The 72,089-nt window shown below is 42.7% G+C and overlaps 1 long non-coding RNA gene across 1 annotated transcript; it reads left to right on the top strand.

Moving 5' to 3' along the window:
- The first annotated feature begins 22,901 nt into the window (after positions 1–22,901).
- Positions 22,902–46,294, top strand: LOC116273777. Its single transcript, XR_004182178.1, has 2 exons — positions 22,902–23,108; positions 45,069–46,294. It is a non-coding gene; the product is annotated as an uncharacterized LOC116273777 (long non-coding RNA).
- The last annotated feature ends 25,795 nt before the right edge of the window (positions 46,295–72,089 follow it).

The raw sequence follows: 72,089 nt of genomic DNA, 5'->3' as shown, positions 1-72,089 counted from the left end.
ACAGATGTTTCTGCAACTGGAGGGGGCAGTATAGGTCAATTTTTATCCTCCCTCTCCTGTTTTTCATTTTCAATTAGAGCTGTGGGTGGGACAACAGATTCTTTCAGATTTTTAGATTCAGCCTGCTGTCCCACAGAATAATAAGGAGATAATGACAGAAGTACAGTACGAACTAACTCCAAATGGAGAAAATTGAAGAATCAACTTTAAAACCTTTATGATGAGTCTGTTTTAATCCTTCTCCTGCTCTGTCCCAATTTTCCACATCAAGAGTGCCTGCCTGTGGAAACCATGGGTTATGCATAATAACCTCCTGTAGCATCTTAGTTAATGTGAGAACTAACTTGAGCACCAGTTTGTTTCAACAAAACTTTAAGCAACTTCACATAATGTTTTTCTTCAACAGACAGATTCTGCCCCATGTTACCCTGATTCAGAAAACTTCCCATTCCCAGTACTTCTTTAAAGCACTGCTCCCAGTACTTTTTTAGGGCACTGATCAGTACCTCTGTAGGGCACTGACCATAATTATATCCTCTACCAGTGGACTCGTCCTGGGCTCCCCTTTTGCCCTGTTAATTTCAGTTCCTCTGCTCCAGCAGACCTTCTTTGTTCACATCCTCAAAGTCCCTGTTCTGGGGCGCCACTATGTAACCTGCATGGACCTAGGGGGACTGAACAAAGCGGGGTGAATGCAGGAATAAAAGACAAAGACAAAAGAGTATATTTGGGAGAAGGAGTTGGGGGTACCTTGCCTCTAGTGAACAAGGGCCCTGAGCTTTACACAGCCCTCCGTATTTATTAGGCAAAAGAGATAGCGAGAAGGGTGGCATGGAAGAAGGGGTCAGCTGCTCGGTCCAGAATAGGCTTGCAAGACTATTCTGGCTTGCAAGATATTCTCTAGATATCCCAGTAGATAACCTCAAGGAGCTCCACGCCAGGAAGCAATTGCCTTCAGCAAACCTTCTGGTAGCAGGAGCAGTCATGAATTTGCCCACATCCTGCATTCATGATAAACAGTTTGCTGTTTGATCATATAGCCTCCAGTGGAATGCTGAATTGGTCATGTCCCATGGGCCTTCAGCTCCCTGCAAAGTGGGAACTAAATAATGTGTACATAAGAGCGTAGAGTGTGGAATGATAGACAATGGAGACTCAAAAGGACGAGGGGGTGCGAGTGTGATGGATTATTGTTACCAAAACACCAGGGGTTTGGTGTAGGTACTGCTGCTGGCTGCACAGAAAACCAATGACCGAGATGGCAAGTATTGCCAAGGAAGAAAGCTTTAATCGGGTGCTGCAACTGAGGAGATGGGAGCTCAGTCTCAAATCCATCTCCCTGACCAACTAAAACTAGGGGTTTATATAGCAGGAAAGAAATGTAATAATGTGTGAAAAAACAGGAACTAGGGAAGGGCAAGGAAGCAATCATGATGAATGAGGGGGTCAGGCATCTCATTGGTTCATCCCAGGAAGCATTGTACCTGAATAAGAAGTGGTCCACAGACATGGGTGATCAATCAAATGCACCTGGGAGCCAATGGTCAGCCAAGATCAGGAAAAACTGACCTAAGGAAATCGATTACTGGTGGAATCCTTAGCAGAAAAGGCATATGTAACTCGGGGTGGGAGGAAGAATGTTTCTCTTAAGTTACATCCCTTGTTGCCCTCTGAAAAGTATTGAGTTCAGGCCAGGAAGGAGTAGACAGAGTGCTAAACTCGTCTTTGCAGTTAACAAGAATTTTGGACAGAAATACGTATAATGAAGCATTAATCAGGGTGCACTTCCACTCACTTCTTTGTAACCAAAAGTCATGTAACACTTGATACTGACCATTGGCATCCCTGTTGTTCCTATAGATAGGATTTCTGATGTTAGAATCATAAGGCATTTATTTAAGATAGAAAAGATCTGAGTCATGTACATAAACAAAAGAATCATAAACAAAATCATAAGGTTTTTAAGAATATCTAAGATGTTTTCCAGATCCCAAATTCCAGCCAAAAAGCTGTTGCCAACTAGTTTGAAGACCCCTCCAGATGAATGGATCATAATGAAAATACAGTTTCTTCATCCTCTTGTCTCATGACTTCACCCTGCACTCTTTGACCAGTTAACGATCTCCATACTTTGGCTCACTTCAAAACCCTTAAAAACCCTAGCCGCAAACTTCTCAGTGACACAGATTTGAGGTTTCTTCCCATCTCCTCATTCAGTAGCTCTATGATTAAACCTCTTTCTCTGCTGCAACCCAGTGTCTTGGTGTACTGACTTGCTCTGTGCATCAGGCAATGAACCTATTACAGTTACAGTACCTCAGAGGGTCCTCTGGAGACCTGGATTCCGTAACTTCAGGGTACGTTGAAGGATCCCTACTTGTCCAGCAGTAGGGCCCATGTGGAAACATGGAGTTAGGGAGCCACCGCCACTCGGCCAAGCATTAACTTAATCAGACCTCTTAACAACACTGTGAAGAAGAGACAATCAATATTTGAATTTTGCAGATAAGCCAGCAGAGGTGCTCAGAGGTTAAAGTCACTCACAGTTAAACAGCAAGAAAATGGTGGTTGAGTGGGATTCAGTTCAACTTGTCTGGCTCCAAAGTCTCAGGTTTCTAGGACTTGATTTAAGGGGAGCCACACTTGTTTCCAAGATTGGACTTGGGGTTGGGATTGGTTGTTAAGCAGTCTCTTGACTCCTTAGGCTGGCTGGGACTGTCTTCCTTCACTCTTCTTCCTACTGCTCTCAGAAATGTCTGGTGTAGGTGCAGTGCTTGACTAGCATTTCAAGAGTTCATTTTTTTTTTCTTTTTCTTTTTAGTAGAGATGGGGTTTCACCATGTTGGCCAGGTTGGCCTCAAACTCCTGACCTCAGGTGATCCACCTGCCTCAGCCTCCCAAAGTGCTGGGATTACAGGTGTGAGCCACTGCACCCAACCTGAAGATTTCATTTTAATACTTCTTTTAACACAAAATTTATGACCCACATACAAATCAAAGGACTTTTGGGTGACAAATTTAAAACTTGGGGGGATGGTACAATTATTCTAGAAAGCAGTTTGGCAGTTTTTCTTTATTTTTTTTGAGACAGAGTCTCACACTGTCACCCAGGCTAGAGTGCAGTGACGCAATCACAGCTCGCTGCAGCCTCAACCTCCTGGACTCAAGCGATTCTCCTGCCTCAGCCTCTCAAATAACTGGGACTATAGGCACACGCCACCACACCTGGCTAATTTTTGTATTTATTTATTTATTTTTTTGTAGAGATGGGGTTTTGCCATCTCACCCAGGCTGTCTCCAACTCCTGAGCTCAAGCAATCTGCCCACCTTGGCTTCCCAAAGTGGTGGGATTATAGGCTTGGAGCCCCTGCACCTGGCTGGCAGTTTCTTTAAAAGTTAAACAAACACCCATCATCAAATGGAAATGGTAAATATGAGACAGGCCCGAGCAGGCCTTGAAGGCACAAGAAAGTTAGCTGAGGAAGTGGTCCACATACCTATAGACCTGATTCTTCCTATACTGCCTTCTTTGTCTCAGCCTGTACCTATGACCTCATGAAGAATTCCCTGTGATTAGCTGAATGAGGAAGAGAAAAACTCATGTTTGCTTACAGATGGTTGTGCACAATATGCAGGCATCACCCAAGATGTTCAGATGTAGCAGTACAACTTCTCTCTGGGTCATTCCTAAAGGACAGTGATAAGAAGAAATACTCCCAGTAGGCAGAACTTTGAGCATCGCACTTGGTTGTTCATTTTGTTTGGAAGGAAGAATAGGTACCTAAACTATCAATCACATAATTTATAGACAGTCTCAGGGTTCAGTCCCACAAATTGCAGCCTGTGCACATTTGAATTTGCTAGTTGATTCAGAAAGAAAATCTTAGTTCTCAGTTTCTAGTTTCAGTGACAGTGATGTTGAAAAAAACTTTCACTGTTACTTGTATATAACATGCAGTGTACACATTCCATTTCCCACTTTTAGCAAAAAAGAGGAAAGGGTGCCTGGCTACTTTTCACTTCCACTTGGCTGAGGACTGAATACTCATGACCAATGTCCCTGAGAAGGTTTTTGCATTTGTGTATACAACTTTATTGAGGCATATGTAAGTACAGTTTCCACCAAAGAAACAGAACCAGAAGAATGGATATCTACAGCTATCATCTATATCTATATCTATATCTATCTTTACAATAAGAAAATCATACTTTCTACTAATATGATACAACTGAAAATGTGCTAACCTTTTCCCTGGAACAGGTTGCAATGTCCTTGAGTGATAGTCATTCTTTCCCTAGATACCTTGTAACTTAAATACTAGGATGTAAAGTCAATCACTGTTAATACATCTTATGTTAGATGATAAGAGTATAAAGAGGGAAAAACTCAAAAATATTTGCTTAATGCATATCTATTCGTACAAACATATAACAAAATAGAAAGAAATACTCATATATAGTTCTCATTTCTGCATCTGGTTACATGGTCATAGCTGGTATTTATAGCTACCTTCTTCCACTACCCGTGACTTATTCCTTTTGCCCTCAGCAAGCACCTAAGCTGGCCATGGTTCTTTGCTTGGTGGGTGACCCCAATCTTCATTTCTGAAACCTGGGCCATTAGCAGTTCTTCCTGAACTGTGTTGTAGTTCTCCATTGACTTTAATCACAGGACATGGTAGTACTAATAGGTGCCCTAAGGAATCTCTTGTATTCCAAATATACTTTGTCTCCTATTGTGTAGTAGCAGCCCAATTTCCCTTTGGTAATCAGGATCCATCATCCCAACCAGTACAGCACTACCTTATTTGCCTGTTAATTCAGAGGTAAGAGGAGCCCAAAGTGGCAAGGTGGCAGTTTTAACTTGTAATTCAATGGAATCATTGTTGAATCTCCTGGTGGAAGCATTCCTCCTTTTGTAACTAGGACTTCTAGATTAGCTGAGCATAAGGTCACAGGAACAGAAGCAAACATTTTGCTAGTGGATTACCTATGGTAATAGTGAGTGGTGCCACTCCCATTTCTATCCCCTGATTCCTGGACTGGTGACTCCTGGCTATGGGAGAAACAGTATGTATATTGGATGCTGATTTACAGGGCACACATCCTCCTGGAGGACGCTTCCCCAGTACTGCAAGATACTGCCACCTGGCTGCCACCATAATTGAGTCTTCACAAGGCCATTCCACTGTTCTATGAAGCCTGCTGCTTCAGGATGATGGGGAATATGGTTAATCCAGTAAATTGCATAGGCATAAGCCCACTGCCACACTTCATTTGGTGTGAAGTGAGTTCCTTACTCAGAAGTAATGTTATGTGGGAATACCATGATGGTGGAAAAAGTATTCTTCAAGTCCACAGATGGTATTATTATTATTTTATTTTTTATTTTTTGCAGAAGCATTGCATTCAGAAAAAGCAAATCCTTTTTGGTGGGGAGAATGCGGGGGAAGCAAATCTGTGTCCAGAGTAAGTGTCTATTCCAGTTAAGAACAAAACACTGCCTCTTCCATGATGGAAACAGTCCAGTGTAGTCAACTTACCACTAAATAAGGTGGCTGATCACTCTGGGGAAGTGTCCCTGTTAGAGACTCAGTGTTGATCTTTGCTGCTGGCCAGTTGGGTGCTCAGCAGAGGCTGCAGCCAGGTCAGCCTTGGTGAGTGTAAGTCCACGTTGCTGAGCCCATGCATAACTTCAATTCCTGCCACCATGGCCACTTTGTCCATGAATCTGTTGGGAGATGACAGGAGTGTCTGGAGAAGGAAGCTAACTGACTCACAGAGTAGATCGTCCAAACCACTTGATTATTAAAAGTCTCCTCTACTGCTTTCACCCTTTGGTGAACATTCACGTGGGACATTTCCCTGCATTCCCTTCTGTCTTATGGGATGTTGTTCAACTTCCTTGCTGAGAACCTTTGGGCTGAAGCACAGCTTCCAAGGACTCCTTAGGACAGTCCTCTTAAAATCAGAAGATACAACCATATCTCAGTGAAGCTGGAGCCTGGGGTCCTGCCAGGGGAAAGGAATATGGGGAGTTAGAGGTACAGAGGATGGGGGTTAGGTGGCTGATGCCAGAAGGAGTCATGGGGGTGCCAGGCCTGGGCTTCTCTCCCTGGTCTCCTGGGTGTCTGGGCATGGCGAATGAGAAGCCCCAGGTGAGTGTAAGGCATTGGAATGGGGGCTTGAATTCAGAGGCCCAGCTGGGTCCAGCACTCGGGGCAAAGCTGGATTTGGAGAGTCTGGCATAGAAGGTATCTTCTCTGGGATGGATTCCATCCCCGGAACCCCTAAGGGAAGGGTTTTGTGGGGCAAAGTATCATGAAGGGAGTGGCATAAGCTTTTGGAGGTCACAGCCAGAGGTCGATTTGGACAGCGCCCATTACATACAGAAGCTGTTGAGTCAGCAGGATTGGGCCCAGGGCACCTCTGGGACTTCTGAACTTTTTCAGTAGTGGTTATAGATGGAGAAAATAGATGGTTTCTGAACTCCTCGGGGAGATGCAGGCCTCCTGGAAGCAGGTCCACTGGATGTGAGTTCCTACAGCAGCTGTGGACACGCCTGTTCAGCTCTCCTTCAGGAGACCCTGCTGCAGGATGCATGGTGGAATGATGGCCTCAGCTACTTCCACCATGAACACTGAGGCCACATGCCACTCTCCCCAACACCCCCCACTACTTCTGGATAACAATTGAACTTGGAGCCCTCCCATTCTTGCCTGAAGCAGAACTCCTCTACAGGCAACTTTTGCCCTGGGTCTCCCCATTGGCCTTGCCAAGACTTCCTCAGAACTTTCTATGCTATGGCCTAAGGTTCAACTTCCTGGATCCTTTTTCCTTCCCCCTTCCTTTTATAGGTGTTGGATCTGCATCTCTATCTAAAGGCTCTCCCTGCCTACTTCTGCTCCTTCTCCTGTTACTCTTTTGGGAATTTTCTCCAATAGATCTCTTGTATCTCTCCCTCTTGGGGTTCACTTTTGAAATTCCAACAGAACAGGGGCTCAGGGCCATTCTGTCTTCTCAAGCCTAACATAGGCCATCCTTTTCCCAGGAGGCAACAGGGCCTTGTGGAAAGGAGCAGAAAGGAGGTTGGCAGCATCCAGAGGGCCTGTCGTCTTCGATGGAACTCCTAGCCTATCTCTGGGCTGGGGTGGCTCTAGTGGTGGAGGATAGGAGAGTTGGTTTTGGATCTGGGAAGAAGTAAGAAGGAGCTGGCTCATACCAACTTGTATTCTATTTTTAGGACTGTTGCAAGCTGTTGATGTCATATTGATAGCTTGAAATCAGCCAAGGTAGAAGTATTTGGACCTCAAGACAAATACTGCAAATCAGAGCTTTTCTCTTTAGAGACCTGGTTGTTAATATTTACCAGCACACCACTGAATGGAAAATTATCATTTTCTTAGAATTGCTCTTGGGATAAAGTTCCAAATTATTATTCTAGCTGCTATAGCTGTATCATTCAGGGTCCCAGTAGGAATCAAGTGGCTCTCTCAAAAAGGTTATTGATGACAATTCAATTACCTTGTAATTGAATTGAAAAGGAAGAGACCATTTACAAAGGTGTGGGCAGGATATAGGCAATGCAAGAAGGGATGGTAAAGTATCCCTGATCTAACAATAGTGGGAAGCTGCTACTAATCCTAGGCCTGAGTACATAGAAGAAAGAGCCATTGGAGAACCTAGTGAGACCTAAAGCCTTAGGAGACGGCTGCTTGGCAGGGCACACAGCCTTGGGCAGAGGAACATGGTTACTTTCACCCCAGTGCAGCAGAGAGGAAGCCAGAAAAATACATACTCCACTTTCTTTCTCCCCTGACCCCTGAGTTCCCCTGTCCAAACTCCTGCTGGTGCCTCCACTGTCACCAACCAGGAGAAAAGGGAACTGTGGGTGCAGCTCATACACATCAGTCATCAGAAGCACAAGGCAGGTGGAAAAGGTGGAAGGTGGATCTACATGAACACATAAGGGCAGAGCCTTCGGTGATCTGTCCTTGTGCCACCTGCCCAGCTTCACTCGATGCCCACTGCACTGTGGGGCACACACTGTTTCCTCTGCCTGAAAACTCTCTCACTTCCCCCTTCCCCTAGTTCATTACTTCTCATCCTTGGCTTAAATGTTAACCTCCTGAACGCGTAAGCCTCTTTGTTGATTGTACTGTTTTGCACCCTGTTGTTTATCTGCTTATGGCAAATCTTTTTTCCCAATGGTTATTATTAATATTTTTTGAGACAGGGCCTCACTCTGCCACCCAGGCTGGAGTGCAGTGGTGCAATTATGGGTCACTACAGCCTTGACCTCCTCCAATGCCTGAACAATCCTCCCCACCTCAGCCTCCCTAGTAGCTGGGACTAAAGGTGGATGCTACCATGCCAGGATAATTTTTTTATTTTTAGTAGAGACAAAGTCTCGCTATGTTGCCCATCCTGGTCTCAAACGCCTGGCCTCAAGTGATTCTGCTGCCTTGGCCTCCCAAAGTGCTGGGATTACAGGTGTGAGCCAATGTGTCTGGCCTCTAATGATTATTTAACAATAATAATACTAGTATTCAACATTGATTGTACACATATCGCGTGCCAGGCACTGCGTAATTATTTGTTAGACTCTCTTAGACAACAGTCTCCATAAGGGCAGGGATCATGTCTCTGTATTGTTCATTGGTCTGTCTCTCCAGTGCCTAGGGCAGTAGCTGGCACATACCAGGACCTCCACAAACATGTATGGAGTAAAAAATCCCACAATGAGCCTTGCAAGTTTTTCCTAGCTCTCTTGTATCATGGGAGGTTAAATATGGCTGCAAATTCTTTACTGCTCCTCCCACTGAGAGATGAAGTCCAATTCCACTCCCTTGAATCTGAGCTGGTCTCAGTGACTTGCTTGGCTGATAGAATGTGGCTGGAGTGACATTCTTAGACTCGTAGCTCATAAGAAGCCTTGCAGCTTCCACCTGGGTCTCTTGGAACATTCTCGCTTGGTGCTCTGAACCACCACTTTCGAAGTGCGACACATGAAGCCACCATGCTGGTGAGGCCACATGCAGGAATGGTAGATGGTTCCAGCTGAGCCTAGCTCTCCAGTCTTCTCTGCTCAGCCCCAGGTATCCACCAGTTCAACAGCACCAAGGGTGCATCCACTGATGCCACTTGGAAGAGTTACCCAGGATGGGCATGGTGGCTCATGCTTGTAATCCCAGTACTGTGGGAGGCTGAGGCGGGCAGATCACCTGAGGTCAGGAGTTCAAGACCAGTCTGACCAACATGGAGAAACCCTGTCTCTACTAAAAATACAAAATTAGCCGGGTGTGGTGGCGCATGCCTGTAATCCCAGCTACTCGGGAGGTTGAGGCAGGAGAATTGCTTGAACCAGCAAGGTGGAGGTGCGGTGAGCGGAGATCCCGCCATTGCACTCTAGCCTGGGCAACAAGGGAAAAACTCTATCTCAAAAAAATAAAGAAAAAAAAAAAGAGTTACTCAGCCAAGCTCTACTCAACTTTCTGGGTCACAAAATTATAACATCTAATAAAAATGGTTCTTCTTTTAAGCCTCTACATTTTGGGGCACTTCTTTATGTAGCAATAGTCAAAACAAGTAATATTGGTTAGGGGAAAATGTCCAACCTGCTTTTCCTCCCCACCTTCACCCATCCCACACTCTCAGGCTCCCCTTAGGGACTGTTACCTTCAGGAGTCTTGCTAACTTTCCAGCAACTTATCTTTGATGTGGCTTTAAGAGAGGAGCCTTCTATCAGCTCAGCTTCCATTTGCCACACTGCTGGGGAATCCCCCAAATGCTAACCTGCCTACTCTACAACAAGCTCCGACAGCTGAGCTGTTCTGGGCCACCTGCCAAATCTCATATGATACCCCCTTGATGTTGGGTGACAGTAAAATTCACCGACTCCTGGGTAAGAGGCCCTTTTCTTTGAAGCCTGCCCTGCTCACCCAACCACACACAGCCCACTTAGGTGGCATCACCAATTAGAGTTGGGGAAATGCAGGTGGTGGCCCCAGGCTATGCCAAGCTCCACTGCTGCCTTGCCCTCTGGGTCAGATCTGTCTCAAGCCGAACAAACTACTGCTGGAATCACCAGGGCTGTGAGGAGCTTCAGAGGGTGACCAAGGTTAGCAGTTAGAGGACTGAACCCTGGGTGGTGTGCTCTAAATGTGTGTAGGGTCCTAGATGAAGCCTTTTGGATATTTCTGGTAGCAACAAAGACTAAACAGGCATTTGAGAAACCTGAGGCGTCTTTGCTTGCTCCAGGGCCTCTGGAAGAGGCCACGTGGGGATGTCCCTGGGGCATTTGCTAACTCATTCTCAGAGGAAGATCCGCCCTCGTCTCACTCCTTTGCTGCTCAAGCACACATGGGTGGGTGGAAGGAGGGAGGCCAGCGACAGCATTCCCATAGAGGGAGTGAGGGTAGTGAGCACAGGGTGTGTTATGATGCAGCAAGACAGGCTCACCAGGGCCAGACCATGTAGAGTCTCGGACACACTCCTTGGTGCTCTTGGGCACAGCCTGCCTTCCTGCCCCTCCCCTCCCTTCCCCTCCCCTCCACTTCTCTCTCTTTCTGTCTCTCTCTCTCTCTTCCCTCCCTTCCTTCCTCCCTCCCTCCCTCCCTCCCTCCCTCCCTTCCTTCCTTCCTTCCTTCCTTCCTTCCTTCCTTCTTTCCCTCCTTCCTTCCTTCCTTCCTCCCTCCCTCCCTCCCTCCCTTCTCCTTCTTTCCTTCTTTCCTCCCTCCCTCCCTCCCTCCTTTCTCTCTCTCTCTCTCTCTCTTTTTCTCTCTCTCTCTTTCTCTCTCTCTCTCTTTCTGATGGGGTCTCACTCTGTCACCAGGCAGGAGTACACCAGTGCCGTCTTGGCTCACTGCAACCTCCGCCTCCCGGGTTCAAGCGATTCTCCTGCTTCAGCCTCCAGAGTAGCTGAGACTACAGGCATGCACCACCACGCCCAGCTAATTTTTGTATTTTTAGTAGAGATGGGGTTTCGCCATGTTGGCCGGGATGGTCTCGATCTCTTGACCTCGTGATCCGCCTGCTTGGGCCTCCAAAGTGCTGGGATTATAGGCATGAGCCATCCCGCCCAGGACAGCCATCATTTCTTAGCGGGAAGTTGGTGTGGTCTACACTAGGTGAGGCTCGTGGCATATATAGGTTCCCAGGCTCCACCCAGACCTATAGAAACAGAAGCTCTTTGGATGGGGCCCAGGCCTCTGCATTTGTAACAAGTATCTGAGCAGTTATGAAGAAGGAAGGCAGGCAGTGTAGAGGTTAATTCCATGGGTCTGGAGTTAGGCCACAGGAGTTTAAGCCTAGACTCTAGCATTCAGTGCCTATGCAATTTTGGCACCTCATTTTCCTTATCTGAATTGCAGATATTTATAACACCAACTTTACTGAGTTGATGTGAGGATTAAATAAATTAACATGAGGTAGATACTTAGTACATAGATGGTGGGTCCTTAACAGCCGATTGAGCAACCTGAATGATAACAGTAGTGCAATGAGGAAGCCATGTACCTGCAGTACAGAGTCAGACCTCAGTACATGCTTGCTGAAGGGAGGATGGGAGCATAGCATATTCAGCCAGGCCATTGGCACAATCATGCTATGAACATTTGTTTTCACAGCTGAGCATAGCATACCTCTAGGTGCGGGGAGTTCAAAAAGGAATACTTGTGAGGATATTTTTGAGGTCACAGATATGGAAATGGATGATTAGAAGGCAGTGTGGTAAGTTCTATGTGAGGGGCAGGCTCTGAGCATACCAGCTTTGAAGAGACAGGGTAGGCTTCCTGGAGGAGGTGATATCAAAGGGGGATCAGAAGGACAAGTAGGAGTTATCCAGGGAGAGGGGGCTGAATACCAGATCTAGGGGAATACTCATGCACTAGTGGACATTCTGGGCCATCAAGGGGTTCAGTGTGGGTGAGGTGCATGGTGCAAGAGGCAGGAGCGTCAACGTTTGAGGCTGAAAAGATGAGCGGCATTAGCTGATTGGGTTGAGATGAGTTGGGCTAAATTGGGTTCCATGCCTTCAGTTCTGGCCAGCTCATGTCACCCATAGCACGTTCTTACCACAAAGGTCACCTGTGTGTCCTTGAATAACACTCCTCCCTGGATTAGTCAATTACACACTGCTTTGGTGCCTAGAGCTATGAAAGGTCACAGAGGCCCAAATTCCTGCCCCAGGAAACACATGATCACTTTCAATTAGAAGACTGTTGACTAACTTGGGGACCACATTTCAAAACTGTCACATGGAGATTTAGGGAAAACTTCCTAGAAGAAGTGGCATGGCTAAGTTTTGAAAAGTGCATAGGGGTGAGAACAGGAAGAGAAGAGGAAAGAGAACATGTGGAGGGGCCAGCACACGAGAAACTCAGGAGGCAGAAAATCTCAGGTCTGATTCAAGGGACTCTGGCTCAAGAGAGGAAAGTGTGTGCTAAGATGGGTGGTGGAAGAGGCAGACGAGGGAGGCAAAGGTCTTTGTGTGTTAAGCTATAGAGTTTGAAATTATGCTGAATGCAGAAATAATGAAAGATTTTAAGCAGAGGAATAAGGTCATTGGTGGATTCACTAGGATGCTCTTGGCTGCAAGTAACAGAGCACATGATTAAAGTGACTTACATAGTGGGAGGCTGATAATTTCTGTTAGGAAGCTAGTTCTAGGCTGATGCAGCAAATTCTACCAGTGTCAGCACCTCTGTGGCATCATTCCTCATAATTACAAGGTAGCTGCTATGGCTCCAAGCATCGTGGCTTTATTACAGCATGCAAAACAGGAAACAAGGACACACATATCTATACAAGTGGCTCTCATTGGGTGCAATTTAGTGATGTCTGAAAGCATTTTTGGTTATCACAACTTGGGGGCAGCTGCTAACATCTAGTAAGTACAGGCTTGCTTGCTTTCTTCTTGATATGTCTTTATTTCCTGGACTTTTCTTGCCATTGTTATTTAAATGCAGTGTCTTTTTCCCCTTTCAGTTTTTCAAAGGAGAAATACTTTGATTGATCTTGTTATTATGATAGAGCAGTGATGGTGGGAAGTTGGGGAAGTGTTGTTAACTTACAATAAATGCAGTTTGTCTGCAGTCAACCCAGACATTGAAATATTGTCTCTGATATTTCTGCTGGAGGCTTCTGGTTTGGCCTGATTCTTTTAACGATGCTGAGCTGACCTGGTATTTTTTCTTCCTAAACAGCTTCCTTTTCCTTTTTCTTGTTTACCATGCTATCTGCCATCAGCCTTGTTTTTTCAAAATGAGAATTTGTTCTCTGCTGTTAGCTGTGGGTATAAACATATCATGGACGTGTGTGTGTGTGTGTGTGTGTGTGTGTATGGTTTCTTATATGTTTTCTTGTCAACACAATATAGCTGACAAAATTCTAGGCTCTTTCAATAACAAAGCTGTGGTTTTCCTTCCGGCATGAAATCAACAGCTGAAAAGAAAAGTATAGTAAAAATACTAAACCAATGTACCATGCTGAAAATCTATACCAAGTGAGTTATTGAAAAATGAATATCATATGTTTAAATAATCCAAAAGTCAAAGAAGTCTCAAGGGCAATAAAAATATACATGGAATGAAATAAAAATGAAAATACAAAATATCAAACGTTGTGAGACACAGCCAAAGTAGTGCTGAGAAAAAAATTTATAGCACTAAATGCTTACATTAGAAAAGAGAAAATGTCTCACATAATCTAAGCTCTTATCTCAAGAATCTACAAAAAGAAGAGCAAAATAAACCCAAAGTAAGTGGAAAAAAGGGAAAAAATACAGAGCAAAATTAATAAAACTGAAAACATAAAAAAGAAATGAAACAAAAAAATTGTTCTTTGGAAAGATCAATAAAAGTGATAAACCTTTAGAAAGACCCCCCCCCCAAAAAAAGAAAGGCACAAATTAGCAACATCAGAAATGAAACAGGGAGTATCACTACAGACCCTGCAGACATCAAAGGATAATAATCAAATACAGTTGACAGCCAACCCTTATACAACAAGGGGATTAGAGGTGGTAACCTCCTCTACCTCCATGCAGTTGAAAATCTGCATGTAACACTTGACTCTCCCAAAACTAAACTATTAATAGCCTACTGTTGACCAAAGCTTTATCATAACATAAATAGTGGATTATTACATATTTTGTATGTTATATGTATTACATGCTGTATTCTTGCAATAAAGTAAGCTAGAGAAAAGAAAATATTAAGAAAATCACCTCTCAGTAAGTCTAGCTAGCAATTTATTAATTTTATTTTTTCAAATAACCAACTTTCTGTGTTGTTGACCATTTGTATTGTTTTCTTTGGTTTTAATTTCATTTAGTTCTGCTTTGATCTTTATTTCTTTTCTTCTGCTAGCTTTGGGTTTGGTTTTTTCTTCTTTTTCTAGTTCCTTGAGGTGTGATGTTAGGTTGTTAATTTGTGATCTATTTTTTTTTTTTTTTTTGGATGTAGGCATTTAATGCTATAAACTTCCCTCTTAGCACTGCTTTTGTTGTATCCCACAGGTTTTGGTATGTTGTGTTTCCATTTTCATTCATCGCAAAAAATTTTTAAATTTTCATCATTGACCCAAAGATTGTTCAGGAGCATGTTACTTAATTTCATGTTTTTTATAGTTTCAAGAGTTCCTCTTGTTACTGATTTCTAGTTTTATTCTACTATGGTCTGAGAATATACTTGATATGATTTTGATCTTTAAAAATACATTGAGACTTGGTTTGCAGCCTCACAGATGATCTATCTTGGAGAATGTTCCATATGCTGATGAGAAGAAGGTATATTCTGTAGTTTAGAGTGGAACGTTCTGTAAATGTCTATTAGGTCCATTTGGTCTAAAGTCCAATTTAAGTCCAATGTTTCTTTGTTAATTTTCTGTCTCAATGATCTATCTAATGCTGTAGGTGGATTGTTGAAGTCCCTCACTATTATTGTGTTATTGTCCATCTCTTTCTTTATATCTAGTAATATTTGTTTTATTAATCTGAGTGCTGTGGTGTTAAGTGCATATATATTTAGGATTGTTATATTATTTTGTTGAATTGATCCCTTTATCATTATATATAATGACCCTTGGGGTTTTTTTTTAAGGTGTGCCTTATCTGATATAAGTATAGCTACTCCTGCTTGCTCTTGGTTTCTGTTTGTGTGGAATATCTTTTTCCACCCCTTTACTTTCAGTATATATGTGTCTACCAATAAGTTGAGTTTCTCATAAGCAGCATATAGTTTGATCATTTTTTTTAAATCCAGTGTGTCAATCTTTATCTTTTAAGTGGAACATTTAATCCACTTACATTAAAGGTTAATATTGATATATGACATTTTGTTCCTGTCATATTGTTAATTGTTATCTAGTTGTTTTATCAATTCTTGGCTTTTTTTTCCCTTTGTCTGTTGTCTTTGTGGTTTGGTAGAATTCTGTCATGTTGCCATTTGATTCCTTCCTGTTCCTCCTTTGTGTAATTGTTTTATAAAACCTGTGAGTTTTTATACTCTCATGTGGTTTTATGATGGTGAATACCAACCTTTTGTTTCCATCTTTAGTATTCCTTTGAGCATGTCTTGTAAAAAAGAAGAGAGCAGATGCGAATAAACATACTCAGAAATGAAAATGATACATTGCAACTGATACCACAGAAATACAAAAGATCATTAGAGACTATTATGAACAACTATATAGTCATAAACTAGAAACCTAGAGGAAATGGATAAATTCCTGGAAATATACAGCCTACTGATATTAAACAAGGAAGAAATAGAAATTCTGAACATACCAATAACAAGTAGTGAGAATACATTGATAATAAAAAAATTGCCAGATTTTTTATTCCAAAAAATCCCAGGCCCAGGTGACTTTTTTTTTAAGTTTCAAAAAAGGCCAGCACCAGATGGATTCACAGAGGAAGTCTGCCAAATGTACAAAGAAGAGGTGTACCCATCTTCCTGAAACTGTTCCAAAAAATTGAGGAGGAGGGAATTCACCCTAACTCATTCCACAAAGCCAGTATCACCCTGATACCGAAGACAAGGATACAAGAAGAAAAGAAAACTATAGAGCAACATTCCCCATGAACATAGATACAAAAATCCTCAACAAAATACTAGCAAATAGAATCCAAGAGCATATCCAAAAGATAATACAGCATGATCAACTGGGTTTTATTCCAACGATACAAGGATGGTTCAATATATGCAAATCAATACATGTGATTCGTCACATAAACAGAACTAAGGACATAAGCCATATGATCATCTCAATAGATATAGAAAAACCATCTGATAAAATTCAGCATCCCCTCATGATAAAAACACTCAATAAACTAGGCACAGAAGGAACATTCCATAAAATAACAAAGCGCATATATGACAAACCCATAACCAACCTCATACTGAATGGTGAAAAGTTGAAAGCATTCCCTCTAAGAACTGGAACAAGACAAGAATGTCCACATTTACCACTCCTATTTAACATAATACTGGAAGTCCTAGCCGGAGCAATGAGGCAAGAGAAACAAACAAACAAAAATCCACCTTGGAAAAGAGGCAGTAAAATTGTTTCTGCTTGCTGAGGTTATGATCTTATATCTAGAAAATACTAAATCCTTTTAGATTTAATAAATGAATTCAGTAAAGTATCAGGATACAAAATCAACAGACAAAAATCAGTAGCATTTCTATAAACCAATAATGATCAAGCTGAGAACCAAATCAAGACAGCAGTCCCATTTACAATAACTAAAATTAAAAAAAAAAACAAAACACCTTAGGCTGGGGATAGTGGCTCACACCTGTAATCCCAGCATTTTGGGAGGCTGAGGTGGGCAGATCGCTTGAGCCCAGGAGTTCAAGACTAGCCTGGGAAACAAGGTGAAATCCCATTTCTACAAAAAATTAGCCGGGCATGGTGGTGCACACCTAGAGTCCCAGTTACTTGGGAGGCTGACGTGGAAGGATTGCTTGAGTCTGGGAGGCAGAGATCATGCCAGTGTACTCCAGCTTGGGTGGCAGAGAAAGACCTTGTCTCAGTGAAAATAAAAACAAAACAAAACAAAAAATCCTGGAAATAAATTTAACCAAGGAGGTGAAAGAGCTCTACAAGAAAAGCAGCAAAACACTGATGAAAGAAATTATAGATGACCCAAATAAAAGGACAAATATCTCATGTTCATGGATCAGAAGAATTAATATTGTCAAAATGACCATACTGCCCAAAGAAATCTGCAGATTCAATGCAATTCCTATCAAATTATCAACATCATTTTTCTCAGAATTAGAAAAAAATTCTAAAATTTGTATGTAACCAAAAAAGAGCCTGAAAGTATTCCTAAGCAAAATGAACAAAGCTGGAGGCATCACATTACCTGAGTTCAAATTACACTAGAAGGCTATAGTAACCAAAACTGCATGGTAGTAGTATAAAAGTAGACACATAGATCAGTATAACAGAATAGAGAACCCAGAAATAAAACCACATATTTAGGGACAACTGATCATTGACAGAGTTGACAAAAACATACACTGGGGAAAAGATACCCTGCTCAATAAATGGTGCTGGAAAAATCGAATTGTGATATGCAGAAGAATGAAACTGGACCCATATCTCTCACCACATAAAAAAATCAACTCAAGATAGATTCAAGATTTAAATGTAAGACTCAAAACTATAAACATACTAGAAGGAAACCTAGGAAAAACAAGACATTGGTCTAGGCAAAGAATTAATGACTAAGATCTCAAAAGCACATACAACAAAGACAAAAATAGACAAGTGGGACTTAGTTGAACTCTTCTGCACACCAAAAGAAATAAATAACAGATGCTGGGTGCAGTGGTTCACATCTGTAATTTCAACACTTTGGGAGGCTGAGGCAGGCACATCACTTGAGGCCTGGAGTTTGAGACCAGCTTGGCCAACATGGCGAAATCCCATCTCTACTAAAAAATTAGCTGGCACACACCTGTAGTGCCAGCTACTTGGGAGGCTGAGGCATGAGAATCGCTTGAAGCCTGAGAGCCAGAGGTTGCATTGAGCCGAGATCATGCCACTGTACTTCATCCTGAGAGACAGAGTGAGATTCTTTCTCAAACAAACAAACAAAAAACAAAAAACAAAAACAACAGAAATAAACAACAGAGTGAACAGAGAGCCTGCAGAATGGGAGAAAATATTTGCGACTTATGCATCTGACAGGGGACTAATATCCAGAATTTACAAGGAATTCAAACAACTCAACAACAACAACAAAATACAAATAACCCCATTAAAAAGTGGGCAAAGGACATGAATCGACATTTTAAAAGAAGACATACAAATGACCAAAAAGCATATGAAAAAATGCTCATTATTGCTAATCATCAGAGAAATGCAGATGGAAACCACAACGTGCTATCATCTTACACCAATCAGAATGGCTATTATTAAAAGGTAAAAAAAAAAACCCAATAGATACTGGTGAGGATGTGAAGAAAAGGAATTCTTATACATTGTTGGTGGGAATGTAAATTAGTACAATCTCTTTGGAAAATAGTATGGAGATTTCTCAAATAACTAAAAATAGAACTACCATTGAATCCAGCAATCCCACTACTGGGTATCTACTCAAAGGAAAAGAAAATCATTATATCAAAAATACCTTGCACATGCATGTTTATCACAGCACAATTCACAATATATATGCAATGAAATTATTATTCAACCATAAAGCAGCAACACGAATAGAACTGAAGGCCATGGTTTTTGTTGTTGTTGTTTGTTTGTTTGTTTTGTTTGTTTTTTTGAGACAGGGTCTCTTATCTGTTGCCCAGGCTGAAGTGTAATGGCACAGTCATGACTCATTGCAGCCTGCACCCCCAAGGCTCAAGTGATAGAGGTCATTATCTTAAGTAAAACAACTCAGACACAGAAAGTCAAATACCGCACATTCTCCCTTGTAAGTGGGAGCTAAATAATGTATACACATGGACATAGAATGTGGAGTAATATACACTGGAGACTCAGAAGAATGGGAGGTGGTGGGAGGGGGGTGAATTATGAGAAATTATTTAATGGGTACGATGTACATTATTTGGGTGATAGATATACTAGAAGCCAAGACATCATAATTACATAATATATCCATGTAACAATGCCATTGTACCACTTAAATTTATATTTTAAAAAAAATCATAAAGAAGACAAATATATTTACTATTCATTATGTGGAAGTAGGTTATCAAAAAGGCTTCCATCCTCATTGTCTTCACACTGAGTAGGCTAAAGGAGGAAGAGGAAGAGGAGGGGTTGGTCTTACTGTTTCAGGGGTGGCAAATGTGGAGGAAATTTTGGATGTAAGTGGACCTTCCCAGTTTAAACCCATGTTGTTCAAGAATCAACTGTACTATGAACAACTCTACACACATAAAACTTGTCAACTTAGATGAGATAAACCAACTCCTCAAAAAGCACAGACTACTATAACTCATCTATGAAACAGATAATTTGAATTGCCCTGTAACCACTAAGGGCATTGAATTCACAATTAAAATCTCCCAAGAAAAAAATTTCCAGGCCCAGAGAGTTTGACTGGAAACTATTTCAAATATTTAAAGAATAATTAGCACTTTGAAAAGGAATGAAATGGGAAGAATCACTTTACCCAATTTTAAGACTTATTTCAGAGCTATAGTAATCAAAAATATGTAATATTGGCAGGGGGATAGACACAAAGATTAATGGAAGAGAATAAAAAAACCCAGAAGTAGCCCCACACAAGTATGGCCCACTGATTTTTGACAACAGCACCAAAGCAATTCAATGAGAGAAGGATAGTCTTTTCAACAAATGGTGCTAGAGCAACTGGATGCTCACAGACCAAAAACAAAAACAAAAACAAAACAAACAAGCAAAAATCAAAACCAAGAAACCTCCTCAATCTAAACCTTTGACCTTATACACAAATTAACTCAAATTGGATCATTGATATAAATGTAATGGATTAAGTATAAAACTTTAAGAAGAAACATAAGAGAACATCTTTGAGACCTAAACCTTGGTGAAGAGTTCTTGGACATAACACCAAAAATATAATGCATAAAAGAAAGAATAGATAAACTATGAAAATGAAAAACTTTTGCTCTGCAAAAGGCCCTATTAAGACCAGCTCCAGAATGGGAGAAAACATTTGCCAACCACCTATCAGACAAATAACTCATGTCTAGAATATATATACAATCCTCAAAATTCAACAGTAAAAACAAAAAACAAAAAACAAAAATGAATTCAGTTAAAAATAGGCGAAGGACTTGAAGAGACATTTCATGGAAGAGGATTTTTCAAATGGCAAATGAGCACAAGAAAATGTATTCAATGTCACTAGCTACAAGGGAAAGGCAAATTAAGACCACGATAAGATATTATCACATACGTATCACAATAGTTAAAATGGAAAAAATAGTGGCAATGCCAAATTCTGACAAGGATGTGGAAAATCTAGGTATCTCATACTTTGTTATCTAGTTTTGGGGAATGTAACATGGCATAGCCACTCTGAAAAGAGTATAGCAGTCTCTTAAAAAACCAAGCACGCGCCATATGTGTTAGTGAGGGTTCTCCAGGAAAAACAGCCAACACAATACATAGTGCTGGCCTGGGCCACCGAGATTTTTTAACAGTCCTCCAACCCTGCCCCAAGTGATTCCATGTGCAGCTAAGATTAAGAACCACTGCCCAGGGGAGACTTGGATTTTGTATGCAAAACAATTACTCCATGTGATCCTACAATTTAGGGACATTTGAAAGATATCTTTGCCTCTACCATCTGACGTACCACCCACACTCAGCACTTGGCCAGCTCTGGGAACCCCTTGCATTCTTCTGGCTTTGAGAGAACTTGTTGAGTGTAAGGTATGAGTCCTGCTGAAATCTGGGCCTTTCCCACTTCTTGGCTGAAGATTTTGTCTTAGCTGGCCTCACGTTGGCTCAAGTCTTCAAAATTATTAATATATTTTATGCCTCAGCTGCCTCAGATGTAAAACGAGAAAGACACTCATCTTGCAGAGTTGAGTGCTTCAGATGTGATGTTGGTCAGTGATTGCCATTTTGTAGGAGCTTAACAAATGGTAGCCATTATTTTGAAAAAAAAAAAAAAGGAAATCATTGAAATCATCAGCAGCAAAGTTAAAAGACAGAATTGTGACTCCTGTTTAGTTCACATATGTCTCTGGGAAGGAGGAAAGTTTCTATGCTGGGGCATAGAAAACAAGGGGCTGCACCTCAGTGGTCCCAAACTGTCCTTATCAGGTTGGCCTTCTTGATAGTTTCAGTTTCAAGGTGGTAGAGAAATTTGCTGTGGGCCACTGCCCTCTATTGAAGAAATATTATCACTTCTGAGGAAAGAATACTTGGACTTGCCATAGGAGAAGTCAAGGAGTGCACTTGGATTTCAATTCAGTGGGGAAAAAGCTGACCCCTGTGTGAGCACTGAGAAAGAAAAGAAACTTTTAATGTGAGGAATACAAACCCCTTTAATTTATCCAGCCCAGAAAGGCACTGGAGTAAAAAGCCATCACATCTCAGTCCCTGCTTGAGCTAAGTAATTACCTCTTGAAGCCACTTGCTGTGGTTCTAGACTAACTGATGTCAAGTAGCTATAAAATGTCATGTACCATAATCATGGATGCCACAACTCATATCCTCTGGTTCAGGGGTCCTCAACCTCTGGGACACAGACCAGTTAGGGACCAGGCTGCACAGCAGGAGGTAAGTAGTGGGCAGGCAAGCGAGCAAAACTTTATCTGTATTGATAGCTGCTACCCATTGCTAGTATTACCACCTGAGATCCTCCTCCTGTCAGATCAGCAGCAGCATTAGACTATCATAGGACTGTGAACCCTATTGTGAACTGTGCATGCGAGGGACCTAGGTTGCATGCTCCTTACGAAAATCTAATGCCTGATAGCTGTCACTGTCTCCCATCACCTCTAGATGGGACCATCTACTTGCAGGAAAACAAGCTCAGGGCTCCTACTGATTCTACATTATGGTGAGTCATGTATTTCATTATATATTACAATGTAATAATAATAGAAATAAAGCACACAATAAATGTAATGCACTGGCTTCATCCCCAAAACCATCTCCTCTACTCCTCCCAGGTCTGTGGAAAAATTGTCTTCCATGAAACTGGTCCCGGGTGCCAAAAAGTTTGGGGACCACTGCTGTACTTCAACAACATAAAGCCAATCACTAATCAATGTTATTTCTGCAAACCGATGAGAATTCGTGTCAAATAACTTTGTATCAGTCCACTCCTTGCTCGCTTTTTGTCTTTAAAAACCTGCCTGTATGGATGCAGCTGGAGGCAATTATTCTAAGTGAATTAACACAGGAACAGAATACCAAATACCGCACATTCTCACTTATAAGTGAGAGCTAAACATTGGGCACACAGGGACATAAAGCTGGGAACAACAGACACTGGGGACTATTAGAGTGGTGAGAGAAAGAAAGGGGCAAAGATTGAAAAACCACCTATTGGGTACTATGGTCACTACCCAGGTGATGGGATCAGTTGAACCCCAAACTTCAGCATCATGCAATATAGCCATGTAACAAACATGCACATGTAACCCCCTGAATCTAAAACAAAAGTTGAAGTTATTTTTTTAAAACCCTGCTTGCAACAAAGGCTGGATGGAGCACTCCCCAAAGCAACTTGGAAGTGTGTCCTGAGCAGCTGGCCTCATGTTGGCTCAAGTAAAGTCTTCAAAATTATGAATACATTTTGTGCCTCATCTTCTTCTATCCCGGCCCGCGGGATCGTCGAAGCAGGCCCTGGAGGAGGGAGTGGGAATTTGGGGAACAAGAGACACGAGAAACAGAGACAAGACAGTGCTCTGATCAAGTCTCGTTTAATGGCGGTAATGCAGTGCCTTATATATACTTGGAGGGGAAGGGGTTGGGCCAAGGCGGAAATGATCTCATTTCGGAGGGCGTGGCCAGGCAGGTTTCGGTTTCAACGGTCGGACGTCATGTTGCGCCTGCGCTATAAAGTAACAATTTTTGCGCGCGGGAAAGATGGGTGAAGAAGAAGCAGGAAGAGCGCCATCTTGTGTGAGGTATTAATACAGGGGAAAAAGACAAATCTAGGGAGGAGGTGTGAGGTGGAAATAAATAGAGCTCAGGCGTTTTAATCGTTAATTATTATTCGCTATGGCCGGGGCGCGCAGCTCCGGACATTCTTCCTTTGAGGTCAGCATTTTTGGTGTGATGAGAAGGATTCAGAATAACCCCCTTGGCTCTACCATCTGACTTACCTCCCAGACTCAGTGCCTGGCCAGCTCTGGGAACCCCTTGTATTCTGACTTTGAGAGAAATTGTTGAATGTGAGGTATGAGTCCTGCTGAGATCTGGGCCTTTCCCATTTTTTGGTTGAAGGTCTAGATTTTGCCTGAGCTACGTTTTCCAATCCTCCCTTACTAGAATGGAAGTTTTCCATCTGTGCCTAATGGGCAGGAGATTTGGGTTCAGAAAAGAAAAAGGGTAGGGGGAACAGCGTTTTTTCACCTCTGCCTTGGGGCAGATCTGGGATTGGCAGTTTGACATTGGTGGTTTTGCTTTACATAGCACGCTTTTTAAATTGCAGCTACTTCCTATTGTTTGAAATTCAGACTTGGATGTTTTATCTGTGACCAATTCCTATTGGTTCTAACTGAAAAGTGCATGAGAGTGAGTTCTCTTGCTATGAAGAAGGGGTAATTGCTCACTTTGACCAATTCGAGTGCTCTAGGTGACTGGAGACTTTGCAGAGGTGTCAAAGACTGTTGTCTAGGACATAAAGGAGCCTCGTAGGGCATTCCTCACTACAAGAACATTTTTTAGGGACTCTATCATCTGCATGCGCATAAAATATGGTACTGATCGCTCATACCTTTAGCACTCTGGTACCACCTGGTGGTTAGAGGTATTCTGAGACCCGTAAGAGAGCAACTCATGACTTTTGGGTGACACCCAGAGGAGTGGTGCTCATAAGCACCACACTTCCACCCAAACACATCCCGGGCCTTGGTCATTTTTGAGAAGTTCCTTTATTATGGGAGATCAACCTCCAAAATCTGAACGCTCTTTTAAGGGACAACCACTGTTAGAAACACCATCCGGTTTTATGTACAGCACTTATGAGACATCCTCTTATAAATATCTAGGAAAATGGACCCATATAGCCCTGGATGATCATCAATAACAATGGCCAAAATGTGGGTCTTTTGAAATGCCCAAAATGATTCATTTCTGTGCACAATAGAGAAAAAAGCTGGTTTTAGAACATGAAATAGGGTAATTACTTCCAATGTCACCTAGGTTTTTTAAAGATAAATTCTGAGAAAATTGCCTCAATCCAGGAGGTAAACAAGAAGATCCTAAATCTATTTCTGAATTTAGAAAGACTTTGAAGGCCTCTTCCCTTCCACTTCCAGCTGTTTCTCCTCATCCTACCCCTGCACCTTTATATCCTCTCTTATCTCAAGTCTCCTGTGCTGACCTTCCTTCCCTCCCACTACCTCCTTAGGAAATTCCCTAGAACTTGAACCCCCTCCCTGAAACCCCATTTTGGCAGCCCCTTTGCAGGTAAAACCACAGCAAGAGGTGAGACCACTATTATGTATACCCCTTGGATGAAAACTGAACTGAAGAATATTATAAAAGACTTCCCTGACCTACTCCAAGATCCCATAAGGTGTGCAGAACAATCTGCTTTCATTGTCCAGACTTATGAGCCCAGATATCCTGATCTTTATCAATTAGTTCACATGCTGGTATGAGAAGGCAGGGCCACTGAATGGCTGAAAAAGGCAATCTGGGAAAATCCCTTAGAGGATTTGGAAAAACAAACGGAAGCTGACCATGAGAGGATCCACACTTTAGCCAAGTCTCTCCGTGATGCCATTTCCTGGGTCTTTCCTCAAAACTAGGCTGGAAGATAATTCAACAGTGTACTCAAAGGCCAGATGAATTTGTGCTTAATTATTTTGAACAGTTTTTTAAAAAAACCTTTTAACAATATTCTGGAATGGGATGCCTGATGCTAGCCTCCAAGATCACCTATGATTGTGCCACTGCACTCTGGCCTGGGTAACAGAGCAAGTCCCTGTCTAAAAAAAAAAAAAAAAAAAGCTAACAAGTCTCTGACCTCTTGGAAGCAGTCCCCAGCTGAAATCTCATAAAAATATAAAAATTCCTGACCATGCCAAATTATATACTCCAGAGAGCAAAGGCAATCATTTCACTGACAATGCCGTTAAGAATGCAGCCCTGAAGGTTACATCAGACAATAGATACCCTGAAATGTCCTTACAGACTTATTGCCCATTTAAAACTTTGACCAGGCTTGGTGGCTCACGTCTGTAATCCCAGCTACTTGGGAGGCTGAGGCATGAGAATCTCCTGAATGGAGGTTGCAGAGAGCTGAGATTGCGCCACTGCACTCCAGCCTGAGTGACAAAGTGAGACCCTGTCTCAAAAACAAAAACAACAAAAAACACCAGCCGCCCGTCAAACAAAAAAACATACAAACAAAAACTTTATTAGAAGCAGCACAAACAGGAGCTCGCGAGAAGGAAATCGATGTCAGGAAAGATAAAGGAACCAAGTTTTCCCCAGAAACAGGCTTATGATATGGACCTAATGATAGACCAATCTTTCCCTTAGGGCTTCAGTTATCCTTTAAATGATGTGTTTATGAGCTGACTCATTGGAATCCAGAAGAAATGACAGCTTGGGGAAAGCAATATTATTGGAAACCATCCCCTCTTGTTTATTTTTGCTGTATGGTTTGTACCAAACATAATCCTGGAAAACTCCTTCATAGGTTACAGGGACATTTTCCTTTACCTTTAGGACCTTTAGGACCCTTCGATATATGGCAATTGGACTTTATCCAACTGCCCCTATCTCAGAGTTATAGATACGTTCTGGTGCTAATTTGTGTGTTTTCTCATTGGGATGAAACCTGCCCAGGCCAATAAGCCATGGTCCAAGAAGTAAGAAAATTGTCATTAGAAAAGATAATTCTAATTTCCTTCCTTCATGGGGAGTTTCATCTGAGCTCCAGAACGGCCAAGGAACACATTTTACTGGTCAAGTAATTCAATCCATTTGCAACATTTGGCCTATATTCCAATATTTCCATTGTCCTTTTAACCCCCAATCCTCTGGACTGGTGAAACACACCAATGGTGTAATAAAAACTCAATTAGCCAAACTAATTGAAGTTTTTAACCTCTCCTGGCCAAAGGCTGTCTCATTAGTTCTGCTCAACCTGTGATCCACACCATTTGGAAAACACCAGCTCTCTCTCTTCCAAATAATAATAGGAAGGGCCAAGTGACTAGATGAAGGAACTTATGAACTTGCATTTTTTAAAGGTGATATCCTCCATTACTGCCACGGTCTTAGAATACTCAAAATTAATCAAGAGTTCCTTCTGCAGAGAGCTCTGGGGAGATGAAATCATCAAAAATCATGGCCTATAACTGGAGATTTTTTTTTCTTTTCTAAGGTCTCTGATGTCTAATATTTCACAGGCCAGTGAAGCAGTTTTGGCATTCCAAGCGTTTTTGCCCTTTGTGAATTTCCCACTAGAGTGATTTGCAACTATTCCGTTTCTTTTCTTTTTTAAAAATAAGTGTCTAAGAGCATGGAATGTTAAAGGGCAATGTGTCTTAGGATATTTCATTACCCTTCTCTATGTACAGCTCTGAAGAAACTCAGCACTGGACTAGTTCCCTCATACTTTTCTCTAGGCATGACTGCAGATCTACTTTAGATGGCGGTTCTATTTAGAGAAAACGTGCTGATTATCTGGCTAGCCATCAAGAAGATAGCTCCATGGCATTTTTTTTTTTTTGAGAATACTTTTGCCTTTGTTGGCTGTGACTTCCCATGAACACATGATCTAAAATCTTTCTAAAACCCTAGGAAACATTGCTGATGAAACTGCTCTCTCCATCACAGCTCAACAAAAAGCTACAGATTTACTGACTAAGGTTGTGCTAAATAATCACATTGCTTTAGATTCTACATTAGCTAAGCAAGGAGGTGGATATGTGGTGGCAAATACCTCTTGTTGTGTATACATAAGTATTTCCCATGAAGCAGAAACTCACCTAGGAAAAATCGGAGAAGAAGCTACTTGGCTACAGTCTCCAAAGAAAAGCTGGGATTTAATTTTCTTCATGATGTTTTTAGTTGACTCTTAACGGACTAGATTTCTTTTTCATTCTGGCATAAAAATTCTCTTTTTGATTATAATCCTATGTGCATTATATATTTCTATTGTTCAAATTAATGCTAGATATCTTTCATTGTTTTATTTCTTCTGAGAAAAAGAAAATCATAGTATTCCAGAGACTGGTGATGATGGAGCAAGCGACGGCAGCTATGTAAGTCAATACTTTGACTGAGGACTCACTTTTGCCATTCCTTAATGTCATCCTGATTCAGCTTTTTGGTGCTCTTAAAATTTCTCCCTGAGATGTCTCCACTCCCCCATGTGGGACATGACTACCCAGGAATGAGCCTTCCCAGTGACCGGGGACAAGCTGACACTCAGATTTGTATCATCAGTGCTTTTGAGGAGAAAAATTTGTGATCAAAAGGAAGGAAATGAGAGCAAAAAGAAACTTTTAATCATAGGAATGTGAGCCCTTTTAAATTATCAGTCCCAGAAAGGCATTGGAATGAAAAGCCATCACATCTCATGCCTCCCTTGAGCTAAGTAATTACTCTGGAAGCCACTTGCTATGTGGACTCTAGACTAACTGATGCTAAGTAGCTGTAAAATGCCATGCACTGGATGCTATAACTCATATCCTCCAGCTCAACAATGTAGAGCCAATCCCTAATCAATGTTATTTCTGTAAACCAATGAGAATTCCTGCCAACTTTTTATCAGCTCACTCCTTGCCTTCTTTGTATCTTTAAAAACCCACTTGTACGGATGCAGCTGGAGGCCATTATCCTAGGTGAACTAATGCAGGAACAGAAAACCAAATACTGAATGTACTCACTTATAAGTGAGAGCTAAACACTGGGCACACAAAGACATAAAGATGGAAACAACAGACACTGGGGGCTACTAGAGGGTGGAAGAAAGGAGTGGGGTGAGAATTGAACAAGTATCTTATTGGGTACTATGCTCACCACCTGGGTGATGGCATCAGTCGTACCCTGAACCTCAGCAACATGCAATATACCTGTGTAACAAGTGTGCACATGTACCTCCCATAGCTAAAATAAAAGTTGAAATTATTTTTTTTAAAAAGCCTGAATGCAACAAAAGCCGGATGGAGTACTCCCCAAGGCAACTTGGAAGGGTGTGCCGGGCAGCTGGCCTCACATTGGCTCAAGTAAAGTCTTTAAAATTATATTTTGTGCTCAGCTTCTTCATTTTAGGTTGACAGCACTCACAGAAAACCTTGCCCCTCTTAAGAAGTTCTTGTAATCATGATAGCTAACACATGGAGCAGCCTATGTCTGCTCTAAGCATTTGACATATATTATTTTGAAAAAAAAAAAGTTTCCATCACCACAAACACAACTCGTCACACTGCAAACACAAGAGGCAGGTACTAATGTGATCTACATCTATACAGACCAGGGAACTGAGGCACAAGGAGGCAAGTAACTTGGCCAAAGTCATGTTGCCAGGGAGCAGCAAAGCTGGCTCCAGTCTTTATTCCTAACCAGCCTCTTGACTGCCTCTGATGCTTTTGATCTTATCATGACAATTGTTCTGCAGCCTGTATTGTGGTTCAAGTATTTTTTTCTCCATTTTAAACACTTTGAGTTTGCACTCCATCCTGTCTGCCCCTCCCCTTCACAGCAAATTTCTTGAAAGCATAGACCACATTCACTCTCCTTCCAGCAGCAAGCCTGCCATCAGTTTTCACTCCCAAGGTCAGGAGTCTGGCCTTGGCCTGGCTCACTGATCTGCCCGTGCACTGTCCCCCAATACTCCCACTCACTTCCATGTCCCAATAATCATGCACAATGCTGGCACCCCCAGCTCCATACATTCAGTCCAAACCTCCCTCTTGAGCTACAGATCTACAGTGGTCAACCTTGGTGTAAGACTTCCTTACTTAGTGTGGTCTTTGGTGTGACAGTATCATCTGGGAACTTGTTAGAAATGCAGTTCTGGGCCTAACCCCAGACCTGCTGAATCAGACTCTGCATTTTGGTAGGACACTCCTCTGACCTAGCAGATTCTTGGGCACAACAGAGTCTGAGCAGTGTGATGTCTTGTGACGTAGCTGTTGCTGTAATGCTCTCCCATGGCTCTACCTGCTGATGCACCCATGCCTTAGGTGCTAAGAGTCCTGGCTGCTAACTTTTCACACCTGCACTCTTCTCTGGAGGATGGCCCTTAGCTCAAGCTTGTCTGCACATTCCAGTCACCTGGGGATATAGTAAAATGTCCAAAGCCAGGCCACACCACAGGCCAACTGAATCACAGTCTCTGAGGGTGGGATCCAACATCAGCATTTCTGAAGCCCAAGAGTTGCCCTTAGACATGTTTGGGACTCACTATCATAGCTGATGGGGCGCTGCCGTGCTTAGAGGTTCTGGAGCTTTCTCATACTCCTCCCAGCTGCCTGTGACTAGCAGCTGACTGATGCTGGGCCATAGAAGCTCAGCCACCTGTCGTAGCAAGGGACGCCTCTGCAGTGCCTTACCTTACTCCAGCCCTGGGCGTGGCCAGGCTGAGGCCAGACTTCTGCCCACCCTGTCCTCTGATTTATCCTGCTTCCCTCACTCCTACACATTTCTCCTGAGAGCCCTTCTCCATGCCTTACTTTGCACAAGAATCTCCTTCTTAGGCTCTGCTTTCAGAAATCCAACCCAAGACAAGGATAGCACCACCCCAGACTCAACTAACCCCAAATTGAACTCAAATCTTTCCCCCATGCCTTCTCTTCCTCCTGTGCCACTCCCCTTCTCATCCTCTGATCTGAAAGTGGCTGACGCTGTTTTCCACACCCTTAGACTCTCTGTCTCCTGTCCTCCCCTACTTTGGATTTCACACATTCGTACCCTGGGCCATGACATGGGGGCTGCTGTCATCCTCCTCCATCCTCCCACACCCGCCCATTCTGCACATGCTGGCCTGGTGGATACAATGTCTTGTCACGTTGCTCCTGCCTGAAGTCCCCAGTGTCTGCCTGGCATGCACAGCAGTGTTTCCTAAAATGGGATTGTATTCTGTACAGTCCTCAAGTCATCTGGGAGAATTTTTAATTGTCCGTTGTCATTTGATAACTTTAAAAATACATTATTTTATGAGCACATTCTTGATGTCTGGACAGTCACATCTGCCCCCTACTTCCAGTGCCCATACTTCAGCTTAAGATATTTTTGGAACCAAATGATCACTCAAAGAAATAGATTTTCATTTTCAAAAGTACTGGTAGGTGAGTCTGGCTTGTATTACTTAGGCATGTCCTAATATCAAAATGACAACAGTTATTATGGACCATACTCATATGACTACTATTACAATAATATTTACAATTTTTGAGTGTTTATCATAGGCACTGCATGGTACATGCCGTATCTCATTTGATCTTCACACAGCTCTATGAGATAAGTATAGCAAATATCATATTTGTTTCAGTTATCTATTAGTATCTAAAGAACCACTCAAAACTTAGTGGCTTAAAACAATAACAGTGTATGATTTCTCATGATTCTTTGGTCTGGAATTTCAGGTGAGGCTCAGCTAGGTAGTTCTTCTGTTCATTCTTCCTGTGGCTGGGTTCAGCTGGAAGGTTCAGGAAGAATTCAGTCATGTCTAGTGCTTCGGGTTCCTCCATGTGGACTTTTTTTCTTCACGTGGTTTCTCATCATTTGCTTGTCTAGCCTAAGCTTTACAGTTGGCAGCTGGCTTCCCAGAGGCCACCAGCCTCACTTCTGCCACATTGTATTGGTCCAAGTAAATCACAAGGTAACCCTAGATTCAAAGGAAGGGAAGTAAACGCCAGATCTTGATGGGAAGACAGCAGGCATACATGTAGAAGGATGGTAAGAACTGTTGATGGCCACATTCTCATTTAATAGATGTGGAAACTGTGTCTATTTATCCCAGCCAACAAGAGGCAGAGTGAGGACTAGAACCCAGGCTGTTGGGCTCTATAGTCTATGCTTTAAGCTGTAGAGTCATATTCTACTTTAATTGTATCCCCTACGCCTCACTAAGTCTCAGCAATAAAGACAGAACTCTTTTGTGTGATAGTTCACAATCCAAAGGCACTTTTCAGAGAAACTGATGTCATCAAAACCACAGGGTTCAGGAGAGGCCCAGTGATCTCGTGGTTTCTTCTCTCACACTCCCTCCTTTCCCCATCACTCTCCCCATCACACTCTAGCTGAACCGACCCCTTTGCACCCCCAAATATGCCTGTGCTTTCCAGTGTTTTGCTCATTTAATCCATTGGTCTCTCATGTATTTTTCTGTTTTGTCCACTAGAGAGAGGTCTTCTCTTCTTAAAGACAATTCCTCCTCCTGCTGCACAACCTAGCAGCCACTGCGCTGTGGAAATGTGGTTGGTCTGAATTGAGATGTGCTTACATACAAACCATATGCCAGATGTTGAAGACTTAGTACAATAAAGAGAATGTAAAACATCTTATTAATACATGCAATCAGTTGATTACATGTTGAAATGATATTTTAGATATATTCAATAAATAAAAGATAATATTAAAATTAATTTCACATTTATTTATTTACTTATTACCAACTCGGTCTTACTCTGTCACCCAGGCTAGAATGCAGTGGCATAATCTGACTTACTGCAGCCTCAAACTCCTGAGCTCTAGCAATCTTCCCACCTCAGCCTCTTGAGTAGCTTGGACTCCAGATGCCCACCATCACACCTGGCTAATTACCTATTTATTTTTAGATTTTAAAAAATGTAGCTACCAAGTTTTTTTTTTTGAGACGGGGTCTCAGTCTGTTGCCCAGGCTGGAGTGCAATGGCATGATCTCGGCTCACTGCAACATCTGCCTCCGTCTACCGGGTTCAAGTGATTCCCCTGCCTCAGCCTCCTGAGTAGCTGGGATTACAGGCGTGTGCCACCATGCCCCGCTAATTTTTGTATCTTTAGTAGAGATAGGGTTTTACCATACTGGTCAGGCTGGGCTCAAACTCCTGACCTCGTGATCTGCCCCCTTCGACCTCCCAAAGTGTTGGGATTACAAGCGTGAGTCACCGAGCCCAGCCTACCAAAAATTGAAAATTGCATATGTGACTCACTTTATATTTCTATTGGACAACACTGGTATAGGGGATGCCTCCTTATGGCAAACTCCAAGGTAACTCTGAAGAACCCTAAGGCTCCAAGGAACCCAGGCTGAAAACCATTAGCTTGATTTGACTCATGAGGAAACTGAGGCTGGAATTGGCCAACAACTTGTTCATGGCTATCCAGGTGGCAGAATCTTGAGTTTACATGAAAACCCAGATGTTCTATGTCCTGTTTGTTTTTTTCTTTCCTATCCTGGAGGTCCTTGAATACCATAGGAGGATGTAGGCACAAGCCACTCTGCTGGGCCTTTGAGGTCTTTCATCAGAAAACTTCACCATCTCAAGTCTCTCTTGGCTGGAGACCCTGGAGACAAACTGACTGCTCAGCCCTTCTTGCCCTCTTGTCTTAAACTACCCTTTTGACTTGCCCAATCCCAGTCCTGCTCACAGGACCATAGTAACTCTTGCTGGAATAAGTCCAATCTAGTTGGAAGGATGAGAAAACAGAGCCAGCTTGGCCTCGTCACTCGTTGACCCCATGACCACAACACTCAGCTCACTGCTGAGCGCTCACATAGCTCAGACCTGTCTTGTGCATGGGTGACTGGTATCCACATGGCCAGTGACTCACATGGGAACTGAAAGCTCCCTTTGGTGGGGCAACTTCTCTAAAGTAGCCCCATGAATTAGCAGTGTGGGGTGCTGGAAAGCAAGGGCTGACCCTGACTTGCAGTCAGTCAGGGACCCTAAGCAGAAGCCCCTGCATCACAGGCTTCCATCACAGCCCGGAGGAGTTGCAGCACTGTGGGCCAGCCATAGTTCCATGTATAGCATGAGTGGAGGCCCAAGATGCATGTGCATGTATAGGCCTAAGAGGTCTCCATGAATTGTTTCTCTGGATTGTAGAGAACACAAGCAAGTGGGAACCAAGAATCTCTACCCCCGTCCCTAACTCTGTGTTTCCTGTCGGAGGAGGTGTGTTGGCCCAGGCCCTGAGTGTGCCAGGGTTGCTTGAGCAATCACTGCCCCATGCCTGCAGTCTCATCTCTCCTGAAGCCAAATCAGAGAACTGCAGACTCATGAGGCTATGAGGAAACCCATGTTGTGTGGATCAGCAGTCACAAGGTGAAGTTTCTCTTCCCACTTCTTCCACAGCTGTAGCTGTGTGGCTTTGAGCTAGTCGCTATAAGTCTCTGAGGCTCGATTTCTTATTTATATAATAGGTATATTATTGTTAGTTATACTTTGCTATATAAAAAAATCAACACTTCGTGGCTTAAACAATAAACATTTCTCATACAGTTTCTGTGGGTCAGGAATTTGGGGGTGACTACACAGGGTGGTTTCAGCTTAGGGTCTTTCAGGTACTGAGTTCCTTTGACATGGTACCTGGCTTCCTCCAGAGTAAGCATTCTAGCCTTTGAAGTCAAGTTCTGTCATTTCTGCACTATCCTATTTGTCACAAAAAATCCTATTCAAGGATGGTGCAAACCACTGTGGGCCATCTGAGGCTGGCTAGCACAGTGGAGTTGTTAATGTCTGCCCTGCCCATCTTACAGAACCATCAAGAGGTTTTGTTTGCATACCCACGGCAAGGAAAATCAGCACCCAGAGGATGCATCTGTGAAGAGTCAAGGCAGCATCTGCTAAAAACAGCTGGTAAAGGGGCTTCTGGGGCTGGAGCCCGCAGACATTAGAAGAAGCTCCATGAGGAACATGGGGACAGTCAGCTGTGAAGTTTGGCAGCTCAGAGGTCTTCCTGATGGGAGAGTGGCAAGGTTCCATTGTAGATGAGCATGTGGGATGGGAGAAGTTGCTGTGGTCATTTTTGGAAAATATAATCTCTCATAAAGGACCAGAGTCATCTCCCATATTTGAAGGCCTGTATTGAGTCGTGATTGAATATTTTATTATCTAAATTAAGTAATCTCATTCCAAAGGGTCAAAGACAATTCAGAGTTTGATAGAACCTTGAAGATGCTCTCGTTTAGTCATTGGATTGTAAGATAAAAAACGCTGCGCCCTCAAGTTGAAATGACTTGCCCAGTTTACCTAGCTGGCCAGAGGCAGAGCCTCACGGAGAATCCCAGGCTCCTGCCCTCTTTGCTCCAGCCCACCCTTGGGGAACTCTGATGGTTGCCTCACTGGAATCACCCCCCTTCTTTCTTCCAACAGGGTGATTTTCTTCAGGTATTCACCCTGCCCAAATGGCTTATGTGCTCCGAGGGAAGCTGACCCTGCCATGTTGCTCTACCTATAGCCAAGGCCAGCATGGCAGGAGCAGCTTGCTGCCAGTCTGCAGCAGTGGAAACCTCCATCCTGAGTCACAAAGTCAATACTGTCAGTGGAAAACAGAGCTGGGGCCACTGGATTAGGTTGGCACAGGCCTGCTCTGCTGAACTTCCCATTTTGTGAATTAACTGTCTCCTTAGTATTCAAGTCACTTTAAGTTCAGTTTTCTGTTACTTGCAGCTGAAAGAATCCGTGAGAAAATATTCCTATTTCTGGGATTAATCCTGACTTTGGGAAGGGGAATTTAAGGAGATTTAGGTCAATACTATAGGTCTATGCTTCAGGCATTGACAGTGTGCCCCTGACCTAAGCCTGGTTTCTGAAAACTTGGATTTTCTCTCATTCTCTTGATTCATATCTCTAACTGAGAGGAGCTCCATCCCTCCAGAACCCATTCTTAGTACTCTCTCACTCACAGTTGCTGCTCAGGGCTGGAGTCCTCTCCACTTCCAAAATTTCACTCTAATGGCTATAGCCTTATAACCCACTGTTGTCCCAGGTGCCTTCTCACCTGCTGCTTATCTTCCTGGATTTCAGAGAATCACTGCTCCTGGAGTCTTCTTTGTTGAGTGCTAAATTCTGCCCCTCTTAGCATATGGCTAGTTGGGCCCAAGTGCTATATGCTTACCTGTTTTTTGTCTATTATTGTCTTAATCTGTTTTATGCTGCTATAACAGAATACCACGGACTGGGTAATTTATAATGAACAGAAATTTATTGGCTCATAATTCTGGAGCCTGGGAAGTCCAAATCAAGTCATCTGGTGCGTGTCTTCTTGCTGTGTCATTGCAAAGCAGGAGGTTTCACATGGCAGAAGGCATCACATGGTGGAAGGGAAAAAAGAGAATTAACCCATTCCCTTGAGCCTGTTTTTCAGAGGCATTAATCAATTTATGTGAGCTGAGCCCCCATTACTAAAGACCTTACTTCAGGCCCTACCTCCCAACACTGTTGCATTGTGGGTTAAATTTTGACATGATTTTTGGAAGAGACAAACATTCAAACCACAGCAGTTATTGAACCATACAGATTCCAGACACCCAGACTTTCCTGCTGGAGTAGACGTCCTCCTTGCACCTGCAACTAGACAGGTGAAGCCTGCCACTCCCACTGTTCCCTTTGTGTCTTTGTGAGGGAATCTTCTTGCAGATCATCCTGGTAGACCTTGGGGAAAAGTGCTTGGTTTGGGGGGTGCAACATCCCATAGCTACCCCTGTAATGTCTAAACCTTCACAGAACAAAGAATCATCATTAATGTTTCACAATGCCCAAGGCTCCTTTGTATGCACTCAAGGTTCATGTTTTATCTTATTTTTCCCCTGCTGTTTGGAGAGTGAGGTCCCATGGGGATTTTGAAAGCAACACACGTTGTTCCTGTCTCCAATAAGTGTTTGAATGAAGTAACAAGTGTGCATAAATAAATATAGTTAGAAAAAGTTAACATCTTCTCACTGAGACATGTGCTTATGTTTGGTTAAGGTCTCTGTTTTCATCCTCATCATCTCTTTGTGGCTCTAAACAGTTCTCTTGCATTTGAAAACATTACCTGCTTGCTAATAAATATTTGTATTTAGGACAGAATTCATTCTGAGACTTGCTCCTGGGGTAACGTGGATTGACATAGCAGGGGAGTGGGTGAGTTTCCACTCTTATCTAATGGTGGCAGCTGATAGTAACCAAAAGGAACTTTGTGGTTGTCCATGACCAAATTGGCTTAGTTCAGTTTCAACACTTGGGCAGTAGGACGTGCACATGCACAAATGAACAGCGAGAATTTGCTAAAGATTTTAATAGAGGGACCCAGGGAAAGCTAACCTTACACATAATGTGTTTCGCAAACCCCTTGAAACCTTCCCTGGTCTATGGCAGTGCCTCCCCTCTTCTTCCCTGGCCTTTTTCCGACAGCACCCAGCTCTGATCCTTGTTCCTCCTTCATACTATGGAAAATCTCTTTCCTTCCACAGAAAATTTGGTAACAACCCAAAGTCCAGGCTGGAAGCTCCCTTTGACTCTTTGAGAAGTGGGTTTCTCAAAGGCCCTTTCTCCTCAAAGAAATCCTCACGCCAGCAGCTACAAAGGTATTTTCTTGATAGTCTTTGCAATTACCTTGAAAATGCTGATCATCGGAAGGGAAACATGATGGTTCAAGGTTCGTGATAGAGAGTGAGGCATCGTAAATTCTGACCTCTCTGCATTTCCTCATGGTAGTTTTGGGGTGTGGTTCAGATGGATGGAGGGCTGTCAGGCTTGGTTTGCTTCCTGGTCTCTCTAGCCTTCTTATTGCAACAACCAAGACCATGCTCATGCTCTTTCCTGCTGGGCTCTAGGACGGCTCACCTCCATGGAGGTCCTCTCATTGCTCTGGCTCCAATCTTGTGCTCCAGTTCTGGCTGCTAGGCCTTTGCCTCACTTCCTGGGTCTTCTCTGTCTTCCTCATGGAAATCTGCTCATTCCCTAGTCTCTCTAGAATGGGCCCTGCCTTGTACCCAGAACGCTTTCCCCACCTATTTGGGGGCTGGCTTCCTGACTTAGGCTCTAACCTAGTGGTTGTGACCCTAAGACAGGACAGATGATAGATTTTTCTGATGAAAACTCTCTCCCCCACCCCACGCACACTCTGGGCTTACAAGGGCACTTTCTACTTCCCAATTTGGTCTTGTACAATTGGGAGGTTCTTTTTGGTTAATATCAGCAGCCACCTTTAGTAATAGGTGTTTAGGGCCAGCTCGTCCTCACAGCCTCACTGCAGGTTACCATGAAAGCAAGTCTCAGACTGAATTATTTCCCCCAAAACAGACATTTATTAGCAAGCAGGCTCACGTCAGTCACCTCCTGAGTGTGATAAAATCCAGCATCTCTGTTCTTTAGGAGGCTCCAACAAGATCATGCATGAAAGACAGGTTCAGTTGAGGCAAATATCACCACAGTCTAGTAGCAGGATTGGTGAACCATCTAGTCAGACTCAGGTTGGTCCGCATTCTCCTGAACCAGAAGCTGACACAAAGGTCATGGGTGACATTCCTAAGCGGGGAGGAAGAAAGGCCCACTAGATTCGAATGGCCTGTTTATGTATGTTTGTGGAGTTTCTTGCTGTGGAGTTTCATGCTTCACTGATGAAAACTCATGTCCATGTTCATTATGTTAATGAATAAAACTGCTGGCACTAATCAGAGAAAAAGACAGCTGAAGCACTTGTGGGTGTCTGTCTGGGGTATGGCCTTCTGATGACACTCTAATTACCATCCTGGAGTTGTCTTGATTAGGGCAACTGGCCTCCTCTGGAGTGAAGATTTAAAAGGCTACACCCACACTTAGATTACATTTTCAGTGCCAAAATATTTTTAGGTAAATTGCAGATATCATAGTACCGGGGTACTGCAGCCCCTATATTAATAGTAATGAACACATTTCTTTGGTTTACGATATGTTATTTCATGATTTCAGCTCCTTGCAAAGTAAGCCCCCTAAAGTATTTTAAGCACTCCCAGGCATCTTACACAGACTCACCAATAGTTCCATTTAGCACAGCCCCTGCTTCATCCTTTAACCACTTCCAGCCCCCTTTGCAATGGGCATTCATTGCTTGACTTGCCTACAACAGTCTTCCCATTTTGGGGGACAGCTGCTTTTTCACCAATCCAACCATCCCGGTGGTGTGAGAATGAACATATGATCTGCCTGGGCCAATCACAGTGGCCTCATCCCTTTGGCCAAGCAATTAGCCAGGAATGGGTAAGTGGGCCCACAAAGCTAATCACGAGCCTTCTCTGAGATTTTTTTTTCCGCCTGGAGCTGCTGAGGATGCTGACTCTCCCCCCTGGCATTGTTGGTTCAGAGCTGCCTGCAGGCATGGCTTTGACTTTGTGGGGACAACTGGACTGAGAGAATGAGTCCAATATGCAGAGAGAATCAGAGACATATGTTGTTATGGACTGAATGTTTGTGTCCCTCACCCCAAATTCATATGTTCAAGTCCTAACCTCCTATGTGATAGTATTTAAAGGGTGGGAACTTTGGGAGGTAATTGGGTTTAGATGAGGTCATGATGGGATTAGTGCCCTTAAAAGAAGAGGAAGAGGACACACTAAAACTCTCTCTTCAAGTGTGTACACACAAAGAATTGTCATATGAACACATACTGAGATGCTGGCCATCTGCAAGCCAGGAAGGGGGCCATCACCAGAACCAAATCTGTCTCCACCTTCATCTTGGACTTCCCAGCCTCCAGAGCTGTGAAATAAATGACTATTGTTTATGCCACCCCCTCTATAGTAACTTATCATAGCAACCCAAGCTGACAAAGATGTAGGTGGAGAAAGAGGAAGTTCTGGCAATATTCAAATCTTCAAATCCAGTTGTCCTTGGGTTTAGCTGCACCTCTGCACTCTGTGTGATTTGGTTACACAGCCCACAGATTCCCTTTTTTGCTCAAGCTGGTTTGAGTTGAATTTCTGATGAACTTGTTCACTGACAACAGCCAGTAGTTGCTTTACAGGAGCTTTCACTCCTCACTGAAACCCTATGCCTGCTATCAAGGACCACAATCACCCACCCTGTCCTTCTGATGCCGCCCAACATGTCTGAATCCTGACCTGAGGATCATCTGGGCCAAAATAGAAACCCTCAGTGTTCCAGTACGGTCTGCTTGTGGCCAGCTCACCTGGCAGATGCCCACTCCCAGGGTTAGGAGAATGTCCACAGTTCTGGACTTGCCCACAACTGGTTAATGCATACCACAGATCAGTTAAGGCCTATTAAGTGATTTTGACTTTCTATTCTCAACACCGTCCCTGGTTTGGACTACAAATTATATTGCCAGCCAAGGTATCACAATGACCATATGTTTCAGGAATCATTTTTGCCTTCTGGGAAGAACTTTCCTAGGACCTGAAGCTGATCCTGTCCACTCAGTGTGGCCAGGTCCTGGGTCCTGGGTCCCCAATTTCTCCCCATCCTTAGGCTGCCCACTGTGTACCCTGTAACTGGACTGTGATCTCTGAGTGGCTTCAGGGCAGGTTGTGGGTCCAGCTTCTCTGTGCTCATTGGAGTATCCCTGCCTCACATCTCATCTGCTGACGTATGATGCGGCTGACTCATCCCAAACTTGTGGCCTGGGCAAGTATGACCCTCTCAATTCCTATCTGCACTTTCCACACAGAGGAAGCCAGACAGCATTGTGTATTGATGGTTTGTTTCCACCTCACTAATCAAGAGACTGAACACAACAAATTCTTTTTTTCCCCTCTCTCTCAACTTTTATTTCAGGTTCTGAGGGTACACGTGCAGATTTGTTAGATTGGCAAATTGAATGTTGCTGAGGTTTGGTGTACCAATGGTCCTGTCTCCAGTGATGGATATAGCCTGGAGGACCAGACTCCAGGTTTCTTGTGGCTGAGGAATACACTCCTGTCTTGCTGAAGCCCTCACTATGGAGAGTGCTCTGTGGACCAGCAGCTTGGGCATCATACAGGAGCTCGTTAGACATGCAGAACATCAGGGCCAGCCCCAGGGCTTCCGAATTAGGGTCTGCATTTTAACAAGATCCCCGGGTGATTTCTGTGCACAGAATGGTTTGAAAGGCGCTAGTTTAAGACATTATTTTTTTTCCTGTTATTTGCAGCTGAACCCAATTCTTTCTTTCTTTCTTCTTCTTTTTTCTGTAGGACTTTAAAAAAATGTTTCCTCACTGTTTTGACAATATCATGAAAAAAATTCAGTTTGTAATCTGGAACTGACCTGAATGAGATTCAGGGGCAGCTGCGTGGCAGGGGCGGCACAACTCCTTCGATTCCTCCACCACGGTGGGAGCTAAGCTACTGGTAATGGAGGCACCGACAGGCAGCAAACCAGGAACTAAGTTAGTGTCTCAGGCAAGAAAGGGGAGGTGAGGCCGGAGCCACTGCGGGGACCCTCCTGGTTGTAGTTAGTTCTGTCTCTTCCCTTCCCCACACTGGCAACCTGGAGACAGGCAGGTGGGTCAAGTTGTTTCAGGACAGAAAAGTAACCAGCAGTCAGCCCTTGGGCTCACACCTGAGCTTCTGGTCAGTCCCCTCGGCTGAACCCACTTCTTGTGAATAGAGTAGATGATGCCCAGGTGGGGTCACTGAGAGAGTGGGACTGGAGAAGGGATTGCTGAGCAGCTCACTCATGGGCATCCCCACCTCCTTTCCCTGAAGCAGGCCTGACTTTCTAGAAAATGCTCATTTCCCCAGGTCATACCATGAGGGGTGTGGGAGCCTTGACCAGAGCTGTTCTGGGGCTTAGGGTCTCAAAAAGCAAGGTTTCTGTCCCCTGTGATTGCCTTGCCCCAGACCCCTTTGTCTCCAGAACCAAGAGTGTCAGGGTAGATGATGGTGTGTAGCTCAGAGGAGGCAGATAAGGGGGCTGTAGTGATTTTGAAACCTTAAGGTATTATAAAATAGATCATCCTTCCCGGAAGCCACGACCTTCTGTTTTTAAACACAGGCGTTTCTAGGCCAAATTTCTGGGGCTAGCTGTTATACTCACCTCCTCTATGACTCAGACTTGATTGCCTAAGAGGGTCACAATCTCTGGTACAAAATTCTGAGAAGGGTCCCTCCCAGCACGTCCACATCCACCCAGGTCTTGTACACAAGCACCTCTCAAACTTTAATGCCCAAATATATCCTCTGGAGATTTTGGTGAAAGGCAGTCTGGCTTGTGACCTAAGACTCTGTGTCTCATAAAGCCTCCTGGTGCTGCAGCAGTCTGTCATTTTCAAAACCTGACCCCACAATTCCAGACACACTAGTTAGAAAGGTCAAATGAATTGTCATTTGTTACAGGATCTCACCACAAGTGTGCCTTCGCTTGAATAGGTGAGGGTAGAAGTTTCTATTTCTGTTTCTCTTTGTTTTGCTCTTACTAATAACCTACTACACACAGAACTTCATTTTAGATAAAATCCTGGCCAAGACATGAACAGGTGTGTGAGTAACTCTGTGGACAGTCGGATTTGCTTTCATCTGGGTTCCTGGTGGTGAATGATATCTCCGTGTTTAGAGAGCACCTCTCAGTTTGATGTGGCAGTTTTTACTGTGGTTATGACTTTCAACATACTTCCTGCTTTTCTTGCAAAACAGAGAAGACTCACTCCTCTGTGGAAGTCCACAGCCCAGATGTTTGCCGGTTTCTTCGAGGGCTAGAGCAGGGCTTGTGGGGAATTGCTGACCTTCAGTGTGTGAGGTCTTTGGCCTTTTTCTATGTGAACATCAAGGTTAATCTATGTGTACTTTGCCTTCTGTTGAAGCAAGTTATTGCAATGCTGTTGGAGGAACATGAGGTTCTCAGCACTTCTTAGCTTCAGATATCAAGGGAGATTCTTGTCCAACAACAACAGAAAATAGAGCCCAGCCATTTTTGTCATCAAGATTGTCAGGGTCACATGATCTCAATGGCAATGCTCACACTTGCTAGAAATTTGGATTCATAAGCTTTAGAGTGAAACAGGGTCTGAGAATCCTTAAAGCTAACTCCTCTCTGCTTCAGAGGTGCAAACTGCTGATGAGAAAGATGCCAATCTGGTTCTTATTCTTTTTTTTTTTTTTTTTTTTTTTTGGGGTCTTGCTTTGTTGTCCAGGCTGGAATGCAGTGGTATGATCTCGGCTCACTGCAACCTCCACCTCCTGGGTTCAAGCGATTCTCCTGCCTCAGCCTCTGGAGTAGTTGGGATTACAGGTGTGTGCCTCCACACCCAGCTAACTTTTGTATTTTTAATAGAGATGGGGTTTCATCATGTTGGCTAAGCTGGTCTTGAACTCCTGACTTCAAGTGATTCACCTGGCTCGGCCTCCCAAAGTTGGTTCTTATTCTTTTGTTGCTTATTTGTTTTTTGTTTCTCTCAGAAAGTGTTTAGGATCTCCTTAGCTTGTTGGTGCTCTGAAATTCCAAGAGGTTATTTCTATGGATAACTCTTTGTTCACTGTGCTCAGTGCTTGGGGTCTTTCAATCCAAAGCTTGTATCTTTCTTCAGCTCTGGCAGATTTTTTTCCATAGTTTCTTTGATAATTTTCTGCTTTCTGTTTTTCCTCTTCTCCTTTTCTGAAATTCCTGCAATGTAAATGTTGATCCACCTAAATTGACCCTATGTATTTTTTTTTCTCCAATTACCCATTTTATTTTGGTAATTTTACTCTGTATTCTGCAAGTTCTTCTTGAATTTTTAATGTATTTTTTCTGCCTTTGACTTTTGGTTTCAAAAAAATTTCATGTATTTGTGATAATAAAAAGTAAATATATTTTAAAAGGGATTTAGAACAAACTCTTGGTTTCCAACTGCTCCTTTTTAATGAAGATGGATTTTTTTTTTTTTTTTTCTGAGATGGAGTCTCGGTCTGTCACCAGGCTGGAGTGCAGTGGCGTGATCTGGGCTCACTGCAACATTCATCTCCCAGGTTCAAACGATTCTCCTGCCTCAGCTTCCTGAGTAGCTGGGACTACAGGTACGCACCATCACGCCCAGCTACTTTTTGTATTTTTAGTAGAGATGGGGTTTCACCATGTTGGCCAGGATGGTCTCGATGTCTTGACCTCATGATCCACCTACCTTGGCCTGCCAAAGTGTGGATTTTGTTTTATGGATGTATCATCTTGGTTCTCCAACAGGATAATGAGAGTTTAAGGTTTCTACTTAGTTCTTTTTCCTTTCCTTAGTTCTACCTCTTCCAAGTTCATTTGTTCTGTTGACTTATCTTGGTCCTTTTCTTTTCCCGAGTGAATGGTATTTTTGGCAGCTCATTTCTATTTATGCATTCTAGGTTGGGTTGTTAAGTTGAAGTAAATGGGGGACTGGGGTTCTTCTCTGAATGAGAAGGTGGGACTGTGAGCTTTCTGGGTGTGGAAGGGTGATGGGTAAACCTTGCTTTCTTCTGTGAGAGTGGGAGAAGTCAAACCAATTCAAGGAGACCCCTGCTCTGAGATGTTACTCCCGTGTTGGATGCCTTAGCCCCTTCCAGTCAGCTTTCATTTGCTTTTTAAAAAGATTATTTCTCAAGGGTGCCAGGGTGGTAAGGGATAAAAGACTACACATTAGGCAAAGTGTTCTGCTTGGATGACAGGTGCACCAAAATCTCAGAAGTTACTACTACGGAATCTATCCCTGTAACCAAAAACCACCTGTTCCCCAAAAACTATTGAAACAAAATAAAAATAAAAAAGTATTATTTCTCCAGCTTTTAGGGGAAAAGCTGCCATTTTCTGCCCATGAGATTAGGGAGAGGTGGGATGGTGAAGGCCAGTTTCCATAGTAGTTTAGGTCCAGTCATTCCATCAATCACTTCCTTTTATGCTCACCCTGGTCTTTTTACTTGCCAACCTCCAGAGGCTCTAACATGAAGGACATCACCCCCTGCCACTGCCCTCACCAATAACTTCCACTTCTATTGCAACCCCAAAATGTGCTCTGAGCATCTGGGAAGCTAGAAATTAGCCTTCCTCATCAACTTCCTTAAAATTGGGGATTTAAGTAATACTTTTCAGAATCTGTCCACTCAGCTTCCAGTCTATATCCCTCTGTTCCAGCTCTGCCCCATTTCCATCCTTATGGTTTCTGGGGGAAGCCATTTGAATATGCCACGTATTTTCCGGTTCTGCTTTTGACCGCATTTTGCAAAGTAGCATATGGCATGATGCTTGTTCCTTCTTTGGTTTGGAAGACTTTTACCTGTTTTCTCAAAACAAACAAATGAACAAAATTCTCTGGTGTGTTTTGGATTTGGTGGGAGGGAGAATTTTGAATCTGCTTCAAGTCCCACATCTTTCTCTGCCACCTCACATGATTAATATCAAGAAGCACAGACAACTCTCATTTGTTTCCCATTTTCAGTGGGGGGGGGGGAAAACAAAACCCACCAACCTTGCTTGTTTTGGTTCCATTTTGTTTTGTTCTGTTTGCTTTTAATAGCTGTTCACATGAATGTATTAGCCTGGATGGGATCTCGATTTGACCTAGAGTCATACTAGGTGGCTGAGAGGACACTAGCCTGCTTCCTCTCGACTATGAGATGACGTAGTGGTCAGCCTTCAGGGTCTGGGTTTTCCTCAGGAGGGTCCTTGCTCTGGGTCTGAAAAGTGGCAGAGTCCATTTTCAGTCCAAGGCAGGATGATATGAAAGAGAGAATCAAGGATGTGGACCTGATTGCCTGGAGACCTGTGTTATAGTCCCACCTGGCCTGCTGATCAACTGTGCAGGCTGGGGCAAGTGGTAGCCTTTCCCCAGCTTCATTTTCCTCCTCTGTAAAATAAGTGGGTGGGTCCTGATGTCTCCCAGGTTCCTTTTACGTTCTAAAACTCCATGATTCCTTATAAAGTAGGCTTCTAAAGAGCAAGTAAGGGCAGAAGAGGATGTGAAGGGGAAGAATAATTAATATCTACATTCAGCTCTAATTTGGTTAGTATGGTTTCATTAATAATGGAAATAACAACAATTGCCATTGACCAAGACTATTTGTGTTTCTGTTTCAGAGACAATATCTGCTCTTGGAGTCACTGCCACCAAGGGGAATAACTTTACCTGGAATATGGACTGGGAGCTCAAGCCAAAAGCATGGACAAGGGAGTCCCAGATTACAGGATACTATCATGACTCTTCTATAAATATTAACTCCTATTAGATAAATTGATAAGATGCATTCTGGTTAGCTATTGCTGTTACAAACCACCCCTAACAGTGGCTTAAAGCAATGACAATCTAGGGTTGGCTGGGCTCAGCCAGGTGGTTCTTACGTGGTCTATCATTAAGGTGCAAAAAGATAGTGGCTGGGTTAGGGCCATTCTGAAGAGTTATTCATTCGCAGGTCTAGAACCTGGGCTGAGAGAACTCAAACAGCTGGAGGATCTATCTATCTATCTATCTATCTATCTATCTATCTATCTATCTATCTATCATCTATCTACAATCTTCTGTCTATCTATCATCTATCTTTTGATCCCCTCCATGTGATCTCTCCCCAGAGCGGCTCCAAAATAACTAGACTTCTTATATGACAGCTGGAACCTTGGAGTAACTTTCCTAAAGAGACACTGGTAGAAGCTGCATGATCTTTTCTAATCTAACTTCAGAAGTCACACTTCTACGACATTCTGTTCATTAAGGCAGCCACAAGGGCCTGCCCAAGTTCAAGAGGTGAGGATACTGACTCTGTCTCTTAATGTGTAGAGTGTCAAATAATTTATAAGCATGTTTCAAAATCCACCAGAAGTTGCAAGAATGAATCAATTAGTGTTGACTAGTATCAATATAATACACTTACAAAATGAATTATTGCAAGATTTAAAATTTGCAAACTCTGATAGTCACCTAATGACCATCTCACTAAGTATTTCCAGAGGTGCCCACCACTAGATTTCCAGCCTGGGTGCTGCCCTGGCCTAAGCAGAGACCTCAGTTATACATTGGAGTAGGCAATGGAGAGTCAAGAGGACCTGATTCTGTCAAGCAGAATCATGTGACCTTTGATAAATCACGTTAGCTTACTGGGCCTCATGTTTCCCCTGCATAGTGGAGATACTAGCCCTGCCTTACCTATGTTGAAGAATTGTGATGAGACTCAGATAAGAATGTACTTTATAACTGCAAGTTGTTCTACAAAGGAAGAGAATGCTCCCTCCTGTTTCTTGCCTCTTCTGAACACTGGTGAAGCCATGAGGCCTTAAGAACCTTGTCACATTAAAGGTTCACCCTCCGGGAATCTTCTGTTACACGTTTCTTTCCAATAGCCCTGGGTTCTTATGGTGTCCACTGGCGCCTATTCACTGGGTTCTTCTGGGAGGGATGGAGGATTTGGCTTTTCCCCCATGTGACTTGACTGTTGGCAATCACCTCTGTGTGCATTTTTTTTTTTTTTTTTGAGATGGAGTCTTGCTCTGTAGCCCAGGCTGGATCTTGGCTCACTGCCATCTCCGCCTCCTGGATCCCAGTTCAAGCAATTCTGCCTCAGCCTCCTGAGTAGCTGGGATTACAGGCACGTGCCACCATGCCCAGCTAATTTTTGTATTTACAGTAGAGACGAGGTTTCACCGTGTTGGCCAGGCTGGTCTTGAACGCTTGACTTTGTGATCCTCCCGCCTCAGCCTCCCAAAGTGCTGTGATTATAGGCGTGAGCCACCGCGCCCAGCCCTGTGTGCTCTTTATTTTGGGATAGCTTTTCTAGTCCACAGGGAGGATCTTCCCTACAACTGACAGCATAAGGCTGGGTTCAAGGGGTGAAATGGACAGTGCTCTGGGACCCTCTGGATTTGGGCTGGGAGACCGAATGCCTGGTGGCAGAAAAGCTAGTGTGAAACTGACAGAAGAGAAATTTCTTTACCGACTCTCCAATCTACACGTCTAACACAGACTTGCTTTTCTTTTAAAGGACCCAAGTTTGCTTCTTTTCAAATCATTTAAAATATTTAGTCAGGGACAGTTTAGCCTCTCAGTGCTGCTTCTTTAGCAGAAAGATCCAGAAACACCTGTCATAGGCACAACCTATGGATTTATAAAGGAAGAAAAACATGCAGCGGATTGATTAAATTATCTGACAGTGGAGGGGCATGGCCATAAATGTTTTTGTTTCTCTAACCATTGCTGTTCATTGTCCTGTGTTGAGCTTCCTTTCCCGTTCTTTGAGGATATTTGGTCAGCTCCCGTGGCTTTCCAGTGACTTCCGAATACAGAAGGGACAGGTTCAGCCCAGGGCAGCACAGGTTAAAGCCCAGTCTCCTATTCAATTTAGCCCTTGCTTCGTCCTCTGCCTTAAGCACCTGCCAGACTTTTTCCCTTGGAGGGAACATGGTCTTCACTGTCCCACTGGCTTGATTCCTTGGGATTGGGCAGTGGGGAGAAAGAGGAGGAGGGAGACACAATCTCTAACTTCCTGGTGGGGCTACAGCCTTCTCTTTGTGACTGTCTCCTGTTCCCACCCAGAGATTGGGGCTGTGTGGAGGAGCTCTCAAAGCCCGTCTCTGTACACTCCCTGATGTGGTTCTGCTCAGGTCTGACCCTGGCCAGACCTCACTCAGCTCCCAACCCACTGCTTCTTATTCTGCAGGGTTCTCCTTTCTAGGTGGCCAGACTTTCTGGGTGAGGTCCTGGCAAGATGGTGCAAGTGCAGCTGCTTTCTGTGATTGTCCAACTGGTCTGTAGGAGACTCTTGCATTCTTGTCTCCTAATGCTGGAAAAGCAGGCTGCTGCAGGACCACCCCCTTACAAGTTATTCCTGCTCCTCTCCAATTCATTCTCTCTTTCTCAGAGTCCTCCCTCCTCCCCTGCTTAAATAGCCCCATGCTTAAACAGACTCCAGCTAGGGAGCAAGATATCAATCTTCTTTCTCAAAGCCACCTCCTAAATGCACAAGAGATTCTCTTGAAGCCCCTACTCACATGGCCTAGGGGAGTGAAGGGATGGAGGTGATCAGGAAAACTACCTCTTCTACTAGAGAGGAAAAGCCACAGCACTCTCCCCTATGACTTCCTACTCTTGATATTTTGTTTTCTCTCTAAGTATCAGAAAAGTTCAACTTCCTCTGAATTAGCCACAGAAGCAGGGATTGTTTCCCCAGTTGTTTGTTTCTTGATGCCCTTTGGTTCACAGCAGCCAATTCTCAGGCAGCAAGAGAAGTGGCTGTCAACATCCTGCTACAGACACATGGTCAGTGAACATTGGAATAAGTGATGAGCCTCGCTAACAATCAGGGCAATGAAAATTAAGAGAGGAAGAGGATTCTTTTCAACCTATCAAATTGGTTTAAAATAAATGTATTACATGCTTATATCCAAGCTTAATAAATCTGTGTGTGTGTGTATAAGTGCATAGGTGTGTATATAAGTGTTTGGGTGTGTGTGTAAGTGTATGTGTGTGTGTTTGTGTGTAAGTGTGTAGGTGTGTGTATGAGCATTTGAGTTTATGTGTGTAAGTGTGTGTGTGCATTTGGGTGTAAGCACATGTAATGGGGCATGTGAGTGTGTCAGGGAACAAGCCAGTGCTGGTCAAGAGGGGCTGCTGGTGATACCGATGGGAGAACAGTTGTCGCCACACACCACTGCTGAGAGTTGAAACAGTTCCTATCGATGGAAAGTCATTTGTCAATACCTATAGGAACCTTAAAATGTGCAAACACTATAACCCAGAAATTCCACTTATCTTAAGGAAAAGTCATGGCCAGTCACTGCAGTGATGCTTAGAATAGCAAACTTGACCCTTAAATGCTCAACTCTAGGGGACTATGAACAAATCAAGAACAGCAGTTTGTGTAGTGCTTGTATGTGCTAGACACTGTGTTAAGCGCTTTCCATATATTTGATATTCCACAACAACCTAGTGAGAAAGGTACTATTGATATCACCATTTTACAGATAAGAAAACTGAGCTCAGAGAAGTTAAGTGATTTGCCCAAGTTCATCAAGCCAAGATTTCAACTCAGGCGATCCAACCTCAGAACGCACACTGTTAATCATCATGCTCTACTGCCTCAAATAGACTGGTCTCTGAACACCAACATGATGTTCTAGAAGAACATGGGAAAAATATACATCATCTGACTTAAGGCGACAAAGCAGGTTACAAAGCAATGCATTCAGTCTGACCATTACTTTCTTTCTTTTAAAGTCTATAAAAATACACAAGACAGAGAATGGAAGGATGTCTACCAAAATGAGAATATTTGTGATTTTAATTCAAAACAGCTTTATTGAGTTTTAATTCACATAACATACAATTCATCCAGTTAAAGTACAGGAGTACCTTGGAGATATTGCAGGTTCAGTTTCAGACCACTACAAGAAAGCAAATATTATAGCAAAGTAAATATCACAATAAAGTGATTCACAATAATTTTTTAGTTGCCCATTTCATATAAAAGTTATGTTTATATTATACTGTAGTCTATTAAGTATGCAATAGCATTATGTCTAAAAATGCACATTTTTTTCATTAAAAATATTTTATTGCCTAGAAATGCTAACAATCATCTGAACCTTCAGTGAGTTGTAATCTTTTCACTGATGGAGGGTCTTGTCTTGATGCTTATGGCTGCTGAAAGATCAGGGTGGTGGCTCCTGAAGAATGAGAATATTACATAAACTTAGTTGATAAATCAGAGGCAAAGTTTGAGAGGATAGACTTTAATTTTAAAATAAGTGCTGCTATGGGTAAAATATTACCAACCAGAATCACATGCTGTAGAGTGAAAAGGTATGAAAGAATGAGTTGATGGATTTGGCAAACTTCCCTGTTATCTAACTTTAAGACATTTCCACAGCTACCTCATTCTTCTGAAAATTTTTTAAAAAAACTATTGCATTCAGCCTGGGCAACACGGTGAAACCCCATCTCTACAAAAAATACAAAAATTAGCCAGCCATGGTAACATGCCTGTAGTCCCAGCTACTCAGGAACTCAGGAGGCTGAGGTGGGAGGATCGCTTGAGCCCAGGTGGTCAAGGCTACCGTGAGCCCAGATCATGCCACTGCACTCCAACTTGGGTGACAGAGTGAGGCCCTGTCTCAAAAAAAAGTATTGCAGTTATTTAGTTGTCCAGTTGACATGAGGATGTCATGGAAGCAAGGCAAACACAGGCTCTGGGCTGGGAAGGGTTGGAGGTGGGCAGGATCAGAGGCGATTGGGGATGGCAGGAAAGCAGGAAGACCCATGAAAGAAAGAGGGGACATTTGCATTGGGCCTTGAAATGGTACAAAATTAACAAGAGAAGACCCTGAGGACTTAATGATGGGTTTGAGCTGGTTCTAAAAGCATCCTCTTTTCCTAGAGTCATACTCTTCCCTCTGTGTCAGTTTTTGAGCCTCTATGCTGCCGAGTGGAGTCACTTCTCTTGGCAGGTGGATTGGGGATGCAATGGAGTGATCTTCACAATAGATTGAGGGCTCCTTTGGTCTTTGTGAGAGCGAGTTTCCTCCTGCTGAAGTCACTGCAGGCTCCAGGACACCTGTGACTTGAGGTGGAGGATGGGATGCTGCAGGCAATTTCTGTGGGTTGCAGAAGCAACTTTGGAAACGTTTGCAAGTTTCTATTACTGGAAATGACTGCATGCCATGCAGCAATGGGGTAGTTTAGATGTCAAGAAGGGGCCCCACCAAACAGACGCTGTGCCCCACAAAAAGAACCCATGAGGACAGTTGGTTTCACACCTGGCCAGGCACTTCCTATGCATGGAGTTCTCACAAGAGCAGAGAGAACACCAAACTAAATAGGGCAAGTTTCTTGAAAGAACTTTCCATCTAATTCTCCCAGAAAAGCAGTCCCCACCTCCCAGTCTTGAAGAAATTTCCTTTGTGTTGGTCTTTGGTCCTGGCCAGCTTTCTAATTGTTTCCCTCTAGAAATTTGAAAGGCAGCTGACTGTGGAATTTCCCACAGAATTTGGGGAAGGAGGCCCATGCCTCCCCCATGTCTCAGTGCCTCATCATCACCCATGCAAGAGTAAATATAAAAATTGAACTTTCCCAGTGGTTAAATGGAAAGAACCCCTCACCTTTCTTTTCTTAGAACATTCCCCTGGGAAATCTAGTGTTTATGAATCCTTATTCTGTCCCTTTGATGTGTTTGCAAATATTTGTAAAGGCTAAGAAAGACTTGCCAGCTTTACAACCTGGGAATGCTTTACAGGTCTGGGAGCCATCTCTTTGATATAAAAACATCAAGGAAGACAGTGTCCCTACTTCCTGGTCATCATGAGAGTTTGGCCTTGGCACTCTGCTTCAAGCTATAACTACTGCCTGTCATGGAGGCAAAGGCAATTCGGATAAAGGCAATTAGCAGGCTAATTAGCAGGTGAACATGGATGAATGATAAAAGAATGCACAGAAAATGGTGCTGCCAGATCCTACAGGAAGACAAGTTGCTGTTAATCCTGAGCACAGATACCTAATGGATGGTAACTGTTTGGTGGTATAAACATTTCTTTTGTTTTTGTCATCTCGTCAGTGGGCTACCTGCCATGCACTTTGTAATCTGGTTTAATGCTTACTCAATAATAAAGCTGTTGTCTTTCTTTTCTACCTATTGTGGAGAGGATTCTCTAGGTTGGCAGGATTTTTAATTTTTCCCAATACCTCCAAGCACCAGCAAGTGCTCATGATCTTGCACTAGTAATGCCAACTTGTGGGAAGTTCTCCAACACACCATGCTTCATGCTTTTAAACACGTCACTTCCTCTCCCTACAGTTCCCTTTCTCTGTCCATCTTCCTGGACCAGCCCTAGTTCCCAACTTCCTAGTCCTCTGTGAGTAGGACTGTGTGGTGCTTGCCCTGGCAGTCTCTTCCCAGGCTGGGAGCAGCTCTCTGTAACCGAGGCGCTCTCTCTCTTTTTTTCTCCTGGGCCATGCACACAGTGCTTCAAGGCCTCCCAGGCCTGGGCCAGCTGGCCCAGGGTCACGATGCTGCCATTCTATTGGATTGAAGAATCCCTTCACACAGGGCCCTGGTCATATATAAATGAGGTACCATCCTGGCCATCCCCCTCCCTGGGCCAGCAAGTAGCCTGGGGGTGTGATTTGTGTCTCTCCCTCCTTTGGCAGGAAGCTGCTGTGCATGGCTACATAGAAAGGCCACATCAGCTCCCTGCTGTCACCTTTGGTGGCCCTTCAAAGTCAGTGGTGACTCACTACCCCAGTGTTCTCTACGTAAGATTTCTAAGCCAGCCTTGGCTTTTTCCAGGGTTCTGGCTGGTGTGGTTGGTAAATAAGATGGGGGGAAGGTGAAACAGAAGCATCTGGAGGCTTCTGTGGTCCTTTCACCGCTCTCCTTTGTTACCAATCCTATCTGGATACCCAGAGAGGAACCAGGACTGCTTTTCTCAGCTGAAAGTTTTTCTTCTGATTTTGACACACCCAGCAGGCTTCTTGCTGCCCACAGAAGTGCATTGGTGTTAATGTTCTTGAGAAACCTCAACCCCCTCTCTTCACACTGTCAGGGGGCGTAAGCTACTAGGATAACTCACAACATGGCCTGACTCCAAATTTTTCATATTTGGCTTTGAAGTGGGCCACAGGGATAGGACCATGGGGTTATCTGGTGTTTGGGGCACATCAAAGTCGTCAAAAAGGAAGAGGTCAAACTCTTGAGTATTGATGGAGAAACGTTTTCACTCCCTGGACACACTCCTTTTATTTACTCTTTCCTGAAGACAGTTTCCTGCCAACTGGGGGATGGCAGGAAAGCAGGAAGACCCCATGAAAGAAAGAGGGGACATTTGCATTGGGCAAATGTCAACTCCCCCAGTTTATTGCTTCTTTAAAAAGAGAACTTCCCTCCAAGATTCTGGTGATTGGTTTGCTAATTTTTCTGGAATGAAAGAAATTAAGATGATGAAACACTTAAAATTTTCAACAGGCACACACCTTATTTTGTATAATATCTCCTGGAATAACAGTTTCTGGGGAAGGAATTCTTTTTCAAATACAGTAGGAGGGCTTTAATATTTAACTGAAGTTTGTAATGCCTCTGTTTGAGGAGAACACTTTCAAGCATAATAAAATTATTGATTTAATAACTTCTTCATTTTGGAAGTTCAGATTTTTGCATAGGTATTGTATTTTAGTGCTTTAAAAATAATAATAAAGTGGTCTGGTACAGCATCCTAAATCTTTAATTTTTTACTTTGCCTTATGATTATAAAAGTAATATATGTTCAAGGTATCTTTTTTCATATATAAGTTTTAATTTTACTGTATTCAAATGTATTAATCTTTTCCTTTATGGTTTGTATATTTAATGTCTCCTGGTGGATTGCACAAATGGATGCAATATTCTCTTTCTGGGTTTTCATGACTGTGCATCATGCCTTGGTAGCTCCTCCTATCTAGATGTGAAATCTATTTCCAATCTTTTGAATTTCTACAACTGCCTTGGCTAAACGAATGTGGAAGTGATGCTATGCCAGTTCTAAGCACAGAGGCCTTCCATGATTTTGCTCTGTTTTGGAACTCTGCCAGCCACCATGTAAATGACCTCAAGGTAGCCTACTGGATGGTGAGATGTATGACTCAGACTCCCCTGTTGCCCCAGCTAGTAGCCAGTTCCCAGCTTAACTGGAAGCTGGCCATAGTTGCATGAGTGAAACCACGAGAATTGCCCTGCTGAGTTCAGCCTAAATTGCTGACTTGTAGAATCATCAGCAATGATAAATGTTTATTACATGAAGCCCCTAAGTTTTGTACTGGTTTGTTAAGCAGAAATATTTAAATGATACCTGTCCTCTTGAAGAGAGTCCTCCCTACTTTGTGATTATAGAATGTGAGAAACACTCACCAGTCCAAACACAAAGAATAGACTTGGAGACACGAAGAACAGCAGAAGCGAGGCTTTTGAAGGCGGTCTTGCGAGATTGGGTGTCTAGTAGGCAGGTACACCTGGGGCAGTTACAACAGGTAATTTATCCCCTAGCACGCAAGTCCCTCTCCCAGTTCCTCATTGGTTGAGTACTATGGGGTTACAATCTTCCCGGACGTTGCCTAAATTTCACTATCCCCCTTATAAGGTTATACCCTGTCCTCTTCCCCACTTAAGTTTCCATTTCCCAATAATGAAACTTTCTTCCCTTTTATGGGCTGAACCCTCCTCTACATTCTGTCCACTTATTGTGACTTTCTAGGTGTACGAGCCATGCCATTTGTCACATTTGCAGGCTGGCTGCCAGTACTTAAATTTATGCCTTGAAAATGGATCATTTAAAATATTTTCTTACAGATTCCCTCCTCTTTTGTATTTACTTCCTTTGGTCTCAATTTCATTTAAACCCTTTTGGTCTTTGAATCACTTTAGAAGTCGTTTACTTTCTTCCTTATATTAGAGTGAGTTTAATTTGGATTCTACTAGTAGCAGATTATTTTGCTGGTAAGGCATGGGCATTTGTTTACTAATAGCTGCTTTAATTAATCTCTGTGCTAGTCCCCTCACATAAGGGATAATACAACATCCCACTGCTGTTAAGACTCCTGCTACAATTATGAGAGATGTAAGGATTAAAGCCTTTTTATTTTTCAAACCAACCTTTTAGCCAACCCGTAAATGCTTTATTAATGCCAGCATTTTGTGCCAGTTTGTTGGCTAGAGTTGTCAGTCCTTGTAAAGTTTTTGTGATGGTCCCATCTGGGGCAGTATTGCTGGGAATGAAAGTACATTTCCTACCCAGCATAACATATATACCCCCTTTTTCTGCTGGTATTATGTCTAGTGAAAGCCTGTTTTCCCAGGCCATTTGGCTGGTGGCATTTCATGGGCTAAACACCCCTTTGAGGGTGTCCCAAGTATAACTGATGAATCTCTGTTGATTATAATAGATGTAGTTGATCCAATTCACATTCTTATTAATAGTTGACCACCAGAAGGGTGTTCACTTAAACTCAGCCGCTATTTGGTTTTGGGCCTTAAATTGACTAGGCACCCCACTAGGGACTCCTATTGAGTCAACACATATATTGAGATTAAAAGAATTTGTCAAGTCTCTCTGGTTTTGGTGGCCATGTGTATTTTGGGGTATCTTATGGAATGCCAGGGTGACGGGAATGGCCAATTTGACTATAGCACAAGTCCCGGGCCAATTGGAGGGTAACAGGTTACGGAGGTTCCTTTTCCCACAATACCACCAGACATCAGCCCAGGGTATATGAGGGCTGAGTAGTTGCCATTGCCTGACTCACCAGTGATGTTTAGGATGTGGGTACAAGTTGAGAGTTCTACCACGGGCTTATTGAATTCTGCCACCTGCCTAGAGAAGCAAGAGGAGTGGTTCATATTTCCTACAGAGAACAAGGGGATTGCTCTTGGATCTGACCTCTGCAATGTGGGAAAGAGCAATGAGAGAATCTTACAAGTCTCATTTCCTCATGCATCTTCGTTTTGGTATAGAGCCAACATTCAATGCATTCCTTCAAGATCGGTATCCCATCCAGGGGGAAATGGAACTACCTGTGCCTGAGGTTGTCACGCAGCACACGTGTAGCAGTTACTGTTGTTGAGGGCTTGTATGGAAAATTTGAACCATTCCACCCAGGCATTCACATCCCTGTACTCTGTTTTAAGTTTTAAGGGTTGCCTTAAATCCTTTACCTCAATTATTTTTACTCTTTTAGGGTTATTATATGGTGGACTAAAGTGTTTATTACAATTTGGGGTTGGAGTAGTCCCAGGCAAATGGGAGGTTGAGTTCTTGATTAGGTTGAGAACAAATTGCCCTAGGGGGATCTTTCCTTGTGATGTCTGCTCCTAACCCATATACCCGAGATGCTACTTTTGGTTCTTGGTTTAGAACATCTGGATTGTCAATGGTGATGAGTGTAGGATTGCATTCTAAATTCTGACAGTTATTTGGCAAGGAGCCCTTCCCTTGGACAACTGTAGTTTATTCTTTAAGGGTTTCCAGCTCAGAGTTATCCACCCCATGTTTACTGTTCAACCCTGAAATTGATCAGTTTACCATACATCATCCCAGCTGGGGCAGGATGAAGCCCTACTGTAACCTGTATCTGGTTTAGGGCAAATATATTTATTCGCCTGCAAGAGTAGTCTCTGATTTTCTAAATTCCCACAGAGTAAGACCTGGCAAGCATCAAATCTTATAGTCTGGGGTGTTACCGTCTTGGTTACATTAATTACCAACCTAATTGGGTAGGGAGAAGTCCCCTGCCATTTTACGTTTTGAGCTTCTGCTCTTTGTACAGTAGCCTATCCCAGCCATATTAACTTCCAGAAATGGGGCCAGCCCATTTTTTCTTTTTAGATTTTTCTCAAAGTTAACTTTAAGGGTTTCTCAGCTGACCCGTACACTTTCCACCGGTCTTTTTCTCCTCTCTTCTGGGGTCTCTTTTACCAGTCCCGTGACTTGAGTATAGTGAGTCCACCCCTGTTCAGCTGTTTGCATGGCCATCTCAGTGATAGGGACCTTCCCAGCTTGGGCAGTGCTTGTCTTCTTTTCAAGTCTTAATCAGCACCAACTTGCCAGGCTGGAAGTGGTGAACCGTGAATTTAAGAGGCAGAGTTTGAGTCAGAAGTCCTTTTAACCTGAGGGATGACAGGGTGGAGGATGTGGCCAGTATATAATTTCTTAAGAATTGATCCTTGGTTTCCATAGTAGGGAGATTTGTAGCTCTGCCTAAATATGGGAGCCCATGTAATAACTCAGGAGGACAATCCTAAGTCCTTGCTTGGGGCTGTCCTAATCCTAAGGAGTATATTGGGAGACATTTAGTCCAAGGCATTTTTGTTTCTAAGATTAGTTTGGTGATATGCCTTTTGAGAGTTTGAGTCATTCTCTCTACCTTTCCAGAGGAAGGGGGACATTATGGGATGTGATAATCCCATCTAATTTGTAAACCTTCCATAATTCCCTTTAACATCCTTGAGGTAAAGTGGCTCCCATTGTTTGAATCCATACTTTCCACCAGGCCAAACCTAGGCACAATCTGTTTTAATATTATTTTGACCACATTCCTGGTGGTGGCTGTTGGAAGGGAAAAGGATTTCCACCCAGCCAGAAAGGTAATCTATGATCACCAGTAAATACTTTAGTTTTCCTACTTTGGGCATTTCTGTGAAACCTACTCGAATGCTTTGAAATGGTCTTAGTCTGGGAGGTTTTCCTCCCATGGACTGTTTTCTAACTACCTTTATGTTTATCCTTTGGCAAATTACACAACTTCCACATACTTGTTTAGTGAGGGTAAAATTCCTATAGTATTACATTACAGACAGCCTGGGGTCCCAGCTGACTCCCTTTGTGTAATATAGACATTAGTTCTCTCATCAGGGGTTTACTGATTATTTCTCTCCCATCAGGAAGTACTCATTTCTCATTTTTAGTTTAAGTGACCCCTAGTCTAATTCTTCCTTCTCCTCTCTGGTAAACTGGGGCCTTAATACTACCTTAGGAATGTCTGGGATCTGGCTAAATAGTATAATTTGTTCCTCCAGGGAGTCTTGCTTAGCAGCTTTATCTGCAAGTCTGTTTCCTGCAGCTTCTATAGTGTTCCCTTTCTGATGACCATTTACATAAAGTATGGTTACCTTTGCTGGAAGCAGGAGGCTTTTTAAAACCTGTTTGGCCAGTTCCCCATGCACCAATTATTTTCCCCTGCTATTTATTAGGGCCTGCTTTGTTCAGATTTTTCTAAAAGTGTGTACCACCCCATAAGCATATTTAGAATCAGTATATATAGTGCCTTTTTGGCCTTTGAGTTTCAGGGCCTGGTTAAGAGCATATAATTCACAAGTTTGGGCCCAGCAGCCATTAGGTAATCTACCTTCTCACATAAGGAGTGTTTATTTTCATTAATGACAGCATAGCCAATATTTTTTTTGCCATCTATCATTGGGATGACCCACCCACAAACAGCCTTGTCCCATCATGTAGTGGAGCTTCCCTTAGGTCTAGTTTAACTTTGGTTTGCTGTTCTATGATATCTAACAGTTACAGTCTCATGTCTCTTTGTTCTCCTCTCCTTTCCATAGGAAACTGGCTGGATTCAGGCAAGTATTTGTTGTTACAACCAAATCATCTTTTTCTAGTAATATGGCTTCATATTTTATAATCTGAGAATCCGTTAACTATCTCCTGGCTTTTCAATTTAATACATTCCTGACCTGGTGTGGGGTGCTTACTGTCATGTGTGTCCATGTGAAGAGACCACCAAACAGGCTTTGTGTGAGCAATAAAGCTTTTTAACCACCTGGGTGCAGGCGGGCTGAGTCTGAAAAGAGAGTCAGTGAAGGGAGATAAGGCTGGGGCCGTTTTATAGGATTTGGGTAGGTAAAGGAAAATTACAGTCAAAGGGGGGGTTGTTCTCTGGCTGGCAGGAGTGGAGGTCACAAGGTACTCAGTGGGGGAAGTTTTTGAGCTAGGATGAGCCAGGAAAAGGACTTTCACAAGGTAATGTCATCACTTAGGGCAAGGACCGGCCATTTTCACTTCTTTTGTGGTGGAATGTCATCAGTTAAGGCAGGTGAGGGCATTTTCACTTCTTTTGTGATTCTTCAGTTACTTCAGGCCATCTGGGTGTATATATGTGCAAGTCATGGCTTGGCTTGGGCTCAGAGGCCTGACACTTACTATTAGGGCCCCACCAAAGGTTAGTTTTCGACTCTTTTCTACCAGTAGGGCTGTGGCAGCTACTGCTCGCACATATTCAGGCCACCCCCAAGAGACAGGATCAAGAAGCTTGGAGACAAAAACAACAGATTACCTCTTCCCTCCCCAGATTTGAGTGAGCACTCCTAGGGCCATGCCCTGCTCTCCTGTTACAAAGAGATGGAATGGTTTCTTTAAAGACAGAAGGGCCAGGGCCGGGGCTGTGATGAGGGCCTGTTTTAGCTCTTTTACTGCCTGAGTTTCCTTTGGGGACCATTGCAAGGGATCGGGTTCCTCTTCTAGTAACTTGAGATACAGAATCTCTGTCTTTTGAGCATATGAATTAATCCATAACCTACAATAGCCAGTTAAACCTAAACATTTTTGGAGCTTTCTGTTTGTTTAAGGCAAAGGCAGAGCCACTATTCTCGATATTTTATTTGGGTTTATTTTCTACTTCCCTTTACTAATCAGGTATCCTAAATATTTAACTTCTTTTTTTTACAAATGGCAATTTGTTCTTAGAGACTTGTAATCCCCTTTTTCCTAGGAAATTAAATAAGCTTAGGGTGGTTTTTGATACCTCGGGCCTCCAGAAATTAAAAGATTTTCTACATGTTGTAACAACTGGGTTCCCTTGGAAGGTTGGAATTCCTCCAGGACTTTTTCTATGACTTTTTCAATTAAGTTTGGGGCTTCCGTGAAACCTTGTAGCAGCACAGTTTGGTGGCACTGTTGTTTTCTCCCAGTTATAGGATTTTCCCATTCAAAGACAAAAAGGTCCCTACTCCTAAAGTCTAGGGGAAATGCCCAGAATGTGTCTTTTGGATCCACCACACTGAACCACTTAGTTTATAGGGTATCTTACTAAGGAGAGTGTAGGGGTTAGGCACCCCAGGGTGGCGGGTCTGGACAATTTGATTTAGAGTCCTTAGATTTTGCACCAATTTATACGACCCATCAGATTTTTTGACAGAGAGAATTGGAATATTGTATGGTAACATGCAGGGTTCTAACAGTCCAATAGAAATGGGATATTGTTTTCTGCAAACTACTTTTCCTGGTTGTTTCTCATTCCATCCATCAATCTTTTGCAATTGTTTTACGGTGTTAGTTAGGCCAGCTCTTAGTTACAAAGTTAACCTTCAGAAGGCCTTGCCCTAGTGGGTCCTCTGGATCTAATCCAGAGTATTTTCTCATCTGATCTCTGAGCCTCTGTAGGAATGCAGAGGAATTTTCTTCTTTTTTCTTGTTGAATCTTGAATGCCTTTGAGACACTTTGTGTCCTAGGGGTGGACTCTTTGATCCCCTATAATTATTAGTTCCCTGAAGCCTTGCATTCTGGCCCGGTCCCTGGGATCATTATTACCCCATTCAGGATTGACATTTGGAAATTTTTGTTTGGCTGGCAAGACTTCTCGCCTGGGAGGGTGTTGCCTCACCTAATTATTCCCCTTTCTTCTCCTGTCAACAGGATATTCATAATAGACATCATTTCAGCCCAGGTGTAAAAGCTGGGTCTAGGAATTGGTCCAGCTGGTCTGCTAAACTGAGGGGATCTTCTAGGAGTGGTTTCATTTCCTTCTCGAAATTCCTAACATCAGTACTTGTAAGAGGAGCATTTACAAAGCCAATCTCTCCCTGTCCCAAGGACACTTCCCTAAGAGGGAACATGCTAGATACCCGCTGTGCAGAAGGGATAGCGAAGTTCTTAGTAGTCCTCTTACACTGTTCTAATTCTTTTCTTAGATTTGGATAAGGATTTAAAGAAGTAGTTGGTTCGGCTCCCCCATGGTTTCTAGGTTTTTCTTCCCCTAATCCCTTTGTTGCCCCTTGATCTTCCTGTCCCCTATTTTGTGAGACGTATGGAGGGGGCAAGCATGATGGGGGGGGGGTTCCAGGGCTTTTACTAGGCTCTTTTTCTCCTTCCTTGAGGGGGGCATAGGGGTTAATTCCTTGATCTGGCAGACAGCATAACCTATCTCTTCTTGTGAGGATGGGGTTTTATTATTTACATAGATAATTAAAGCTTGGCACATCCAACGCTTGTCTGAACCAAACCTAGGCCAAAAGACCGAAGGATTATGAATGGGGTCTTTGGGCCAGATGAAACAGCAATACTTCATTATCTTTTGCTTTTCCTTGTCCCTGGTTCAAGGGTTGTCCCTCAAAACCTGCAGCATTCTCCCCAAAGCTCAAACCTGCAGCATTCTCCCCAAAGGACTATCCATGGGAATGTCAGAGGGAGTCTTTGGCTCCCTCTTTCCTTTGTCCCCTAGGCCTAGAATTTCTGTTTCCCATTTTCAATCAGTCTCTGTGTCTGAGCTTTTCCCTGTGTACTCAACACACCCTCCTGGAGGTTTCTTGCACACCCTGAGAATTACTTGCAGGAGAATGGAACCGCGGATTGGGACTCTGCATTCACTTTGTATCTAGGATATGTCTCAGTCACACATGCTCAACCTCCAAAAATATCCAACCACCAAGGCAGTACTTACAGTCCAATTTTCCTACCTTGGCTTGTGCACCAGGTTACCTGGGTATGGCAGTGCCTGCTTTTTTTCCTGTGTCACCTCTGCTGCCTCCTGAATAACAGTCTTAGGTTTGTCTAAGGCCTCTATGGGGAGATGAGACACCTGGACAGAGTGGGCCACCTAAATTGAGTGGGATGCATCTCCTCTCTTGGCCGGAGTCCCACTCCATGCAAACACAGAGATCCCGGATGGGTCCCCAAGTTTGTAAGAAACACATTCTCCCATCCAAACTCAAAGATATACTTGGGGACACGAACAGCAGAAGCGAGACTTTTAATGACGGTCTTGCAAGATCAGGTGTCTGGTAGGCAGGCACACCGTGGGCAGTTACAGCAGGTAGTTTATCTCCTAGCACGCAAGTCCCTCCCCCAGTTCCTCACTGGTTGAGTACTATGGGGTTACAATCTTCCCAGATTTTACCTAACTTTCATTATCCCCTTTATAAGGTTATACTCTGGTCCCCTTCCTTGCTTAAATTTCCATTTCCCAATAATGAAACTTTCTTCGCTTTTACGGACTGACCCTTCCTCTACATTCTGTTCATTTATCATGACTTCTAGGTGGGTGAGCCATGTGGTTTGTTACATTTGCAGGCTGGCTGCCAGTACTTAGATTTATCATGCCTTGAAAATGGACCATTTAAAATGATTTTTCACATAGAGGGTCTTCTATATTTTGTTATCAAAGTTTCTCCATTTTGTTTTTCATATTTATGTACCATAATCAATCTGGGATTAATTGTGTGTGTGTGTGTGAGAAGAAAACTAATGCATATGTTAATTTTTCTGCATATTTGAATATTTGAAATATTTCATAGTTAATATTAAAATCACTCTAAAAAATGAATACTTGTTTATTATAGAAAAGTTAGAAAAATACAATAAAAATGAAAACAAAACTTCCCCTATAATAACATAACTCAGCAATAACCACTTATAATGTTGTGAGGTGTTTCCTTCTGGTCTTTTTTTATTTTTTGCAAAAATTGAGATCAAACTGTTTTCTATTTTTATCACTTAGCATTGTCTTGTGTGTATTTCCCTGTATCATTTGAGTTCTACAAAATTATTTTTAATGATATATATAGTTTATCATATGGGTGCATCATAATTTTTTTTTTTTTTTTTTTTTTTGAGACAGAGTCTTACTCTGTCGCCCAGGCTGGAGTGCAGTGGCGCAATCTCAGCTCACTACAAGCTCCGCAACCTGGGTTCACGCCATTCTCCTGCCTCAGCCTCCCGAGTAGCTGGGACTACAGGCGCCCGCCACCTTGCTCGGCTAATTTTTTGTGTTTTTAGTAGAAACGGGGTTTCACTGTGTTAGTCAGGATGGTCTCAATCTCCTGACCTCGTGATCCGCCTGCCTCAGCCTCCCAAAGTGCTGGGATTACAGGCGTGAGCCACTGTATCCAGCCCATAATTTCTTTAACCAGGAATTTACTGTTAGACACTTAGCCTGTCTCCAGGTTTTCAATTTAAATGTTAGTTCAGCATTGAATGTTCTTGTACAAATATTTCTGATTCGTTTTTGAGGATAATTTCTAGAAACGAAGTTCTTAGGTCAAAAGGTATGAACCATTTTAAGATCTAAGAATACAGTTAGAGAAAGATACCCTCTGGAAAGTGTGTGCCAATTTTAATCCCACCTCCCCCAGCGGTGAATGAGCTGGTCAGTCCTGCCACATGCACCCTCCTGACACTTTTGCTGAAATACATGAAGACTCCAACCTTAGCTGATTCATGTGGTCATAACAAGGTCACACGCTGATGAGAATACAGATGTGGAAAAAGCACATAGCAAGAAGAGAAGTCTGTAATAAATTTATTAATATAGTAGCTTCGGTTCTTCTTATTAAATGTATTTGGCAAAAATTTGCCATTCTGCCCGGGTGATACCCTGATACACACAGCTCAAACCAAGAGCCAGGCATAGATGTTTAAGACATAAGAAGGACTCCAACTTAACTGGTGCTCAGAGCAAAAGAAGAACACACCAGGGCATCTGCCCCTCTGCTTAGGAGAGGTCAGAAGGGGCCAGATCACTCATTAAAACATTTCAGTGTCTGTTATGAGCCACTCATTGCGTTGGAGGCTGGGAACACAAAAATGACCAACCATGACAGAAAATTGCAATTTGGAACACTAGGGGCTCTTACAGGATCTGGCTGCAGGGCACTGTGAAATCACAGGTAGGAGTGTCCCATATAGCCTGAGGATGTCAGGGATATAGTTTCCCAGAGAGGGATGTCTAGGCTGATCTTTGAAGAGGAAGAGGGCTTGGCCAGGCAGAGAGAAAAACAGGCATCCTAACTAGCTATAGGGCAGATAGACTGTGGAGTAAAAGGTGACGAGTGTGATGGAAGGGACTGAGGGAGGAACTATATGTGAGAAGGCTTAAGGAGGAAGGGGCTGGGTTATGAAAAGCTTCACATGGCTTTCTATGGAATTTATATTTTTTACAAGACCCTATGTGTTCTGGTTCCACCACCTTTCTGATCATGTGTCCTATCCCTCCTCTATCCCAACTACTCTGCTCCAACCACATTGGTCTCCTTGCCATTCCCCAATCATGCTTCCACCTCAGGACGTTTGCACATGCTCTTCTCTCTGTTAAGAATGCTATCCCCCAGGAATATGTATGGCTTTTTTCTCTCTTCCCTCAAGTGTCTGCCTGATAGTATCACATAAGCAGAGAGACTACCTCTGATAAACTTGGACAATATAGTGTGCTGCTCTTGCTACCTACTCTGCTGTTCTCTGCCTTCTAACTCGGCTGTATTTTTCTTCTAGTATTTATTTTCTATCTTTCATCTTACCGTCTACTAGAATGAAAGCTCCATGCGGGTGGGGACTTTGCTTTTTTATTTTTTAGGATCTATTGAATAGTCTATTCCTTGTGCCTGGAATAGTGTCTGATGCATAGCAGATGCTTAACAAAAATTTGTTAAATATGCAAATGAATTTTGTTATAAAGAGAACGAGGAGCCATTGAAGGTATTTTATGTTGGAGAAGGATCCTCAAACCAGGAGGTTCCTAAAGTCATGTGTCTGGGTTAAGGTAGAAAGCTTGGGGTGGAAAAGAGGGATGGCTTCCAAAGGCATTAAGTAGGAAGCATATTTGCCTGGCCTCAGTGCCTGTTTGAACGTGGGAGCTGAGAGAGCAGGCAAATAATATTCCAGGTTATTGATTTGGGAATTGAGATGGGTGCTCCCGCAACTTAGATCAGAGGATGCTGGCGAAGAGTCAATTCAGGAAGAATGACAATGAATTCAGGTTCATGTAGAGCATGCCAGGTGTGAAGTTCTTTGGCATGTCCCAGGGTAGATGTTTAGTAGGCAATTTGGATATTGCAGTTACTGGAGCCATTTGTGGGGTGAGATCACTAAGGGAGGATGTGTACCACAAAGATAGAGGAGTACTAAGAATGGAACTCCAGGGCATATCACCCCAGAAAGAATGGAGGAAGCATGAAACAGGAGGAAAGAGTGTCTAGAAGGTGGGAGTGGTCAGTAACATCCAATAACAATACAAGTAGGTGAAATAAGGACTGAACAGGTTCGATTGCATTTTGCACCTGGAAAGTTGCCAGTGGAGTGCTCAGTACAGGGAATGTAAATGAAAAATAGAGGCTGAATAAGGACTATTTGAAAGAGTAAGAACACTCTGGAAAGAGTAGAGCACTAAATGTGAAGAGAAAGAGAAAGTCAAAAGTTGGGCAGCAACTGAAAGGGAAAGGAAGGTGATTTTAACAAAATTAGGTCTGGAAATTCTTCATGCTTTTAATTTTGAGATAAAGATTCATAAGTAGTGAATAGTAAGTGCAGAGAAGTCCCACAAACCCCTCACCCAGTGTCCCTAGTGGTTACAACTGTACATAATTATAGTACAATATCAGTAACAGGGATTTGACTTTGGCACAATGTGTGTGTGTAGTTCTAACTCATTTTTATCAAATGTGTAGGTTCATATTTAATATAATCATCATTGTATTCAAATACAATTTTTTTTCAGAGACAGAGACTTGCTCCGTCACCCAGGTCGGACTACAGTGGCATGATCAGAGCTCACTGCAGCCTCAAACTCCTGGATTTGAGCAATCCTCCTGCCTCAGCCTCCTGAGTAGCTGGGACTATAGGTGTGCGCCACCATGGTCAGCTAATTTTTATTTTTTTGTAGAGTTAGGGTCTCGATATGTTGCCCAGGATGGTCTTGAACTCCTGGCCTTAAGCAACGATCTTTCCACCTCAAATACAAAATTATTCCATTATCACAAACAGCTGTTTTTGCTACCCATTGACAATTACACCAGCACCTCCTCCCTCCCATCATCTCTAACCTCTGAAAACCACTATTCTGTTTTCTATTTCTATAATTTTGTCATTAAGAATGTTATACAAATGGAATGATAAATCATATACTATTTTGAGATTGACTTTTCTTCACTCTGCATAATGCACTTGAGGCCCATTCAAGTTGTGTGTATCAGTAGCTCATTCCTTTGAATTGCTGAGTAGTAGTGTTTGGTATAGATGTACTACAATTTTTTCTCTAATCTATAGTTGAGGAACATTTGTGCTATTTTCTAGTTTGGGGTTATTACAAATAAACTATGAACAATGGCATACAACTTTTTGTGTGGACATAAGTTTTTATTTTTCTGGGATAAATGCCCAGTGTTTCAATTGCTATATTATGAAGCATTTGCATGTTTAGTTTTCTAAGAAACTGCTAAATTGTTTTTCCACAGTTGTTGCACACCATTTTATAGTCCCACCAGCAATGTATGTGTGATCCAGTTTCTCTGCATCCTGGCCAGCAGATATGTAGTGATATTTCATCAAGGTCTTAATTTACATTTTCCTAATGGCAAGTGACGTTGAACATCTTTTAATGTGCTTATTAGCTATCTTTATAACCTCTTCAGTGAAATATCTCTTTATGCCTTTTGTCCATTTTCCAATTGGATTGTTTGGGTTTTTTTTAATATTAAATTTTGAGAGATGTTTGCATATTGAAAATAGAAGTGTTTCAGATATGTGGTGTGATGGTTAACACTGAGTGTCAACTTGATTGAAGGGTGCAAAGTATTCATCCTGGGTGTGTCTGTGAGGGTGTTGCCAAGGGGATTAACATTTGAGTCAGTGGGCTGCGGAAGGCAGACCCACCCTTAATCTGGGTGGGCACCATCTAATCAGCTGCCAGTGAATATAAAGCAGGCAGAAAAATGTGAAAAGGCTAGACTCTCCTAGTCTCCCAGCCTACATCTTTTTCCCGTGCTGGATGCTTCCTGCCCTTGAACTTCAGACTCCAAGTTCTTCACCTTTGGGATTCGGACTGGTTTCCTTGCTCCTCAGCTTGCAGATGGCCTATTGTGGTACCTTGTGATTGTGTGAGTAAATACTACTTAATAAACATATATATAACCTATTAGTTCTGTTCCTCTAGAGAACCCTGACTAATACATATGGTTTGCAAATTTTCTCTAGATCTGTATGTAGCTTGATCTTGGGTTGAGGTTAATTTTTTGCCTATGGGTTGCTCCAGTACCATGTTGAAAAGACCATTCTTCCTCCATTGAATTGCTTTTATGCACCTGTAAAAGATAAGTTGGCTATATGAGGGGGCTTCAAAAAATTCATAGAAAAATGAAATTAAAAGATAAAAAATTTACTAACTAAAGAAAAATGGGTGCCCTTTAAAGATTTGTTAAGATTTCAAAATAAAAAGAAGTCAGAAGGAGTCAAATCAGGACCATAAGGTGGATGCCCATTGATTTCCCATCAAAACGCTTGCAAAATTGGCCACATTTGATGGGGAGAATGTGCAGGAGCATTCTTGTGGTGAAAGCCTCTCTGGTGAAGCTTTCCTGAGTGTTTTTCTGCTAAAGCTTTTGTTAGAGTAGGTAGCTAGCCAGGCATGAGCAGGGCAGGGGAAGGCCCCCCAACACCAAGAATGTCAGGTGACCATAATTGCCAGGGAAAGGCAATTTCCCAATAGCTAAAACACCTGGAACTGGTGGTCAGTGGCTTCCCATTAACATCTCAAAAATTAGGCGAGCATTAAGAGGCATAATTGTGGACTATGACCTTTGGTAGGCATTGCACTGGAAAAGGTAAGAATGCCTCAGGTGAGCATGCATATAATTCTAGTAAACACACTGTATATACTTGCCTCCAGGGTGTTTGCATGCCAGCGGCCCACCCTGAGGGAAGAATCATGGGAAAGGGGATGCATGACCCCAGAGGTATGCCAACATATAAATCCCAAGTCAAAAGGTCAAAGCCCACACTTTACCTCCAAAATGCCCACTTGGCCCTCTTCCAAGTGTACTTTCCTTTCCTTTCATTTCTGCTCTAAAGCTTTTTAATAAACTTTCACTCCTGCTCTAAAACTTGCCGCAGTCTCTTTTTTTCTGCCTTATGCCCCTTAGTCAAATTCTTTCTTTTGAGGAGGCAAGAACTGAGGTTGCTGCAAACCTCTATGAGTTCGCCACCAGTAACTTGGATAACTTCAACTGCTAATACTTTGGCTGACTTTCTCAAAAACACTTTCATAATAAACAGATGTTATCACTCTTTGGCCCTCTAGAATGTCAGCAAGCAAAATGCCTTGAGCATCCCAAAAAACTGTTGCCATGACCTTTGCTCTCCACTTTTGCTGTAACTGGACCACTTCCATCTCTTGGTAGCCATTGCTTTGATTGTGCTTTGTCTTCAGTAATAGAGTGGTAAAGCCATGTTCCATCTCCTGTTACACAATTCTTCAAAGAAATGCTTCAGGATCTTGATCCCCCTTGTTTAAAGCTTTGCTCTTGTCTGCAGCTGATCTGGCTACAATGGTTTTGGCACCCATTGAGTGGAAAGTTTGCTCAACTTTAATATTTCAGTCAGAATTGTGCAAGCTTCCAGGGGGAGATGGTGACAGATTACAGGAAGGTGGCAGAGGCAGTGAGTGGGGTTGGTAGGGGGATAAAATCCATGGTGAACAAAAGTTGTCTTGTTGTGCAGATATAACCTCTCAGGTAGCAGCTCTCAAGTAGCCTGAGGCCTCTCTGGGTGAGGTGTTGACCTTTGGTTTCTTTTCCAGAGAGAAGATCTTTCCTAGATCCATTTTTAGGCAAATACGGGGACCTCAGATAACCTCTGCTTGCATCCACTATTTCCTGCTGTTTATCAATCAACATACCAAAGTCATACTTTGGGGGATTGTTTCCTGAGCTGCAACAAGTGTCATATTTGGGAATGTGTCACAGAATTAGATACGATTAGACAGTTTTAAGAAACTAAGATTGATTTTTATGGAGCCAAGGTTTACAAAGTTCTATTAGGCAAACTTGCCTCGTACTTGATTTATAGGTTCCCAGCCTCACAGATGAGAAAGAAAGGTCACTTCCTGGCCCAGGAAATTTTGGGAACCTCTAGAAGAGAGGAATTCACCCAAATCTCTAGGTATTATAGGTGGACAGATCTTGGCTTGGCTTCCTAGCCTTGAGAAGCTTTTAAAAGTTCAATCTGAGATTCCTTATAAAATGTTCCAGCAAAGCAAACTTAAAAAGGTTCAACTACCATTCTTGATGCACTTATTTAAAGAATCAGGCGAAATCTAATGAGATCAGACATACTTCATAATCAAGAATAATGTTACTTTGATCAGTGTGCAGGGAAGAGAGTTAAAAAAAGTTTTTAAAAAGAAAATAAAGAATAATGTTACTTTGATTATCTTTGATTCAAAGCGCGAGTTACTGTACAGGGAAACTTTCTATTTCAGTAGAAAACCATAGCACCCCCTGTGGGTTATCAGAACACAGTTCTGTTCATCGTCTTTGCACTATTTTTCACCTCTTTGTAAACGATGTGGCTTTGTTGTCTACCTGTAAATTGGACTAGATCCTGCCATCTTACACATTTTGCCCGGCTTTACCAAATTCTCAATTCTTTCAGTTTTCTTCAGTATCTGCCTACATTCCCCAAACTAATGTTTCCAGTATTTCTCCCACCTCCTGACGTAGTGTCACTAAGAACTAAAACTCTACTGCCCAGATCTTTAGAGGGCTCTCGATTCTCTCATAGCTGGGCTTTCCCCCCAGCATCCAAAGTTGCTGGGGAGCTGGAGCTGAATGACTTGATGTAAACTTTGAAGGACTCGTCCCCACTGCTGGTCACGGGTGGGCAGCCTTGGTGCCCGGAGCTGCTGCTATGTGAGCCACTCAGGAGGTTACTAAACTCCTGAGTCTTTAGATTGCTCCAGGAAATATCAGACAGTCTTACAGAAACCTCCCTAATGTCTATGCCATCACCAAAAACATTGAGGATGCAAACTAGGAAATCTGTCGGATTGCCACTGTCATCCTCACTCCACTACCTGATGACGCACCGAGCCCCATGTTTAAAAATTTTCTCTACTGGTTGCCCTCTGGACTGGGAAACTAGGTTATAGTCGGCTTCAATGATTATTCTTTGTTTCTCTGTTTCTCTTAATAGAAATGCCTTATGCTCATACCATCCAGAAAAGATCCTGTACTGTCAAGTGGCGATGAATGATTTCACTAGTACTACAACAGAAGTCTGCTGAAGCAAATTACATAGACTAGTTTGCTAAGTTCTTCAATGGAAAACATGGTTTCCCTAGAACAAAACAGGGGACTAGCCAAGATGGTCTTAATATTTTCCCCAGCTGGACTAAACTTTACACACATTTCTTTTTCCTGGCCATAGACCCTAACCTCCCTTTTCTTAAAGCATTCACTTTGGAAAACTAGTATTTGCAAATTATTTCACTGCCCACTTTGAAATGTAGAAAATCTTCTCCCAGTCTCCTGCCTGTTTTGCAACTCAGGAATGTATTTCTCAAGAACCTGAGAGTCATCTCTCTGAAATGTACTAATCAAGAAAGAGCGAGCCCCACCTCCTAGTTTCTGTGGGAAGGTGAAAGCCTAACTTGGATAAATACCACTTAGCAAATACAGATGATTTAGTAACATTGACCAAACTCCCAAATTACATCCTCCAGCACTTTTTTGCTAGCCCATTCCAGCCTTAAAATTCTCTTGCTTTTTGTTTCAAAGGGGTTGAATTCAATCTGTCTTCCCTATTGTGACAGTATTGATCCCTGTTGGAATTGTCTTGAATAAAGCTTCCTCTGCCTGTTTATCTCCTTCTGGTGCATGATTTCTGACATCCTCCAGTCTGCTGTTGAGTTTGTCCACTGAGTTTTAAAAAAATTTTTGGATATTTTATTTTTAAGTTCTTAAATTTCCATATGCTTCCCATCACGGCTCACAGCAGCCTTGATCTCTCAGGCTCAAGTGTTCCTCCCACTTCAGCCTCCTAAGTAGCTGGGACTACAGGCATGCACCACCACACTCAGTTAATTTAAATTTCTTGTAGAGATGGGGGTCTCACTGTGTTGCCCAGGCTGATCTCAAACTCCTGGGCTCAAGGAATTCTCCTGCCTCAGCCTCCCACAGTGCTGGGATTATAGGCGTGAGCCCCTGCACCCAGCCTTTCCTGAGGCTTTCGTTTCTTTGCTGGGGCTTTCCATTTTTTTCTTTTTTTCCAGGGTGCTTGTAATTGCTCATTGAAGCATTTTTATGATAATTGCTTAAAATCATTGCCAGATAATTCTAATATCTCTTGGTGTAGCATCTATTGATTTCCATTCCCCCTTTTTTTTCATTTAGTTTGAGATATTCCTGGTCCTTAGTAAGATGAATGATTTTCAATTAAATCTTAGAATTTTGGTAGCTATAAATGCTTGCACTAGAAGAAATGAGAGATCTCAAATTAATAACCTAACTTTATACCTTAAAGAACTAGATAAAGAAGATCAAACTAAACCAAAAGCTAGAAGAAAGAAGGAAATCATAAAGATTAGAGCAGAGATAAATAAAAAAGAGAATAGAAAAACAATAGAGAAAATTAATAAAACCAAAAGTTGGTTTCTCAGAAAGATCAACAACAATCTTTGCTAGATTGGCAAAGATAAAAAAGAAAGAAGACTCTCAAATAACTAATATCAGAAATGAAAATGGAGACATTACTACTGATTTTAACAGAAATAACAGAGACCATAAGAAAGTACTATGAACAATTATATGCCAACAAATTGTATAACCTAGATGACATGGACAAATTCCTAGGAACAGTTTCCATCCAACTGAATTGTGGAGAAATAGAAGATCTGAATAGACCTATAATGAGTAAGGAGGTTAACTCAATAATCAAAAACCTCCTAACAAAGACAAGCCCCAGACAATTGGCTTAACTGGTGAGTTCTAATGACATTTAAAGAATTAATAGCAATCCTTCTCAAACTCTTTCAAAAAGTTGAAGAGGAAGGAACAGTTCTTAACTCATATTTGTGAAGCCAGATAAACATATGAAAAGAAAACTACAGACTGATATACTTTATGACTATTGTTGCAAAACTCAACAAAACACTAACAAAATTCAGCAGCAAATTAAAAGGGTTATACACCATGACCAAGAAGGATTTATCCTTGAATGTAAGGGTGACTCAACACACAAAAATAAATCAAGGTAATACATGACATTGATAGAATGAGGAAAAAAGCATGAATGATCCTCTCAATTATTCAACATCTGACAAAATTCAACACCCTTTCATAATAAAAAACACTCAACAAAGTAGGAATAGAAGGAAAATACCTCAGTATAATAGAGGTCATATGTGAAAGGAAACCCACAGCTAATATAGTACTCAATGGTGAAAGAACGAAATCTTTTTCTTTAAGATCAGGAATGAGACAAGGATGCCTGCTCTCACCACTTATGTTTAATGTTATATTCAATATAACATTGGAAGTGTTAGCCAGAGCAATTGGAATGAAAAAGAAATAAAAGGCAACCAAATCAGAAAGGAAAATGTAAAATTA

Source organism: Papio anubis, chromosome 2 (assembly GCF_008728515.1).
Source record: "Papio anubis isolate 15944 chromosome 2, Panubis1.0, whole genome shotgun sequence".
NCBI classification, from domain to species: Eukaryota; Metazoa; Chordata; class Mammalia; order Primates; family Cercopithecidae; genus Papio; species Papio anubis.
This window is presented reverse-complemented; position numbering and strand designations above follow the sequence as displayed.